General features: G+C 29.5%; 1 protein-coding gene across 1 annotated transcript; it reads left to right on the top strand.

Annotated features, from left to right (window-relative positions):
* The first annotated feature begins 2,196 nt into the window (after positions 1 to 2,196).
* LOC129961176 (uncharacterized) lies at positions 2,197 to 48,888 on the top strand. Its single transcript, XM_056074968.1, has 7 exons — positions 2,197 to 2,480; positions 9,061 to 9,225; positions 11,390 to 11,546; positions 32,545 to 32,859; positions 36,135 to 36,324; positions 46,554 to 46,660; positions 47,649 to 48,888. Exons 1-7 carry the CDS (start codon positions 2,389 to 2,391, stop codon positions 47,844 to 47,846), a joined length of 1,224 nt encoding a protein of 407 aa, XP_055930943.1. The 5' UTR covers positions 2,197 to 2,388; the 3' UTR covers positions 47,847 to 48,888.
* The last annotated feature ends 23,201 nt before the right edge of the window (positions 48,889 to 72,089 follow it).

Raw genomic sequence — 72,089 nt, forward strand, 5'->3', positions numbered from 1 at the left:
AGAGTTTAAGAATAAATTCTTTTAACAAGAATGTTCCTTTTTTTCACTCTTGTATTATGATTATTTGTTTATTTCTTTGTTTTCAACAAATCTCTGTCCGTAAAATGACACTGAATATTTTATTATAATGCGCAATATACCAAACTATTTCATTTTTAATGGTTTCTTGAAATTAATTTTGGAATAGATATAAAATAAAAAATAGGTTCATATCAGATAAGAATAATAAATTCATATGTTTTAGACATTTCAGAATTTTCAGTCCACCAACTTTCAATTTGAATTGTAAGAGCAGGTGGTTATCAAAATAAGGAAACTCATGAATAAAAGTCACATTTAATTATGGGCTTAGTAAGCGCTGAAATATAATTCTAGTTACCAGTTTTTCTACGAATTCCAGTTACCAATATAATAAGTATATTATGGTGATATGAGGTAATTTTAGTAACGTTATAACATCTTGGATTTTTGTCAAAAGCCTAAAATGCCAGACAGAAGAAATTACAGAAGCTTAACTATAATTTGATAAGCTGGAGCAACTACGATCGAAACATCCTAGCTTTTAGGCGTCGTTTCTAGAAATACCGTGTCAAACGTCATGGTATCTTACACACAGCGCGACAAGGCAAGCTCAGCAAAGCAAAATAGTGGATGGGAGGAGGAGCCAAGTGACAGAGACTGAAGCGGATTGTAATGTCTAAAAAGAAACTAACGATAGCCAAAGTGACCGCAGAGCACAATTAATATCTGGATTCTCCAGTGTCAATGATTGCAGTTAGGGGGGTACTTCATAAACAGAATACTTACGACAAAGCAGCAGTTCCCAAGCCTTTTTTCACAGATGTTAATGTCAAACGTCGTCTGTAATGGTACCTTAACCACAAAACATAGTCAATAGATAAGTGGAAGACGGTTATTGACTCTTCAATGTAGCTAACTCTTCAATGTAGTTAAACTCAGTTGTTTTGTTAGCCTCTTGCTATACTTAAAAAAAAAACAGTTATTTTTTAAAGAAAGAGAAATCAAAATAAGAACTACGTTAATTTATAATATTAAAAAAAATTATTGAATTCCCCAAAAATACTTAAAAAATAAAAATGAAAAAATTAAATTAAAAAATTAAATTAAATAAAAATAATAAAGATTACAATTACAATTGGATAAATCGTAAAAACACACACAACGTATAAATATAAAAGATTTCAAATAAGCTCTAAACAATGTATTTTCATAAAAAAGTGCCTGAGTTCACCTATAGCTTTCATACATTGCGAATTATCTGTACATGGTTAAACAAAATTGAATATTTAAAAAGCTGTTCATAGATTAACTTGACTTTCATAATTTTATAAGTTATTATTTTATCTCATTTTTCGATAGTTTATTTAAAGAAATTTAGTTTTTAGTAGCTTTTTTTAAAGTTCAATAAAGCGAAAAATAAATAAAACTTTTTATTTTAAGAGATTTTTTCAATTTTTAAATCATGTCGTAGATCACCTTTTTTTTGATATCTGAAATTTTATCCTTTACTTGTTGGATAAAAACAAAAAGATATTTCTCTGGACTTATATTTAATTTTCCAATAAGGCATCATGGCACAATATACATCGCAGGAAAAGGATACGAAATAATTATTTCTGAATGTTCCAAGGTATGTTTTATTTCTTTATATTTTTAATACTGGCTATTGAATTCTATGATTTATGCAATTACTTAATTCTTATTTAATAAATCATTCTATAATTATCTGATAAAATATTTTGAAGGCAGAGTTGAGATAAAAATAGAAAATAGAAAAATTAATTTAATATGCAAGCATCTTCTATATAACACGGTTAAATACATATTTAATTAAGCTTCCTTTATTAATTTTCATTTCAGGATGGTATATAGTTTTTTTTAAAAAATTCATAACGTTAATTGAAAAAGCGATTGGAGAAAAATATATATAAGAAAAAAAATCAAGGAAGATTTTAAATATTCGCCGATTAATTACACATTTTTCCACACTGCTAAGCAATTTCATTTGCAAAATCATTATTTCTCGGTTATTTAATTCCATCGAGGAAAAATGAAAGAAAAAAAAATCAGCGTTGGTAGAAAACATACAACTCTGATAAACCTTTTATAATAAAACGTGGGAACAAACCATATGTAGCCGATTGCAGATACGAAATTTTAATAAAGGAAATTGCTTGGCTGTTGTCTAACTCGGCTGGCGTAAGTCAGCAAAGAATGTAACAATTTTTTTTATCTGACTTGTCTTGAATATTGCTTGTAATGCAAACTGCTTAGGTATATACAGGCAACAATCCATTTAATAGTTATTTTACAACGTTTCTTTCAAAATATCAAAACTAAAAACTTAACTTGGAAGTTTTCCGCATCATGGTAGTGGGCACGAAAACTGTAGCAGCGGGTGTATCTGCGGTTGGCCTGGTGACTTTGATGTCAGGTTTAGCAGTGCATTATAGGACACCGTAAGTAGAGATTGTATGAATTTTATTTAAAATTGTTAATTAATATTGTGATTTGATGAGCAATTTTAATTTCTATTTTGAAATGAGTGAGACGTTTCGATATTGTTGATCCCTTCTGCTTGGTTTCAACGTACATTATGGAAACAAATTAATTTATATAATATAAATAATAAATGAATAGTAATATAATATATTATATCTTTAAACGGGCAATTCTATATATATATATATATATATATATATATATATATATATATATATATATATATATATATATATATATATATATATATATATATATATATATATATATATATATATATATATATATATCGATATATATGTATATATATATATACTTGTTTTTTTCGTGTATATCGGAAACGACTCCAACAATTTGGATCAAATTTTATATTTAGATCAGACTTTGCTTTCTAAGTATATATACATAGGTGACTTTCCTGAAAAAAAGCGACTTAAGGCAAAAACCGCATTTTTTTATAACTAACTATTAGAATAAGTATACTCGACTTCCGCCCCCGAAGGTTAGACAATGCAGTCTAGTGGTCAGAACAACGAGAATGACTTGCGTGTTGCGGGTCATCGGTTCGAGGCGCGCTTTTTATTTTATTTTTTATTAATGTTTTTATATTTAATATTTTTGCTTTTTAAATTTAACTACACAGGTGTCTTTCCTTAAAAGACAGGATTTTATAAGCACGCACGCACGCACACACACACAAAAACACCACCACATTTTTCATTACAATTAGAGCCTTTTTCTAGCTGCTCTCATGCTAATAATATCGTATAGCGCCATCTCGGACCCGATTTCAAAATGGTAAAAAGTGTAAGCTCAAAAATATAAACAATTGTAGATAAACTGTAAAATTAACATTGCAATCTAGCATATTGTTTCGAATAACGTGTTAAACTAAGTGCATTCACGATGTTTTTTTTATTTAAATGACCAGTCATATATATATATATATGGAAGATTGAAAAATATTTATGTGTAATAAGTAAGTGATTCGTATCTGAATATTTTAAAAATGTGGTTTTACAAACAAACAAAAAAACAAGACGAGAGAAATTCAGTCTTCCAGATAAATAATAAGTGCAATAATAATAAGTGATAAATAATAAGTGAGTAATGATCAATAATAAACGAATGGAAATAAAAACGTATTATGCTGATTTTTCTTTTCGACAGTGTTATTATTTTTTGTGATTAAAAAAAGGAACCAAAATAGGCGCTAAGAAATGGATGATAGAATCTAAACTGTTTGAGTTCTTTTTTATATTTATATAAATAAGTTCAAGTGAAAACAAAGGTATACATAAATTAAAATCAAAGTAACGTACTCGCTAAAACTGTAATATAAACCTACTTTATATATTAAGAAAATAAAAAAAAATTGACGTCAAAGAAAATGCAGAAGACTGAATAACATGAGTAGAATCTCAGTAACTGCTTGTGGTGAATAGCTTATAAGCCAGTTAACAGCTACGCTACCCGAGCAATTGCTTTTGTATCGTGTCAAATTACTGGGCTGTGAACCACAAGGTTCACAAGGTTAAAAAGGTTCTATTCTCCCACATCTCAATTCGCCACATTGGTGACCCGGACGTGATACCTTCAACCTTCGTACAGCTATTACCGTCACATGCTCTTACATTAACTTAAAATGTAAAAAATCAAAAACGAAAGGAAATGAAATCAAAGAAAAGTTCCGAATAACAACAAATGAAAGATATAAGTATCCGTAAGTGTTATGTTTCAACTGATATAAATTTCTATAATACGTTCGAGAATATAGAGGAATTGTTAATCCTGTATTATCAAACACTATATATTATATAAAATTAGTCTTTGGGCCAAAAACAATATAATACATATATTATATAATAAAATAAAAAATAAGATAGTGGAATTTTAATAATGCCAACGAAAGAATAAATTAAAACATTGTATGGAAATGTTAAAAAAATTTAAATTATTCTGGTTAATGTATCAGCAAGGGATTAATTCTGTTTGGAAAGAAATAATTTTTTAAAAAAAGATTTCGAATATTTTCAAATTTATTATTAGAGGAAAGAATAAAATGCTGCTTTAAAATTTAGAATTTCCGAACATCTCATTAATTTTTCTCGGCATAGTTCAAATGCAATAAATTATTTGATTTTTTCCCCTTACCATTTTAATTAAATAATCTTTTTTAAAAACGTTCTTTTTACACATTATACACAAGTTATTAGAATATAAAACGTCAGAGGAAATTTGAATGAAAATTAATGATTATTAAAATATTTCTTGTGGAACTGTTTATACTGTAAAGAAAGGAATACAAATATGAATTCATATTTTACTGTTTTAAAAGTCACACTAATTTATTCTACTTTTGAAATCCGCTGCATGAATAAACAACTGAATGAATTCTTTTTTCAAAAACTAATTAGTTATTTCTGTCTTTGTAGATTAAAAACTCTAAATTCGCTCGAAGCTTCCGAACACACTTGGAAAATTATTTCCTTAGGGCTGAATGAACTGAACTGAAAAGAAACTTTCTTTTTTTGAATTTTATTATTTCAATATATTATGAATTTCGAATTATTAAGCATGAAACCATTTTTCCAGAGTGTTCCTTTGAAGAAATTATTATTTTGAAAAGAAGATTTTATAACTAAAAATAAATAACATAAATATTAATAAATCTCTTTTTTTTGTACTTTTTAACCTAGAAACGACATAGAATAACCAACATAGAAAAATATTCTTTTGTCATGTTTCTACAAATGAATGTGGCTACTAGTTTTATTTCATTTTTATTACTGCTATTCTATTTAAGTAACATATAAATGCTAGGGAATTTCTTAAAATTCTTAAGTCTATTTTCCATGAATTTTTAATTTTTCGACGCATATTTACTACATCAAATAGTTATTTCTATATTTTAATTATAGAAATAAATTTGCGGATGTTTTCTAAGTTTTCTGACAGATGGCAGCACAGAGATTAAAGATGAGCGTTAAATAACCGAAGATCTGAATAGGAGGTTGCTGGTAATTGGTTACGTTTTGAGTACAGAACGTTAAGTAAATCTTTGCAAATGCTGACTACACGTTAAGAAATTGCAGCCTATGTTGTTACTGATTATGATTAAAAAATTATTAATGATAAATAAAAAAGATAAATGATGACAAATTTCAGAAATGAAAACGTAAATATAAAGCGTTTTCTTCGTAAAATCGAATACAAACAAAATTTATTAAAATAGTTATATTGAAATAAATCTATTTAAAAATTATTTTCTAAGCATGATAGCACGGAACATTATAAGATTTCTTTTTGATGCATTTTGTTAAATAGAGAGCTTAGTAAATCAATTAAAATTTAGCATTAGTAAGTACCCCACAATTTACAATTACAATGCGACTGTATTATTTCCCATTATAACCAAGAATTTCTAAATGCGCGAGAACTATAATTTTGGCTATGTTTTTTTTCTTACTGAAAATAATTCTAATCACATTTTCAGAAATTAAATATTTTAGAAACTACCTTCGAAAAATATGAGAATTATTCATCAAATATTATAAAATAAGCTTTAATTTTTTCATTTTATTTTCTGATATATCATCTTCTTACTTCTCTAATTTATTCTCACATTTTAATTTTTACGACGAAAGAAAATGTATAGAAATATTTGCATCTCTTTTTACTACATGCTTCTAACTCTAGATTTTAAATTTAAATTTGGGCTTAATTTGTTTTTCATTTACTATTAGATTTTGGTAATTAGCTGTTTCAATGAGAATATTGATTATTTTTCATTTTCAATTAAATCTCTTATGCAAATCTTTAATATTAATGATTCTTTCAAAAAATGTTTTTAATTATTAAATTGTACAGATATTAAAGACGTCGCTATTATAATAATCTTATAAGCTATTCTATTCTTTATACATACAAACTTTTCTAATAAAGTGAAATCCCGTGCTATCACAATTGCATTAAAAATGTAATTTTCCGGTTTATCTAACTTTCTGGATATTGTAATTTCACTTTCTTATTCGCCGTATGAACAATGCAAATAATAAGCAGAATCTTTCTTCATGATTTTAAACATTGGGAAAAAAATCACGAGATTTAATATTCGATGAAAGATGAATTTCATTGCAACAATGAAAAGTATTGTTGCAAATTAAGCAATTTTCTCAAGATTATCAAATTCATTTAAAAGTTGAGATACAGTTTCATTTCTTAAATAGACAATTTGTTAAATTTTAGATTAGTGTTAAAATTATTTGATTGCAATATTTTTAAAAATTAACATGGGGAACTATATGAATTTCTTTACTTTAAAAAAAAGCAAACATTCCAAAATGCCCATTCACAATTCCTGTAGTTTATTTCTATCAAAATTGCCCCACCAAAGTTTATTTCTGCCAAAATACAAGCACGCTTAAAAATGTAAAGGATCATTTGCAGTTGATTTAAATATTTTTATTGAAAATTGTATAATTTCTTTAGATAATTATCGCAAAACAGATCAATAGTAAATTTTTATCTCAATTCACTTTAGGTACAATTTATCTTACGAGCTATGATTTTTAACTAATCTAGATATCGATTAACCTCAAGGAAGATTATAAATACAATTGAAACTATGAGCTCTAATTATATAGATCAAGAGAGTTCGATCAATCAATTCGATTTATTATAATCGAAGTTTTCAGGAGGAAAATTTTGGCTGAATAGCTAAAATAGCCATATCATTCCTTAATACTATTTTATTTGCTTTATCGCAGAATTGCAAATTGTCTCTCGTGTTTTCAAAACCAAACATGTCTGCAAACACAAACTTTATTTACCATAACATAATGCCATCTTGTGCCCCGGTATCTATAACACTAAGTTATCGAACCAGTTGGATGAGCACAAGATAGAAAGAAGAAGAAAAAAAAAAAAATGTTAAAAGAAAGAAAGAGACGACAAACCATCCAGGGATCTCCAGTGAGAATCTCATCGGTGTCAAATTCTACACGACTGTATTCAATTATTGGCGAAGTAATAACTAAATGGAGGGACAATAAAACTTAAACAAATGGTGACTATGGGTTGAACTTACAGGGAAATGAGATTACTAACTGAAAAGGAAAAAAATGATAAATTACATTGCGAACATCTGTAAGACATGTATAAGCATATAAACAAACATTGTAGAGTCAGAAATCTGTACCATCCGCCTGCGTCCTGTGTTTTGATTTCCTTCATGAGAACTGCACTTTTGAAGGACTTTTGATTGAATAATTTAATTGACTTTGACAAGTGGCATTTTGGTCTCAGTTATTGTGTAGTTTTGAAGAGGTCTTGGTATTTATGAACATGATTTACTATGGACTGGATCTTGCCGCCCGAAAGGGTATTCGATGCAACGCTCCTGTACCACTTCATTTACTTTACTTTATACTGAACTTTATTTACCAACGATATTCAAAGAAAGATGAGAATAAGTATCAAATTCACAGACAATAAATACAAAATTCATGTTTCCTTGCAAGATGTTAAGTGTTTTGGAGGCTCCTTACTGTAATTGCATTGAAAAATAAGGAATGCTGGTAGTTATTTATCTTTTAGAAATCTACGCATCATTTCAGATATCAGAAATATAAAACCAGTTTATCTGACTAGATAGATAATCCCCCGAGGGCACCTCGAAATGAGGATGAGATGCTTCCGGTATGGTGGTTGGATCTCGCCACCCTGGAGGGTACACAAAAAGGTGGGGAATCTGGTTCTTCCCATCGATGACGGGACGTACTTCTTTGGGAAGGGTTGTACCGTGATCGGTGATGGCCCTTAGGTCTCAACCACAGTTCCCGCCAGTGTTGCTGTTGCGGTGGTCCGATAATTCAGTATTATTTATCCGTGTGCCTTCGGGCGGGTCGGAGAATCAGTGATAGGACTTATCTTTATAGATATAGGGAGAACAAAAGTCATGAGCAAAACTAAAACCTTTTTTATGCTCATGAATGTACAGGCCCAAAATATCCATTGTATCACAAACATGAGAATCAAACAGTTATAACTTTTCCTCGTAGCAGAGTCTATAATTGTTATATTTAAATTTTTTACAAATAGTAATGTAAGTGTGGAAATGTCGATGAAATACTTGGCGCAGACTTTTGGGATGATTCTTTCAAAGATATAATCACTCGAATATTCATTGAGGCTATTAATTGGTATTTTTGAAATTGTACACCACTCTAGAATTGAAGCTATCCTGAGGTATTATTTCAAAAACTAATGGGGAAAAGATAGTCTCAAAGTTCCTATTAATAAAATAAGTGAATATTTATTTTCATGAGTACCTTTTTTCATTTTCGCAAAAACATGAAATAAATAAAGTTAAATAATTAAAAAAAATGTTTATTATTGAAAAATCTAATGTTGACCATTAAGTTAGATTTGTCCAATGTATTATTTCAACAAACAATTGCGTAAATAAACGATTTTGTATTCACATTTTTTTTTTTTAAATTTGAATTTGGTAATGTAATTTATTTTTATTTTCAGGAGATCAGTGGATAATGAGTTGTTGAATGTCATGAATTCTGAGAGTGGAGCAGTGGCCGGTCGAATTGTAACAATTCCAGCTAAGACTTACATCAGGGCTTTTAAGGCTTCTTTGAAACTAGGACAATGCCCTCTGAAAATGGAAGAAAGCAATATAAAAAGATGGTAATAGAATTCCACCAAAATCTTATAAATTTCTTTTGGATAAATTCCAGATTTCATTTTAAATTAAAATAATACTGTTTTGTTTAAATAAGCAAATGTCTGATATTTTAGCTTTTTAAGAACACATTTTTTAAAAATAATTTTAGAACGTTAATATTAAATTCAGTTAATGTTAGCAACTGAATTTGTTATTATTGAATGTGCCTATTACTGAATAAGCAGTCTTTCAAAACTTATTAGTTTTCCAGTCTGTAATCACTATTTTCTGCTTGCAAAGGATAAAGTCTAAATCATAGGATCTCGAATATTTAACCCTTTCCACTCGACTGTCTTCTCTTCGTCACCATTCAAGACGAAGATTCATCATTTTGACGTTTTATTCATTTATTTTTGAATTTTACATGTAAAAATACCTACAGAATGTTAGAAAGATGTAGATTCATATTTCCTGGAAAATTCAACTTAAAACAGTTGCATGCATTTATTTTTTGGCCTAAAAATAGATCCATGTATTAAGTGAATAATTATGCATCGAATTATCATTCCGAGTGTAAAGGGTGAAACATAAAATTTGTGACCCACTAAAATGAGTGTTTCAGTAAATGTATTCATATGCTATGTCAAACCTATGATGTGAGCTACAATATTTTTTTAAAAGCGTGTTTAAAACTAGTCATGCATTATGACTTATCAGCCTGGAAGAATATCTAACAGCACGAAAAGGATGACTTTAAAACATTTTTAAGAAACCATTCATATAAAATATTAATTTTTCAGGGAGCAAACCATGTAAAATGACGATTTAAGTAAAGATATCAAAAAATTAAAGATTAGTATAATTTAAAACTAATTTCTATCAAAGATGTAAATTGAGATCCTATCCTTTATGCAATTTCATTTATTAGAACTAGGTGAACTGTAAATTTTTATAAGAACATTTTTTTTTTACTAACACATGATCAGATTAATTAAAAGATTAAACTGAACATTTACTTTAGAATGTATCAATAATTTTAGCAGAAATGGAAGGGTGATTCTTAAGTGAACATTTATTCGTTACTTATGTATGTGACTTATTTCAAAAATTTTTTTTCAGAAAATAATTAATATAACTCTGTTTGTATGGATTATCCTATAACTATTTTCAATTTGTAAAAGGAAAAACTGAAAAAACGCAATATTTAAATATTAACAGAAATAAACATGGCTTATTGTATTTAATTTTAATATATAGGTAATCGGTAAACTGCTTTTAAACCCCTAAATTCAAAACTAATCGGGGAAGTTGAAAAGGCTCATCTAAAATTGAAAAATGCATCTTGAGATTCCTAACCCCTTTCCCCGAGTATTTTTTTCATATTTTTAAAATTTTTTTTTTGTTAACAGTTTTTGTTGCTTCACTCGGAAAAACTGTATGCTAATAACCGGAGAATGCATTTTTCAATTTTAAGGCGAACCCTTTTTTAAGTCACAGAAAGTTTATAATTTTAAAGGCAAATATCTTCGTTAATTTTACAGATAATTCTACAAGACCTTTTACTGCGCTTTTATTAAAGTATAGTCCGAATGTCTTCTGAATTAGAAATATAAGAAGGAACGATTAAATTAAATTATTTACTTAGAAAATTTTTAATATATAAAAATATTAAAGTTAATTCTTAATATAGGAAAAGGTTTTGTCAGTTAGCCTATCTGAAATCTTTATGATTTCCGTTGCTGTTTTTTCTGCTCTTTTCTCTACAAAGGCAGAACATAAAAGTAAAACATTTGGAAATTGAAACCTGAAAAGAAAAATAAGTGGTATAATAATGATGAATCGAAAGATTTTAGCATTTCACTTTTTAAAACATTTTACTGGCTTTTATCTTCTATTTTATCTTCGATTTTTTTTCTCATAATTACAACTGATATTACCAATTATTGTTTATGTCACTTATGGTACACAACTTAAGATGAACTTCACCTCATAACAGTCAATAGAAGTATCCTTGTTAAAAAGAATAAAAAATTTTCCTTTTAAACGCTATTTTAATAAAGAAAATGCAAAAGAAGGAAGCGAGAAATTCAATTTTTACTAGCAAATGATGAATAGATATTTCTATACGAAAAACAGCAAAGGATGGTTTAAATGTTTGACTGAGATGCTACTTTTTTTCCTGGGTAGCAATGAAGAGTTTGTTGGCGATTCTGTGTTCCTGGCCAAGGGTTCAATGACCGTCGATGTTGCCAAGGTCCAGAGTAGCGAGGACATTTTACTGCATGTTATGGGGAGTATCGGCACCAGCGTCGGCGTTTTAGGTCTCGTCAGTGTCAGTCCCAAAGTAAGATAGTTTTAATTCCATTTTGAATTTTTTAAAAGCATAGTTTGGAAAATATTACCTTTTTTTTTATTAAAATCCATTATAGAAAAGATATTTCGATTCTTGGTTTTATTCCTATGAATAGACTTTGAACTAATTTTTTTGAGTAAATAGAAAATTTTAACGAAAATATACATTTTTTTACATTTTACTTTTATTTTTTCATATTTAATCGTTTTAACCAAGAAATAATTCTGATACTTGCAACAAACTAAACTGACAAGGAATTTATATATTTGAAATAATTTTTTTTCTTTATAACATCTAATTTTAGAATGCATTAGCTATCTATTTACCATTTAATATATCGAATTTTTGACTTACCAGAGAGATGAAACAAAGCATTAATCCCAGGCTCGGTTTAAAATAAACTTTGTGCAATTTATTCAGTCTGATAAATCAGATTAATCTTTTTTTCTTAAAAATTAATCTTATGAGGCACTATATAATTTTACTTTTCACCATTCGCAAGTCCTTTTCCTATTTCCAAATATTCAAAAGATTATAAGCGAATTTAGGTTTTTATTATTAATTTTACCTACAGCAAACGATTTTGTATAATGGAAAGAAATGCCTGTAAACTATTTCGTTATGAAAGAAATTAACAACTGAAAAATTTATTAATTTATTCAACTTAGTGCTTGATGGTAGTGTTGTTCATGTACTCAATTTACTAAAATCTAAAATTAATATATCATTGATAACAGTGTTCTGAAAGATATAAAATTTTTAACAAAGAAGCAAATGTGTTGGAAAGGGATATATTTTTTTTGTAATAATAGTGTAAATGGTGAATACTTAACAATTGAAATGTCAGTGAAAGCTTAATGAATGTATTTAATGGTACGACAACGAATGTATAGGTTAGGAAGAGGGAAGCACTTAATCCACCAATTAGATGTCTTTGCTAATTTTCAACGATTTATTATTTGTTAAGCAGCCTTCATAATTGAACAATTTGGGAGTTTTATAAGATTTATGGTTTTATTTTAGATATGAGCAGATACATCTATTTTTAATCATATTTTTGCCAGAGAATGCACTAAAACAAAGAATTCAGTTCAATTAATTAAATTAAGCAAAAACAAAGAATAAAAAACCGATATCGTTATCAAACAGATTTTACCGGAAAAAGCTTAGAAATTTCCATTTAATGGAAAGTTATAGTGGTAAACAAGTTGCTAGGTCAATTTTTTGAAAGGGTTCGTGATGCTGGATAAACCAAGCTACCGAATTGGAATGAAAGTCTAAATAAATAAAAAATAAGAGCTAGAATTTATATTATAAAGAGATGTTATTTAAATATTGAAAAATATACCTAAAAAAACTATGCACCACATGCATACATCTTGATTTTTTAAAGCATTATATGAATTTCTTTTCAAAGTAGACGCAGAATAGTTTAGATAAGTAGCCTGGTGATTTATTTAATAATAAATGTTACTATTTTTTACAATTTAATTTTAAAAAAACTTGGAAACTATTCCTTTCATTATAGAAGAATTGTGGATTTTAATTCATTTGTTCTCGAGTATTGCCCTCCAAGTTTTTGTACGTCGTATTTTTTCCCATATAGAAAATCTGTAAGGAAAAACTTAACGACTGAATTGAATTTAAGCGAATCTATGTTATTTAAAACTGAAGTAGAGTTTAAACTCTTTAATGGTTCAAGTCGTTTCGTATACGGATAATTTATGGAAATCCTTTCACTCGAGAAAAGGGATGAACTACATTTTTCTTTTTTTCCCCTGACCTTTAAAAAACAAATTCATTCCTGGGGATCAGCAAATTTTAAATTACTAAAGTTAAAGAAATACAGTTTTATTCTGTTTTATTATGCATCGTATATTCAAGATCATTTAAAGACAGACAGAGAAAGAAAAAGTGAAAACATAGTTGTATTTCGTAAAAAACTTTAGTCTTCTGTTTTAGCCTCTTCGGAAATTTATTTTTCTGAAGCTAAAAAAAAGTGGTTTGAATTTGTGGTTTTGATTATGGATATTTTTGTATTAGCAACAATTAAGTGAATTAGGAAAATTAATCTGTATTTCAGTATCAAATTTTGGTTTCCATATTTTGGAAAAACGGTATCCAAGACACATTCAGTATAAATGCCAGATTCTATATTTGTTACTATTGTTCACCAATGCCAATTAAAGCATTTGCGACATTAGCTACGGTCCACAATTTTAAGTGAAATGACGGGAAGAAGGATCTTAATTAGAAAGCATGTGAGAAAATTTCGAGGAGACATTCCCCGAAATTGGATGTTTTAAAAAAATAATATAATACAGTATTTAAGTAAGATTTGTTGCATATCGACCTATTCAGGAATTCGGTGATCCGTGCGAGTACAAATCTTATTAGCGTTGCTTCATTATTTTGCATCGCTTCATTCATTTTTTAAAATCTCTTGACAACGTAATCTATTTGCAGATTTCGCACTGCAAAAATATTTTTCAGTTTCTGTTTAGTATTATTTCCTTGAATTCATGCTCTTTTTCCATTGTCGTACTTTCCAGCACTGATTGCATCTTTTACCACATCTAGCTTTAGAAATGGGAGAAATCTTTTATTCGACTAATGTTATATTCAATAAATATAAATGGGATAAATAAACTAATGGTATTTGGCCTATACTAAATTTATAATTATCTTACTCTATTCATTTCTATTAGTATTTCATAATTTATAGTGCTTTCCAACCATTTCCCATTTAGATATCGAAAAGAATAGATATGTTACTAAAAAATTAATAATGTATATTTACGCAAGAGTGCATCTATTTGCAATTCTAGAAGGCAATCTCCAATGGAAATGCTTAATGATAAAATCATTATAATTTTTTCATAGCCCAATAATTGTTTTATAATGCCTTGCTTATTTAATTAATAATGAATCAATGTGCTTAGTTCGTTGTTTACACCCAAAAATCTGCAGTTAATGTAATGATACATTCATTTAGTTTCATAATGAAGTTAGTTGTAACTTTTCCCATCTGTATCCAAGATACAACAAACATAAAAGTAGGTTGTTCATAAAAGTATTTTATGCGAGACATTACTTCGATAAATAATTATTTCATTTTATCCCTATATATAATTAATTCATGATTTGAAATGTGAAACTAGTTTACGTAATTGAAAAGTTTCTCTATAGCTCGAAAAGAATCAAAAATATTATTTAATGTTTAAAGCATAGTTTGTAAAATTTTCAGTTGTTGCAACTAGATATATCTTAAGCATTCATGACATTCTTAAATCAAATTAAATGTTTAGAAAGTCAATCCGTCTTTAAATCTATTTTTGGGCATATCTGCTTCTTTAGGAGTGGTTAATTTTCTCATATTACAGAAATTTAGTGATGAATTTCTTTTCCTGCTCTTTGAAAATTTGATGATTCCAAGTCAATATTAGTTAACAAAATTAGCTGTGATACAAATCGTTATTAAAAATTAATTAAAAATAAATAACTACAAGATATATTAATCTGTTTTTATAAAACTGATATTGAATCCTATAACGTAATTATGCCTTAAACCAAAAAAAAAAAAAAAAAAAAATCCTAAATGTTAGGACCGATGCACATCTTAAACCCTCTATTTAGTCTACAAATGCACATTGAAAATGCATCGCCATCTGCCAATTGGCTGTTATAAAGGGTTGCTCTAAATAATTGGGCAAAAATCTTAAACCTTATTGGACTTGAACAAGGTTCTCTCGTTTAACAATGTATGTATATTGGTGCAAATTGATAGGTCTCTTACTATTAGCTTACATTGGTTATTTACCCAGATGCTTCACATTCAATAGTGCTAGCTAATTAATCAATTGCATCTGAATCTGTTCGCCAATGTCTCATGTCTACTAAAAACGCTACGCGTTATTTTTTTTCTTAGGATCCAATAACTTTACTTACCAAAATACTGTAAATCAACTAATTTTTTGGAAAAGTCATTATATTACATGTTTATAGATATCATTTGAAAAGTAATGGTACAAATAACCAGTGAAAGTTATCCATGCCCTGCCTAGGCATCCAGAGTTTAAATGAACGATTGTCATCGTAATAGTTACACGAGAACTAAAGCTGAAATCTTAAAAACTCTCGCCTTTCATCATACACTCTTTCCATTAGAAAGAATATGCCATCGCCGAAATGTAAGTAATTTGATCCCGAACCATATATTCTCAAGAGAAATTTATTCGATGACTTCTCATTCACCTATTCATAGCACCTTCAAGGGGGGGGGAAGTTTAAAGATACATGAATAAATTATTTCCGGCCTGTCGAGGCATCCGATGTAATATGAGCGACCATCTTTCTAGAACAAGAAGTCAGAAACCGAGACTAAATACTAAGGACTATTAATGTCGACGGTAATAAACCTCCCTGTAAGAGATATATCCCTTCATTGGAGTAGAGATAATTCGATCTCAAAACAGCACTATGCCACAAGGACAACGAGAACCCCACCATTAAACCAGAGAATTCTCATCTATATAATCGCTGTCAAACCTCCAAATGAAAGGAATTTAAGGGTGCAGAATGCTTTTATGAAATAGCGTGGAGCTCAGGGTGGGGGACGTGGGACAATAAATACCATAGGACATGGTATCGCGAGCCCAATTAATCGCTAAAAAATATAAATAAATTGAAGCATAATGAATGATAGAAAGTACGATAATAAATGTAAAAAGTGATATCGTAAGGGAATATGAACTACCATTAATACATACCATTTAATAGAACATCGAATCTCAGTGAGAACAATTGGTTTACCGTGCCATGATCAGTGTGTTGAAACTATCTTTAATCAACATTTGGATGGTGGCCTGTTGCAGAAGTTTAGAAAGTACGAGTCTGGCTGTAAATGACTAGGTGTCTCCAATATACTCGTGTTGCATTAAACAGAGAAATGAATTCAGCAAATCAATATGAATTTCTGTGAAAGCAATTACTTCGCTTTACGTTTCATACATAATATTCCATTTTTCTACCGTTTTTCAATAGTAAGAAAAATTTGGGAATTTATATATTTTTCAATTATTGTAAAAAAATGCGAAAAATTTGATGCGCCTGTTTTTATATCATGAATCAAGGACTCTTGATATTTTGGCGCCAAATTCTGTTATTTTCTGTATTTTCCGTTCATTTACCTGTCTGAATCATTTTCTATTAGTTAAATAGACGTTAATTAAACTAAACAATATCTCAAGGTAGAAACCTGGCATATCAAATATGTGAGTTTTAAAGGAAGGACTTCAAGGAATGCTATATAGCATGTCTGTTTATAGTAAAATAAGAAAAATTATTAGCTTTCAGACCTAATTTGAAGCCTAGTGAGGGAGTTGTTGCTAAAGTACAGTCAATTAATACTTCAATAACACCAATGAACTGCCTTCTCCCTCCCCAGTTCATCTTTCTTAACATGACTGCACGTAGCTTTATTATAATAAGGAACTATAAGCGCAGTTTCTGTTATGATTTTTCCATGGTGATTCAGATTACCCTATACGCTAAGGAAGGGCTGAGATAACTCCTTTGGGGTTTTCGTCCAATAATTCTCTACGCTACTATTCAGTGAAAAAAATGTTTTAGGGTATGCCATTCTTATCATTTAATAGGATTCTTAGAGGGAAACTTTATTTTTAGCAGGTTAAGCTGATATTGATTCTATCATTATCCTTTTAAATAAATCAGATTCTATTTGTTTATAGGTCATCTGAATTTTCATATGAACTCGGTTAAATTTTGAGTCCTTTTAAAAATAAATCCAGTATTTATATGTGATATTTCAATTTAAGTAAATTTATAATTCTATAAAATTTGGGGAAACGGCAACTAAAATAAAATCTTCACATTACAAAGAATTGTCATTTGATTCAACCGTGTTACTGCTTCCCATTCACTTTCCCTTCAGATTGCTTTACAGAAAAAATAAGAAACTTGAATGAGAAACCCGAAATTGGTATTCTTTGGGCATTGTGTACAAAGCACTTCTATTAGAATCGTTATTTTTCAAAATCTTTGTTGTGCTGTTACAAAATAGATACAATGGTACTGCAGAAAAAAAATGTTTTATTGCTTCTTGAGCACCAAAGAAACTAGCGTATTACATTTTCTACTATTCCAGAAGATTACTTCCTAAATCTCACTGAACAGCCATTTGGGAAATTTAGATTGTCACCTTGATATTATAGAGAGGCTCCCTTTGAAGAAAATCTCCTTTACACTTTGACACGCTCTATTGTTCGCTTTTTTCATTCCATTGATGTTAAAACTACCGAAGAAAATCACCGGCACATTTGAGTTGAGGCTTTAACAGCATTTGTAGCTTTATTTGACAGTTTATTACTTTTTCTTTCTTTTTACTTTCTCGTATACGTAATACAGAGAAAGTATTTCAATCGTCACAAAAGAAAAAAAAAATCGAACTTGGCATTTTGACGAATCTCCATGTTTTAGACACCACCGTGAATAAAAAAAAACAACAACTCAATTTTGGCAAATGTCTGTCTGTCTATGACAAAGATAACACAGTCTTCACAGCAAATTTGCAGATGTCTAGCGAATTTTGAATATGAACTGGTCAGAGGAAGTCTGTCCATCCGGTTGTCCGAATATTGTTAACAAGATAACTACGAAACAAAGAGAGTTAGATAGATAAAATTTGGTTTACAGATTTATCATCCATAGTATAGACATTTATCAAGTTTTGATCCAAATCCAAGAATGGACTGACCATCTGTTAGCCTGTATTTTCAGAAATATGCAAAAGAGATAACTTGAAAATGCAATGACTTAAATGCATCAAATTTAGTTTAAGAATTTAGGACAAGTGTCGTTTTGAGACGAAGTTTCGTTTCAATCAGGAAAAATGTGAATAAAACACAAATTTTATTTTCAAATACTATTAAACACATACCAGGGTTTAACCCTCAAGAAAATTCTCAAGATAGATTCAATGAAAATGCTAAATTCCCTTCAAAGCTAATATTTCTTAACTATTGCATGCCAATGCCATATAAGACGTTCTCTGGTATAACACCTTTATTACACAGTGCGAGATGGCTTTGGAGAGATCGCTGACTCTGGTTTATATTTCCGCGGGCATATTTAACAATACCATTTTAGTAGGAAATAACCTTAAAAATAATTTATTATTTTGTCACATATCAAATATGGAATGGGGAAAAGAACTTTCTATAACTAAAATATTCAACCTCTCTGTTTCTTTAAACATTTTTTGAGCTTTTGAGACAAAAAAAAAAAAAAAATCTTAAATATTTTCTAGACAAAAAAAAAAGTTTGTTTGCGAAATCAAAAATTTAAAAGTCCTAACATTTGGATATATGGTATTTTTTATATGATATTGACACTAAAACTGTGATATAATTACTAAAGTTTGAAAAAAAAGCAGCTTATTTATTAGTCAATGTTTATACGAACGTAGGAATTTTTAAAGGTAATGAGCTAAATGGAGGAAATTTGGTACAGGATTTTATTATTAGCAGCTAGGTAAACCTAAATTACAACTTGAATATAATCCTTCATTGCTTAATATTAGTAGGTCTACTTATTAATATGTATGTGAATGCAGCAAAGTATGAAGTGAGCAACAAAATGTGGCATGAAACTTCAGTTGTAGTTATAAGGTAAAGATGCTCAATTTCATGCAAAATTTGGTATGAAACTACAGGTTTAGTTATAAGGTAAAGATATTGAATGTCATGCAAAATTTGGCATGAAACTACAGTTGTAGTTATAAGGTAAAGATACTGAATTTCATGCAAAATTTTGTACTCTGTTGTTATTATTTAATTTGCTGCTTATGTGTGTGTTATTGATTTTTCGAAAGGCTTTCTCTGTGTATATTTCTGCTGTTTTTTTTGTGAAATATGTTGTCTCTATCTACCGTAATCGAGATTGTTGGTTTGTCATCTACAACCACAGACTGAATTTTTTTGTGTTAGTATTTATGAATCCAAGCTTTTGCTAATGCTTGTTGATAGTCGAAAAAAAGTTAGGGAGTTTTTTTCTAATCTCATATGTTGGAATGTGATCAGTTATATTTTTAATTTGATTTTCATCTTCTTCAATTGGTCGGCCGAAACGTGGACATGCAGTAGAGAAAAATTACTTGAACAAAATTCAAAAATATAATACTGATTAGTGCTTTCTGTTAATACAATGGCATCCTAAACTTCACGTAACACTTTCTAAGCATTAATAGCTGCCATGAAATTGCTGATTAGATCATTACTAAATCTAAAAATCATAAACTGATTTAACTTTATGCAGAAGCATGCACAACTTTCTTTGAAAAGTAGAGAGATTTTAAATTCTACAAGTTCATTCTTTTTCGCATCTTTTTATAAAATAAAAATCAACAAAAAAAATCTAAAAAAAATATCACATCATTATCACCAGTCTGGTTTAATAAAAATAATTAGCAATGAACCAAGAAAGAAATAAACCCAGGAAGATTCTTCTTGCTTTGGTGAAATAAAAAAAAAGTAAAATATGAAGAAATCTTTTTTTTTTTTACATTTTATGTTAAAGACTAACAATTGTAAATAAAATAACAATTAACTCGTGTCAAAAAGTAAGAATAAATTGTTATTATCTAATAATTATCTAAACTCAAGTGAAATAAATTTTATGATCGAAAGAAGCCATTTAGCATAGTAGCTAATGCCATCTTTTTGAGAATTCCTAAATTATGTTTGGAACAGATAAGTAAATTAACTAAGTAATTGTAAAGACTAAGTAAATAATTCTTAAATAGAATTTATGCGTCGATTAGCATTGTACTGTTTATAACTTTAGTTTTGTTACTAGCTTCAGGTGCAGTCGTCAACTAAGATAATGGAACAACTCTGTAACTTTGTTATTTATTATCGCATCTTCAGAAAATTGGTATCGATGGAAATTACTCCAGAAGGCAAGTTTATTTAGATGGAGGACCTGATTAACCGACTTAATTAACTTACTTAATTAATTAACATCTCGCAATTTTCTCATTACGGAAATCGAGATTTTTCAATGATTCGATTCGATATGCCTTTGGTGTAGCATATTTAGTTCCAAAATTCGCAGTAGTTCTTGAATTATAATTAATTTTGTTTGCTTAAAACTTCGCCTGAAAAGAGCCAAAACACTTTAGAACATAAGTTAAGCAAATCTCAGATTGCTAAAGGCAAAAAGTGCATTTCTTTCATTGAATTTCACTGAAATTCCAAAAAATTAATGAAACGTGACTCAGATTGTTATTCAGCATGAACATTTAATTTCAATTTCTAACTAATATCCGATATTTTTATTCGATATTTATCCGATTTCGGAACCGTCCCTTATGGTTGATCCAGTCCCTTAAATACCATTCAGAAATATGTACTGTGAATAAAATGCATTATTTTCTATATTTTTAAGTGAAATTTTATTTCATTAGTCAAACCTATTTCGCATAAGGGCATTTTAATTAAATGGATTTATCAGCCTTTATGAAAAAAAGAAAATTTTATTTTTGCAAGGAAGCGATTGTTAGTTACATAAGAAATCCATTAAACTAAGAAGTAATTTTTATATAATGAATATTTTAATATATATATATTATGTATAATATATATTTGTATATATTTCATGAATATTTTAATCAGATCAATAGATTAAAAATAAACAGAAGACTATATCTAGTTAAAATTACTGCCTACGAATAATATTTATGGCAACGAAGTAATTCATCATCCAAATTAATTTTTTTCTTTATTTCACTAGAATTGAATTATTATTTTTATTTTTTCATATATGAAGAATGCAAGATAAATAACTACGATCGTCTAATAATTTTCACTCGAGAATTTTCAGAAACTTTATGCTTTATACCTCTTTGAAGAACGAAAAAATTAACATTTCTTTGAATTTTTTTTATTTTTGTAAAAACATGTAACTGTAATCGTCTAATAGTTTTACCCCCTGAATTTTTAGAAACTTCACGTTTTATACCTTCTTGATAAAAGAAAGAAAAAAACCCTCATTTCTTTTAATCTTTTTTTTGTTTCTATAAAAATGGAGACTCAACAACAGAGCAAGTTAGAGTAATGCAATTTTGTAAGTGTTGTTTTCATCGAAAATGTAGAATTCCGTTACATTTTGACTAAATCAAAATAAGGGAAATTATTATGCTTGTTTAACCGGCCATATACTTGAAAACATGATAGATCAAAAAAAAAGTTTGACGGTTGAAATATGGTGTAACGTTTTATCATCAGATATAAAGACTTGTATCAAAATTTGGACCAACTTCATCAAATGATTCACTACCTATTAGTGTGTCGATACCATGTACTCAAAGATGTAACAGGCTAGATATATAAAATTTAATATGCAGTTTTTCCATTAAAAACTATAGTCGTATGTTGAATTTTTGAATTCAAACAATTAATGTCTAAAGAACATGTTTTTATTCTGTGAAGTAATTAAAACATCAGTTGCCATTTTGAATATCATCAGTGACATTTTTCATTCACAATTCATACACAATATATGTTCAGCTATACGGACAATCACAGTAAAAAAATAATAAATATAAGGATCAAATGACCATTAATTTTTATATAAATTTTGTGATATTGAAGCCTTTCATTCGAATCCTATTACAAAAAAAAAAAAAAAGAAGAGATAGAATTCAATTAGCAGGATTGTATGGAATATGAGCAACAATATGCTATTGGATTTTTTAAAATATGCTTTTGTGCTAAAGTTATATAACTTACGTCCTTTTTAAATTTTATTTTCATTATTTTCACTCATTAAAATTATGTGATGAAAGCAAAGATTTATCATCTAATTTGAATGAGAATGACACTAGTTATTGTTGATCAAAAATAATCAAATTAACATGGAATAAAAAAGGACAGTTATTTTGAAATTTGAAATGAGAAGTTTAATTGGAAGAGATGCCTGAATCCTTCTCAGGAAAAATATAAATGTGAATACATTTGAAAGAAAAGAAGTCCGAATTCGCATCACAAGAGAAGAAAATTATCATAAAACAGGTTATTCAACATTGGTTTTGATGAGCACCACTTCAAGTGCAGTACACTCCCGAGTATCCGGTTAGCGACTATCCGGCCTAGTTTTCTTTTATTGTAATTAAATGAGGAAGGCAAGGCGTAGCATTGGCAAAATTTCTAAGGCATTGCAAGTGGGTATCCTACGATCTTCCTCCGAATCGTGTGCAAAATACAAGTTGTGACAAGAAAAGAGCAGCGTTCTGCTCACTGTTCATCATTTTGTCAGTGTGCAACGGACTTCAGTTGTTGTCACAGCTCCTGATTATAACCCCGGAGTATGTGTATTCGTTCATTGTTCTTAGGATATGCTTAACGCCTTTTTTAAGTGTACCACAGTGAAGATTACAGAGTTTATGTTCAAATGTAAAGAGTTTATATATCCTTTAACTTACTTTTTCCTTAAAAAATTCTAACTCGACATGTTACCGGCAACTATTTTTATGATTTATTTGGTCGTGGCCGCGTTCACATTCTACGTGATTTGAGATAAATGGAGGGCTTAATAGTCAATAAGAAGTGAGAAAATAGTATCATAACAGTGAGTTTTGGTAAAAAAATATATATAAAAACTTAGTTTTCTGTTATTAGTGAGCAAAGAAATGAGTTACAGAACTCTGGCCTATCCGGCTTGTTTGTTATACGGCCTGCCCTTCTGCCACATTAGGTCGGATATTCGAGAGTGTACTGTACCTGTACACCAAATTTCTAAAATGAGACTATCTGCAAATGTGATTCAGTCCAAAGCTGCGATAGAAAAATTGAAGATAATTTTTTTTTACTTCTGTCTTTTTGATAATTGGATGATCACTATTTCACCTGTATCCAGTAATTAAATTTCATTTAATCTTCGTCTTCTAGACTCGAACTAACTATTTCCGAACTAAGTATTTCCATATTGCAGAAAAAAAAAATGTAAAATCATGTTTAAATCACAAATAAGATAGTAATTTCAACGAAAAGCATTTCTTAAATTAAGATAGCATTCTTTTAAATTCCTCTATAAAAATGCTTTTTATAACCAGAAATTGATTGTCATTAATAAATAGGGTAGTTTTTATCATTCTTATTTCAAATATTTATGGCCAAAGAAATCTGAAGTTTTTAAACTATAAGATTGATACTTAAATTTTATTTAAAAATCAATACATATGTATTATTCACACATCTAGGCATTCATCATTGAATATTAATAAGAAAAACAATAAAATAGAAATGATTCATTCAAAATCGCATTCCAGCAATATAAGCATTCTTTCTTCAAATAAGAAATTCTACTTAATATTCTACATTTTTTACATTAACTGATTAAACATATTTATTTTTGATAAGAAAGGAAATCCCATTTTGTATAACAATTTTCAAACCAGCAAATTATCCATTTATAACACTAGTGAAAATTTACGTATCACGACGAATAGATTGATAGAAATACTTAGAAATAATATACAGTTTTTCAAGTCGGCGTGTCAAGGCGTTTCCATGCGATAGTGGGATGTAAGCAGATTTCGAAGTATTTCAAAAACTATTACAGATATGAAAATAATTTTATAATTTTTAAAATTCAGGTACTTTAGTATATCAACTTTATTGTTATGTAAAAATTTTGCTATGTTGCAATTCACTTTTTCGTCACAGCGATGTTTAAAAATTCTTAAAATAATAATAATTTTTTTAAAATTTTAAAATTTATTTTTCTTATTCGTGTATCAAAATTATATTCCTTAAATAAATAAAAAAAATGAGAAATATGATATAGTTTACGAGATATTGTCAAAAGCTTTTAAGATTTATTTAATATTTGGTGTGACATTTTTCAGATTTTATAACTGTTGAAATTTTCATCAGAAGTTTACGAAATTTTTTTTAATGGATATTTTTATGATGAGTAATCGATTAAGCAAAAAACGTTAGTGAGGGTAATGGAAAAATTTTGAGATACTAATTAATTAACTACATTAATTAGCTCAGTTAATTTATGCATCTATCAAAACAAACCTGTCTTTTTGAGCCATTTTCATCGACATCAGTTTTGTTAAGTTACAATAAAAAATGGTAAAGTTATACAGAGGTGTCCCATTGTTTTTATTGTCGATTGTACAATTCCGATACCCACACCTGACACATGTTTGAGTCAGAATTCTAATGGAATATTTCGGGTAAGACATATTTTCCTAATATTATGCTTTTAGCTTGCTTACTTCTATATAAACATTGTATGGATTAATTAAAGTTAAATGTGTATTTAAATTCTTCTGTGTCTGTTATTTCCTTGGGAAAAGAATAATTTGTTTATTTAAGACTTTATATATCTTGAAATTTCATTTTCAATTATTGTCTTTATTATTTTTATTTCTAAAACTGCTACATTTTGAAAGAGTTGCAATATTTTATCCAGGAATTTTCGGAATGAAATAGGAATAATTCTCTTAGAGAAATTTCGAAATTCTTTCTTTACATTTACGAGAGATTAAAAGTAATAACAGCTTAAGTATATCTTTAATTTAATATAATGCACATTTGAAGAATGAAATAAATGTGCAGAAGTAAAAAGGATTTAATAAAAAATATATTAAGTAGAAATTCGAAGAAATGTTTATTCGGCTTCCAGGAATTGTAATAACAAATGAAAAATTATGAAAAAAAGTTATGACACTTGAAATATACATTAAAGACAGTTTTGAAAATTTGAGATGAAAATAAACTTTTTTCAGATTAATATGAAGAAATTGAGTAGTATTATACAGAAATATTATTACTTATAGAATTAGTTATAGTGATAGAATTATTATAGAAATTTGAATATAAAATCAGACTTTTTAAAAGGTTGATAGAATATATAAATTTTAATTTCAAATAAATATCTTTTCAAAAGTCTTCGGCATTTGAAAGCAACATAAATTAATTTAACTTAAAAAAGTCTTTTATTTCTTTAAAAATAATTTTTAGCGTTTAATTAATGAACTCGTTTTAAAGTCGACAACAAGTAATTTTTTAAAAAATACGCTTTTAAAAATGAACGAAGAAATAATTTTTCGTTTTATACTATTTTCGGTCTTTTGGTCTGCATTTAAAGATTCATTATTAAAAATAATTTTGTAAATTTAAAGTAATTTTTCTCAAATTCTCTGTTGTTCCTGTTTTTTCAAATTCTTTGTTGCTGTTGCAATGCCTTGGCTTCCTCAATTAATTACGATAAAAAAAAACAAGGCCGGATAATACGGAAGCCGGATAGTCATGAACAGGATACTCGGGAGGGTACTGCAGTTTAATAACTGAATTGTGAGTAATGTTTTTGCATAATTATATCTTTAGCTTAATTGTAACATGAAAAGTGCTGTAACTTTGTGAGTATAGAGTTAGTTAATAAATTATTACTAATTAATAATGGAACACTAGAATATGCCCTCCTAAATCGATGATGTGTGGGTGTGAGGGAGGAATTTCAATTTCTTTCACAAAATATCAATATTAGGGAAGGCTTGGTTTTATCTAGTTCATAAGTAAAAGCAAAGGATATGGTGATAACTAATACTTGCTAATTTGGAAGCAATTAAACAAAGAAGAACAGCAATGCATATTTAAAGATATAACAATTTATACACCATATATATCGTAGGAGAAATTCTAATATTGTATTTTACTAAAATCAATAATTGAAATATAACCAAAATTCTTATTAAGAATTGGAATTGATATAATTTTTCAAGAACCAATTACAATTATCTATACAGAGTTTTGAATAATGTTATCTAAATCCATACAATTGTGTTTGGTACCCGATTATATAACTGCATCCATTTGATATCTGGAAATGCATGACGTTTAATTTTCGCTTCCACTAACATCAGAAATCGGATTGTTGTCTATTAAACGCATAATGCAATAGATATAGCATTCTCATGCCTCAATGCATATTGATGGACTTAAACATAGATCTCCCATTTATCTCAAGATCTCACGGAAGGCGCTTCCAGTCATCAGAAAGGGAATTAACAGTTAATAGAAACCAGTGAGATCCGGCTCAGTCTATCTCAGTAATTTCGATAAATAATTCTGATATCGTATCATTGGTGAGAATAATTTCAGATAGTTCATGTCTGGATATTTGACCTGTTTAAAAACTATTTTGATCAAGAAATGGTATTTATTTCCCGTACTTGTAATTAATTATTTGAATGAGAGAATAAATATTTATTGTTCCATTTTTTTCCTGTTTAATTTTCCGAGTTTTGAAAGATTTTGTTGATAAATTCGGATAAAATAAATTCAAGTACGTTTTTTTTTCTCAGAAAAGTATATTTATTTCTGAAGGTTTTAAATTATAAACTCATGGTGTCCTTGAGCTTGAGTGTCGGTTTTACGATCGGAGATCTCGCTGCTTGAAATTCAGTCGGGGTCAAGCGTCCTCTCCCTGAATTTGATCAAACACGTTCTTTTTCTCAGAAGAATATATTTATTTCTGAAGGTTTTAAGTTATAAACGCATGGTGTCCTTGAGCTTGAGTGTCGGCTTTACGATCAGAGATCTCGCTACTTGAAATTCAGTCAGGACCAACGTCCTCCCACTGAATTTGATCAAACACGTTCTTTTTCTCAGAAGAGTATATATATTTCTGAAGGTTTTAAGTTATAAACTCATGGTGTCCTTGAGATTGAGTGTCTGTTTTACGATCAGAGATCCCGCTACTTGAAATTCAGTCGGGGCCAAGCGTCCTCCCCCTGATGTGCCGTGGAAGCTTGGAGAGGGAATGCCGGTTCAGGTGTCGTCTTCGGCATCTGACCGTGGTTCAAAATTACGAAATCCGTCCCAAAATATCCCAAGTGTTGCTTTAAAAGGGAACATTAATACAACTAAACTAAGCAAAAACGTAGCATACTCTTCAATAAAGATCTTATCCACATTTTGGGTAAGGTCACAGTTTACATGATGTTGACAAATAATAGTCAAGAAATACAGATTTTCAACTTGCATCTAGTATTTTTATGACATCCAGAGAAATAAAATATGTATTTGGGATGTCTTCTTTATCCTCATTGAAACCAGAATTTTCCACGGAATTCCAGTTTTAGTCACAAATTCACAACCCGAATTTTATTAATTTAACTCCTTCTGTTTACGAGTTGATGCATTTACATGTATCAGAAAGTATGGACAGACAGTTAATCTTTGAACAGATTTGATTCATAAATTTTATTAGTACTTATATAATAGACGCTAAACTTGGATACCAAATTTTATCCGTGTGGTTGCGCTTACGTTATTACGTTTTAATAATTAGCGAACTTACTTGAATTCGAAAAACCATGTGGACAGACTTCCTAAAAATTTGAAAGAAATCTACAGATTTAGTTTTAAACTCGTTCAAATTCACCGAATTTCACCCGTGTAGTTCAAAAGTTCCAGTCTTCTCTTTCGTTTGTGAGAAAATCAAGGAAACCTTTAGCTGCCAATTCAATCATAATGAATAATTTATTATTAAAACGCACATTAGTCTATTAGTTTTTGAATAATGCTGGTTGAGATCACTGAGAACGATATCATAACCTTATTTCTGTTATAAATATTCCTGAACAATGTTGTGCCTTCATACATTAAATTACTGATTGAGTGGTAGGGACACGGTAGCCTGTTGGTAAGGTCTGGTCTTGGGAACTGGAGATTTTAGTTTCGAGTCCCGATTCCACCGAAGAACAGTCGTATAAGCGAATCTGGTGCACGTTAAATCCGTTGTGGTCAAACGTCCTCCCGCTGGTGTGGTGTGGAAGTTTGGAGATTGGAGTGTCAGCACAGGTGCCATATTCATCGTCTAACTGCGGTTCCAATACGTCTTAGTGTTACTCTAAAACGGGACGTTAATCTAACAGAACTGAGCTGATTGAATGATATAGAATTGCTCATTTCAAGTGCGTTAAGAAAGTGATATCATTGGATGAAACTTCCTGAGAATGTGCATAAAAAGCATTTTAATATCAACTACCAGTGCTGTTAAAAATAAAAAAAAGATAGAATTTCCTCCTGTATTATGAGAATAATTCTATGAACGGAAGCATAAATAAATAATTTTGTTTTTGGTTCTCTTTCGTATGGTTATAACTTGAATGGCATAGAAATTTAAGAAGGAAGTTATATGAATCTAAGAGAAGAATGTATTTAAGAAGGAATCTGTTATTTGACTCCGGTTTAAAATCATAACGACAAATCTAAAGTTATTAATTTGAGAATGTTAATTTAGTGCAATTAGCTTGATCTCAATATTTTTTAAAGTTTAAATATTACGATAATTACTTAAGCAAATATTATAGCTGATATTTTAATCAATATTTTCAATTTAATTAAAAAGTTTTTCCGGAAATAGCAATGCAAAATCTTATTCTTTTGGAAGGAAATATAACCAAACAAACAGCGCAGTTCAAAAGCATATGTCACAATACATAAAAGGAAGAAGTAATTCGAGAAATGACGCAATGCGAATTCTTAATTTTAAAATTACTAAGACCCTCTTTCTTCTGGGTTTTATGATTTCAATAATGTTATAATTAATAATTATGAAAATGTTTCAGGGAACACGTCGGGTATTTTTCATTATTTTTCTGAAATTAAAAATGGAAGCAGCAAAAAGTAATTATTCACTCGTGTTTATTAACAATACAGGAAGAAATTTTTTTTTCTCGCTCCCGTAATTGATTTTATGCTGAATATGGACCTTTACAAAAGATTAAAATATGACCAAACAGAAAGTAAAGAAGAAAAATTGATGAAAACTTTAATCAGTAAACAAACGTTACATAAAAACACCGCCTGGCTCTTTTTTTATTGTTTTTAATGTAAGATTTTTTTTTAATACTTATGAGCTGCATCTAAATTAAGAATATCTATTGGGTAAATTAGAAGACGAGTTTAAATCATGACGATGTTTATTTTTGTTTTTGAACAAATATTTATCTTTCTTAAATGTTTTTATAAGAGAAGCAAGTAAAATAATTGTAAAGATGCATTCATTATAAGGTTTCAGGGCGGATGAGCTCAATATGGAAAAAGGCTTAATATACTTGTTGACTTAAAAAATTCCAAAATTTATTAATTTCATGGTTTTTGTATGAAAAAAATTCAAAGAAAAAAAGAACCATGTCATTAGAAAGCAAAATTTTTAAAAATATATGATTATTAATACTTTTTCTTACTTCTTTTAACAACTGCGATGGAATTATAATTCATCCATTCATTCTTTATTTGTATGTCACAGTTTATGCCATTAATCGATTATTGTTAATAATAAGCAATAAAAGTTATTAATCGATATATTAAATTGATCGTAACAAATACATTAAAAACATATTTCGTATTCGTTACGTTCTTATTATAATTCAAAAGCACGTATATTTTAAAGTGTTTAAAATTTTGTAGTAGGTTTTGAAATTAGCTTTAAGAGCTATAATTTTTTATTATATACTAGCCGCCTTTGGCGACCAGCCGGTTCGCCAATCTTAATGTTCGTTAAAATTTTAATAATTAAATATTTTATGCAATTCCAACTTTAATAGATTCTTCAGAAAAATATTTTAAAACTTCAAATTTTGATAGTCATATAATTCACTCATAATATTATAAAGGCCTTCAGTCATAACGTGATATGTATCTCTCTAATTTTCTGTTACCCCTCGAAGAATTTATGTTTTAAATTAAAGTGTAAATGATTAATCTGCAATTAATATAATAATATTTTTTACTGAAACAAAGCATTTTTTTAATAATATGATTACTGATAATAGAATCACTGAGCGTTTAAACATTATGGGCACTAAAGAATATCTTTCTTAATTTATGTAATATCTCAAGAATTTGTCAACAAAAATTTCTCAGATTCATCATGAACAGATCGATTCATTAACAATGTTTCATTTTAAATGCATCAAACACTAAGAAAATAAAATGAATCGTTTAAAATAATCGGAAAACAGGTTTAAAAAAATTACTTAAAAAACGATGTACTTAAAACTATAAGCATATACAAAAAATATATATAACTAACATAAATACAATTTAATTACAAAAGCATGCAACTAACCTAAAAATAATTTAAATCATTGAAAACAGGTTAAAAAAAAGTACTTAAAAAACGATGTACTTAAAACTATAAGCATAAACAAAAAATATATAAAATAAATACAACTTACTTACAAAAGCATGCAACTAACCTAAAAATAATTTAAATCATCCGTTGATAGTGGTTGTCATGACAACAATCAGAATAATGCGCATGCGTGAATTTTCTTCGCCAGTTAGGTAACGCAAATGCGTGAATTTTTCTACGCCAGTTGGGGTAACGCTATGCAGATTATACATTTTTAATTTCCTTTATTCTGTGTTATTTTAATTCAAAAGTACTTCAGAATGAATCTGAAACATGGATTAATTAACAATGTTTAATTTTAAATGCATAAAACATTAAGAAAATCAACAGAATCGTTTGAAATAATCCGCCGAAAAACGTTAACCCTAGCCTCATTACTGTTGGGAGAAAAACAAAAACAAAAACAAACAAACAAACAAAAAAAAAAAAAACTGAAGCCCTACTCATTTGGCGGTGGGGAAAATGGAAGAATTTTTTGGCGGAAAAGTTGGCGGTGGGGAAAATAGAAGATTTTTTGGAAGGAAAGTTAATTTTTAATTAATAATTAAAATTCTAATTAAAATTTCAAAAAAGGGACCCCAGGTGCACATTCCCGACCTCTAAGGTATACATGTACCAAATTTGATAGCTGTATGTCAAATGACCTGGCCTGTAGAGCGCCAATACACACACACACATTGAGCTTTATTATAAGTATAGATTAATTATGGCATGGAAAGTTTGAAAATTTACATAATTTATAATTCAGCAAGAAAAATGTAAAAAATAAAAACAAAAAAGATACATATAAAATAATGCAAAGAAAAATGCACTTTTTTTCTTATTATTAGATAATGATCACTCGAATCTCAAACCAATTTAGAGATGGCTATATTTTTACTTTTAACTTAACTCCCCAGAATTCAAATTCGAAAATCTTTTTTACTTAATAAGCCATTTATTTTAAAAGCCTTTAAAATAGTATTCTATTTAAATTCTCAGAGGATATGCATGATGAAAAATATAAAATCTTATTCAAAAAGATAATTTAGAAAACATTCGTTTTCCTTTTAGTCATAAAGTAGGTCAGGACTTTTTCATTCGCAAAAGTAAACCAATTCCTCTAACAGTTGTTAAAATTTAAATGATTCGGATTTTTACTGTCCATTTAAAGCAAGCTATCAATATTCACTAGTATTTTTAATGAGAAGAGTTCTGTTTTTCAATAAGAAAATTGTAATTAGACTCTTTCCATTTAGTTAATCAGGTGTTAATTCTGATGGTAGAGAATTCTATTATTAATATTTTGATTAAATCTGAAGATCTCTTAAACAAGGGCAGACACTATTTGCTAAATATGATTATTAATATAAATGATTCTGTTATGTAAAATCTTTACTACCGGCCCTAGATAGAAATGATTTGAGCTTTGAATGTAATAAGACTAGCTTTGGAGCATGGAACTTTTACAAAAAATTATGCTCTGTCATTGGCTACAGAACCATTAACTAGCCACAACAGCATTATTGTGGTGGTCAAAGAATTTACGAATGTACCTACTAATATGACAGTGTTTCATCTTTCTAATTGATGATCGCCAAACTAGGAAATCGGTTTTATTTGAAAAACAGAATATTTTGTTTTTAGTTTAAACATATTCTATAATCGGAACTCAGAAATACAAGAGCTGATTGATCGGCTTTAAAACAGAAGTTTTATCTAACAAACTACAGCAATCAAGTATTAAAGACGATATTAATTTTATTTGCAGGTTTCTGTAGCTGTGACGACGGAAACGAAAAAGGAGAACTTAAATCTTCTTAGTAGCTACGAGATGCACAAAGGAATTATGTCCCTTCAGAGCCCGAAGCCGAAACAGGGCATTCAAATTCCTGAGGACGGAGCTCTGTTCCTGAGTGAGATCGAATTGGGCGGCAATGAACTGTTGCTAGTAACACTCGAATTCGAAAGTGAGAAGCAGAAGGTGGAGGTGGAAATATCAGTCACCTTCAAGATCCTGTTCTGGTCCATCACTGCCAAAGTGAAGTTTGTGCACAACACCTTTAAATCAAAAGCCAAAGTTAGAGTAAGTTGGAATTATAACAAATATTTTATATATTTAGTAGGGAGTTAGTTGTTTGAGTTTTATAATAAAGTAGACAGTATTTTTTAAAAATCATTTATAGTTGAATTTTAAAAGTCTTTTTTTAAATACTTATTGAAAATGACTGTCTCGACTGTTGCATCCTACTATAATGAAGAAATGGTTGCAGAAATTTTGCCAATCCAGTCATTTCTACAAAACAATCTCCAAAGTGGCATTGGGGTTGTTATAAAATTGATAGAAATATAGGCGCCAGTATTGATAAATCCATATAAATTGGGGGTTACAATTGCAGACTTACTAAGATTCTCTTTTACGTAACTACTTAGCAGTTCCTTTGCTTTCCAATATATAAAGTGTGTTCCCTTCAAATGAAAGGGTACGAAAAGACAGTGCGTGTCTAGTCGACATTTTTTTCAGAAACCTGGAATTTTCTGGATCACCAGAAACTTGGCCACAAATATCCATGTCTTGTATTAGACGAAGTATTTCCTGTTCCCAGAAATACTATGGCTGTGATAGTAACATAACCAGTCATTAACTGTGTCCTACAGTTCGTCTTTCGAATTGAAGCTCTTCTCTTTGAGATGTTTATTACTGGACCAAAGAGATGGAAATCGGAAGGCGATATATGCAGGCTGTAGAATGAATGCTCAAGCTGCTCTCAATTGAACTTATTCAGCACATTTTGCGTGACTTTGGAGACATATGGAAAGCGTTATTGTGGAGCAGAATCCCTCCCTCTGAGATAGCTGGTCGGTTTTCTCTTAATAGGCTTGCATAGACTACGGAATGTCTTACTGTACGCGTCATTACTAATGGATTTTATGCATTCGAGCATCAGTTAGTACTTGATATCAATTAGTTTTGAGCTCGAGTATTGGATCTCGGCATCAGTTAGATGGTGCACATAACTGGCTGCTTCTCTCCTGCATCTTGTGAGTTTACTCATGCATGCGCACAGCCACACCGGCCTTTATATTCGCTTCCCTAGATATCGCACTACGTTATCCTAAAGCGTATATTCAAATTTCAATCGGTTTGGTTTTTATGACGTTTCGTACCTTAAAATTTGTACACTCCTCTTTTATACTTTTAATGGCGTTAATAGACAACTGTTACCAATTCACACATGTAGAATTTAATAATAAATTGAAGACGAGATTAATTATGACCAAACCAGTGCACTGTGCCAATACTTATTCCTTATATAACATGAAAATTTATCAATTAAGGTTAAGTGAACCTTCACATTGGGTGCTCTGCAAATACAAGGCAATGAGCACTTAGATATCACAGAAATAAAAGGTTTCTTATGCATCGAAGAAATAAGATGTAATAGAGAGTCTAGAATGAAACCTTCATATTATCAATTATAAATATTACCTCAACCGTTTCTCATTAATTTAAAGCACAGATTTCATTAAAGTAAATTTACATACAGTTCATTTAATTACATTTTAAAACAGACTAAAAAGATAGAGAAAAGGAATAGAACACGCAGTTCATTTAATTACATTTAAAAACGGACTAATAGATTAGGAATCTTACCAATTAAAAGATATTTGTTAAATATGGCTAATCAAATATCTTTTAATTGGGAAAAATTTAAATAAATGTTAAACACTTGTTAAGGTATGTCGGTATAATTCATAATAATCATTTATCATACCATGCAGTACCATTTAAATATGATCTTTTAAGCTGTTTTGATTTTCCTATTTATATGAAATAACATGGAAACGATGATAGCAAGTATTCCATATTTATAAAAATACGGCTTAAAATTCAAAAACCTTTTTAAATAAAACAACGGGGAAGACACTTATTTTTAAAATTCAATAATTCCTAAATATCATAATAATGTAACATATTTCACATGAGATGATTATTTTTAAAAATTATCCGCACCGAAGTACTTTAAATTTCTTTTTCAAAATTATTATCCATATCTGATTCACTTAAATAAATTTTAATTTCCGATTGATAGATCAATAAATTAAGATGACACAATAAAAATATTCCACCGTCTAATAGTCTGGAATAAAATGAATATCTTTCCATTAATTGGAGATTTTCTCCATTTTGTTTCCATTCTTTTTAGACACAACTGAGCAAAAGGAATGTATTCAGTGTTTGAATGCGTTGCATGAGTATTTTAATTAATAGGACGTTGAAAAATAATCTATCTTGATCCCGCATTTTTGATGGCAGATATTGCAAATTTCAGTTTCCAATTCATTTGCTTAAGAATAATTATAGATCATTTGCTCACTTTTTTTTTTATAAAACTCGCTTTATTTATCGCGTGTCTAAATATTTTATTCTTATAATTGAAATCTGGTTAAATAAAACCTATTTAGTAATTTTTAAGATGTGATTTATTGTGATACAGATATTTTATTGTTAATTATTAATTCTATTCAACTTCAAAATTGTAAAATTCTATTCCTTAGTAGCTTTTTAAATTGGAACTAAAATATAATTGAAGAAAAATTAATTGTTCCTGTGGCCTGTGAATGTGGCCTGTGAAATTTATATTTTGTTCATGAGAGTATTTTTAAATTATATTAAACTATGAATGAAATATTCTGTGATAAATAATTTTGAAGCTAATTAATCTCATATTCATATTCTTATAAAGAAATAATTTTGAGAACTAGTTGCAGAAGTGACAATGAAAGTTGGTTTTTAAAAGCGATTTGACTGTAATTGAGTTAATTTGATCTCATGGCAAACATTACTGTGCATGCCATCATGGTTTCTTTTGCTGCAATCTGATATCCCGTCTTTTCCTCTTTTGCAATCTGAGTTTCGGAATGCATATAATGTGATTATGAATAACCTTCATGAAGGTTATTAATAAAGAGATATATGGTTAATTTATAAAATTTTATTTGATTAATGCATTTTAAAATTATATTATGTGAATTAAGGTGATTTTAATCTTGATGCATATGGAGTGATTATGAATATCCTTCATAGAAGTTATCAGTCAAAGAGATATATTGTTAATTTATAAAATTTTATTCCTTTAATGCATTTTAAAAGTATATTATGTGAGTTAAGGTGATTTCAGTCTTGATGAGTATAACGTGACTATGAATAATCTTCATAGATGTTATCAGTCAAAGATCAATCATTTGCATATCATCTATAGTTTTTTATATTACTAGAGATAATATTTGTTTCATTTTACAACTTCGTTACTAAGGCTTCACTATGTATTTATATTATTCGTTCCATTATTCTTGCAGATCCAATTCAAATCTTCTTTCCGTCAAGAATTAGATGAAAGTTTTTCTGAATTAAGTGCAGCAATTCCTAGAATAGAAGCCATTGAGAAAATGTATATGCAAGGTCCTAAAGAATTGAAAGGACTGAGCGACGAAGATGAGAGAACCCACAACTTTTACTACTTCTCATCATGGAAGCAAAATCCGTACGGTAAGGAAATTTCAAACTCACATCAGTATTAAGCCACTAAGGCCGTGATAGCTTAGTTGGTAGGACGTTGAATGCGCATCCCTTCGGTTGTGAGTTCGAACCCCACCGTCTGAAAGCTCTCCGTGTTCATGGCGGCTGGCGGTGTAAATCTGTCGTAGTCACAAAGTTCTCCAAGTTGAGACGATACTACTTGGGGTATTGGATCAAAGGTGATAGTTGTCTGTCTCGAGTCTAAATTACGATTTGTGGAAGAGTGAATGAAATGTATGAATGAAGTCCGCCACGTATGAAGGGCTCAGTCACACGTGTAGCTAAAATGTACTCTAGTCTCAAGATGACGCTGAAACGAGGTTTAAAATCGCTGATATCATCAGAGGGCTTGTCTATCACAAGTGCCATAAGCAACAATAGCAAAATCACTGGAAAGGGATGCATGTTAATTAAGAATGTGCTATATTGATATAAAGGCCTTCTTAAACTTTTCCATTATGAATATATTTAAATATGTTAGGGTAATCCGCTGATTATTTTTAATCACCTGCAATTATATATAATTCTCTATATGCATTTTTATACATCTTTTATAAAAAGACTCTGATCCAATATATTCAGATCAATGCTATATCAAATGTGTGCATTAGAAACGTAGTATTTGCTGCTGTCGAATTGATTTCTGGAGATTTTACTATAGCGGACATAAAATGTCAACCAGTTTCCCCTAACAATCTTACAAGCCAGGCATCTTATCCTATTAAATCCTACTTTTGTCATAGGTGGCTGTTTATTACATATTTATATAATGTTATTATTAAATTCTTGGTCAAAAGAAGATGTCTCTTTCCCCCTTCATCATGAGTCCTTGATTATTGAGCATATTTCGTCTCATGCAACTTACCTAGATACTGTAGAGCCCCCGAGTGGCCAAATGTAAGAAATGATCAAATTCAGACAAAGTCTCTGGTACATAGCAACATCCACGCGTGATCCTATCTTTCCCTTAAGCGGACGGATAATAAACAATATATGTATTAGTACCGCTAATGAGCTTTGGAAGAGGATAATAGATAGAAGTTCGATTTATTATTAAAAGACCCTTCTTGATATAATATTCGTCAGAACTTCTCTGGATATGTTAGCTCGAGTGAGATTAGAATTATCGTTAGCTTAAAATAAATTGAAATAGCGGGAGTGGTCTCTTTTAAATTTCTAGCATACCCTCTAATAAATTTGTAATACCAAAGAACCCCTTACATGGCACTCACAATGTTGATGAAATATTAACCTTTGATGTAAATTTAGGATTTTTATTGGATCCTTCGTGTCATACTTCGCGAGCTATTTGGCAATTAATCCCTGGCATGCGGTGAATATTAATTCGAATTTATACTTTCGACATGTTTTTCTCAACCAATTGAAAGAAAAAATTTGACACAAAATTGCAATTGTAGTCACAAAATCCCATATCAAATTTAATCTATTTAAATCATTGCGTTTACATGTTTCTGAAAGGAAAGACTGACAGACGGTCATCAATTTGTTCGATTTGTTTCAAATTTTGATAGGTCTACACTATAGATGATAAATCTGTGTACAAAATATTATTTTTTTTTAGTTCCCCTCGTATCGTGTTAACTTATAATCTAACAGCCGGACTTCTTCTGAATTGATTTTACTCAAATTTGATAGAAATATGCAAATTTGATGTAAAGACTGTATACCAAATTTCAACTGCCTAGCTCAAGGCATTTTTCAGTTATCTTTGTCACAGACAGACAGACAGACATTTTTTAAATTTTTTTTTTCAAACACAGGAAAGTATAAAATGTAGAGATTCTTCAAAATCATGGCTATTCTTCAAAATCTAGTTCAAAAAAATTTGAACTAGAGATTCTTCAAAATCTCTAGTTCAAATTTTTTTGACAATTACTATTTTTCTCTATTTTATGTATACTAGAAAATACGCTTCTTTAAGCAAGAAGGAAATAAGAAGTATTTTAATTAAATGTTTTCATAGGTGCCACCATTTTATTAAAATCAATCGATGTTTAATTTTGTAAATAAATCACAATTGAATAATTTTACTTTCATGCTGATCGTTTTGAGTTGATCATACTCAATTTGTTAATTTTTCATTCTTTTATTAAAAATATTTGTTTTAGCATGATTCATATTATTTTTTTCTCAATATTTATATTTTATCTAAAATTATAGAAACTTGAATAATTTGAAAAGATTATTCAGAAACTCGTTTTTAATTTATTTTTTACATGCATTACATTCATTGCTTGGAAACGATGAAATAAAGATTTTTGTTTAGTAAAAATATTTCACATAAATAATAAAAAATACAAAATGACAAATACAAAATGAATGAAAATACTATTTTTTCTTTCCTTTTTTGCTGATCTGAAAATAAAAAAAAATTATCGAATTTAATTTAGAAATGTTTATACTTAGTAACATACATTATACTATACTTTATATAATTACTTAGTAACATACATTGAATTCAAATTAAAAAGGAAATTAAATTAAAGGCTGATAATATATGTATAACGTAAAACACTGAAAAATATGCATGCGACTATTTTCTTAGTTTACAATTTTAGATATTATTTTGTTAAGAAGAATTGCATTAACATTGAATGTAGCTCATGAATTTACAATGCAGTTGCAGATAATTAAATAATGTATTGTCAAGGAAAATGAAATTCGAAAATCATATCTCATATTTTTTCAGAAATGTTAAAACATTATATGATGAATCCATTGTTCATCCATACTTAATTTTTTTAATATGGAAGATTTCTAAAATTGAATATGATATAAAAGAAAAATATATCGTACAAGAATTCCATCATATTTTCTTAAATTCACTCATAAATAAATCAATAAATTGATCAAAATATTTTGGGAAATTAAAATTGAACAGATTTTAATGGCCCTATACTTCATTTAAAAGATGTCTTTACTGTAACATTTATTAAAGTAAAATGGATTGCATTAGTATTGAAGCAACTTCTTTTGTGAGAGATTTTTATCATTTAAATATTTGATTTCAAGAATCTCTTCCTTAACTTTTCTGAAGTAACTTTATTATTTCAGAAATTATTATGCATTTATCTTAAACCAATTGAAATGGCGAGAAAATAAAACGAAGTATAATCTGATTATTTCTGTGTTAATTTCAGTTTTTTCAAAAATTATCTTAAGGTAATTCAATAAAATGGAAAAAATTGCCGTATTTAATTTTCCCAAGGCTATAATTAAGAATTCATTAAGACTCAGAGATTTTAATTTTTTATACTTTAAAAGTAAAAGATTAAACACACATTTTTCTACAGCTTTCCCAAATTATTTGAATTATCGTTTCACGACTTTATATTTTAGACAGTGTAATGAGAAATGCGACTTTTAATGATTTATTAAAATATTGCTTGAAATAAAATCTTTATTTGAGAAATGAATTTGCCATGTTGAATGAAGATAAAAATGAATAAAACTGGAAAAATGACATTTAGATAAACTTTTGGATCGATTCTCGTAAAGCAAAATATAAAATTCTATGACAATTTCTGGAAATATTTTAAATGTTATCAAATAATTTCATAAACTTTTACCATGTTTGGTAATCCTTCAAATATTTCAATTATTTATTGATTGAGAACTTTTTCTTTTATAATTATATGAATCTTCTTTGGTTAGTTAAATCTGTTAATTAAATTATCATTTTGAACGTACATATAAATTTTATCATTCCGAGACGATGCCACTCAGTACAAAAATTGTATGGAATTCCATCTTGAATTAAAACAACACTTCAGGAAAATGTAGGAAATTAAATTTCAAAGATGAAGCTCCAAAACTTCGATTAGAAAAATGTACTTTGTGTATATATATATATATATATATACTTTTCTGTGAAATATTCGTGAAATATATTTATTCTTGTTAATGGTGGCTGAGTCCATATTGTGGTTACAGCTACGAAGTTGTATTATTAGGTTGAGATAATTAATCATAAATATACCCATAAAATTATTAAATGTTACGCAGATATTTGAAAATAATTTAGTTTTAGTTCTATATAACGCATTCACTATAGTAACATTCAGTATTTTGAAAACAAAATGTGTTTAATTTTATTGGTTTTTTCCCCCTGTTTCCTTAAATTCTAATACTTAATTTCTTTTAATTTGAGTTTATTCTCCATGGTTGCTTTTTACGTTACGTGCTTTAACCTGCAGTAGTTAACATTCTTTTTGCATACAAATCTTGGAGTAATCAAAATTCCCCCTGCATTAAAAAAACAACAAATAATTTTATTCTTCAGAATCTTTGCCTTCTCTATTGCGTTGTAGTACATTTAAATAGTTGTGTTAGTGTTGATTGATATATTTGTTCATCTTTCTGTTCAAATGTGCATTCATACGACAGCGCAACATAAGACAATGTGCAGTAAATGTTAGATGATATGACAATTGTATTTATAGAGTTATTGTGACGTCCCCTGAATTGGTCAATAACTGAAATAACTGATTATATCATACAATCATTTGATGCATTTTGAGGAATAGCAACAAGTGAAACATTCAAACTATGAAAGACAGCGAGGAATTCAAATGTAAATATTTAATTGAACACTACAAGGAATTCGCTATTTTTCTTCATTAGGCTTTCATATTTCAAGTAAAACAACTGTCCATTATTAAAAGCGATTTAAAGTTAGGGTGAAGTTTTCTAATATATATAGTTATAAGAGAAATTATAGATACTGACCGTTTTTATATGAATAAGAAATTTTTTATGAGTAAAACCAAAAGGAAGGACATAGGATCAAAAGGCACTTTACTTGTATTAACAAGCAGTCAAATTATACGTCAGCAACAACAACAAAAAAGTTAAATCAAACAAAAATAATAAGCAAAATAAATAAATGTACTAAAAGACTCAGGCGATTAAAATCGATAATTTTATTTTTACATCGTGCATTGTAATTCCTAGGCCTCGTATTTCACTGGGTCTTTTTTGTGAAGCTTTTCTACCACTTAAAAAAAAACCCCTTAAATTCACCAAAAGTACGAAATAAAGCTTGTCAACTTTCAAGAATGAACTGTCAGTGCCAGAAATAGGGTTCTACATCTTTTCTGCTGGGCTCCTAAGCCATTCATTTTTTTTTCTTAATACTTGGTGTCAACCAGTCGACATATTTATTGTTTTCTATGTTTATGCGGTTTGTCATGGAATTCGTTTCATTGTCAAACCATTTTTAATATTGCCTTCAGCTTATTGTATGGCAAACAGCGAAGAAAATTCATTTTAAAACTGCCGGCGGCATATTGTTTTGAAATTGTGAGGAGCAGGACCAACGCATTGTTTGTTATCTTTCAATCTGCTGAATGAAAAATTGATTTGGAATGGAAAATGAAAATGTCTCTCCTTTTCTGGAGTTAGTTTTTAATAAAATTATCTTCAGTGGGGAAATCGTTTAATTTCATAGCTTTATTTTTAGTTCATCACTTTTTTCTCTGTAGAGATAATTGTATTTTGTATCAAACTTAACTTAGCCGAGGGAAGTGCTTTTAAATGGGAAAGGTGGTTAATTTTGGGAATTTTTGGGACAAAAGGTTGTGAGATTAATTAATGTTTCATGATGTTATTTATGGATTTTTTGGTATGAAATAAATCGAAATCAGAGAAAATTAAAGAATTTTAAGAGTTGTTTTCGCAACCATTTGGAAATTAAAAAAAAGTTGAAATGATTTTATGATGTTAAAAATTTAAAAATATTTTATAAAAATGAGCATTTTAAATAAACTGAAAATTGGAATTTTTTTCTTTGTATAGTGAATCATCAGAATAAAAGGTTATTTTAAAGTTATACTGTTTATTGGCTGGACACAAGTAGACCGAATGATACTAAATGCAAAAAATTATTCAAAACATTCAACATATCAGACAATTAGAGCTAGTGCAATTGAATTTGGCACAAATCTACTTCATGGATACTATGTTCTCCCTAAGAAAGGCTTTTTGATGATTTAAATTAGATTTTTATTAAAAATTTATCAATATTAAAAAATTTTTCTTCAGTAATTTTGGAGCATATTTTCACATGAGTACATTTTTCACGCAGTTTTTAAATTTAAAACGTAAGTTTTTCAGTTATATCAATCTTATTTTCATAAAGGTTTTTGTTTTAATTTTAAGGTATTTTTAAACATAGTTTGGATTATATTTTGAAAAATAATTTTCATTAATTTAGCTGTTATATTTAAATTGTTATATTAAGTTTAGTTGCTATATTATTATTAATAAGCGCGTTGCAGCAATATTAAATATTGTTACGGAAATTATGCAAAATTCCGAAATCAGATAATCCGGACTGTGTGTGTATAGTGAAACAGGCTCAATAATAAGTAAAGATTTTTTTTCTTTTCCAATACGGAAACACAAACACGTAAACCACACAATGCAGCCAAAGGTTACACAAGAACAGCACTTATAATAAACAGCAACGTACAAGCTGCAAATCCGTAGTAAGCAACCTAACAGCACAAAGCGCTCAGAAAGAACTTAGGAAAAGAGAGACTTCACACGACTATTCAAATTTCTTGAACGTCTACTACTCTTCACTGATTACTCGCTTTATTTTAAATTTTCACTTAAACAAAAATAATTACTTTTAACCTTGAAGCTAGCTCAAGTTAGAAGCTTTTTAAGTTGTAAGCGGAATAACTTAATATAACTAATAGTAAATTAGTAACTTAATATAACTAATAATAAGTGGAATAACTAGTGATTAGATATAGGTGAACACTTTCTGAACATCAATGGAATTTCAATTTCTCGCTTTCATTGATATTTAGAGAAGCAAAACACGAAATGGACTCCTCCAACATAAGCGAAGTTTTAATTTCCTGTTATATAAATCTGTCAAATCGCTATGTTGTCTAGAGTAGTGGTTTGGATTTTTTAACTAACATAAAGTTTTCCTTTTTTTAGATACCATTGGGCTTTCTATAAATCCAAGGCCAGTCACTATAAATAGTGAAATAAAAGCCACTCATTCGAGTAAATTATCCTTGATAGTACTTTGGAGTTTTATCTTCATTTGAAGCTAACCAAATATTCTAAACTACCTCACCTATTCTTTCAGTGCAAATGATTTATACAAGCCCAATAGCTGAACTATCATTATTAGGTTTGATTAAGATACAGTTCTTTGCAAACAACATAATTGGATTGATTCGATTTTGAGGTTATGATAGGATTACAAGGAGATTCGTGATATTTAGTATCGATACGACACTTTAATACTGATTTTTGCTTATTAATGAAGAATGCATTTTTATATTACTCGAAGCAGAAATATATCACATAAAACTGTTCCACACTAATTAGATTTCATACCCTACATTTAGTTGAAAATTTCATGAGTGCTTTTATTGTATCTTCATTAACTGGCTTTACTTTCTACGTACTCAGGAATAAAATCATCTTTTGCTTCGGCAGCCAACGATTTTTTCCCCCAAAGCAACCATTCAGAAAAATTTGGAGCATAAAAACGCTTCTAAAAATCACGCCACTGGCTTTTTAATAATCCTCTTCGTGAGTTTTTATTTCAGCGAAACTCGCAGAAGCATGAAATATGAGCGTCATCTTTTATAAGCCGTTAATTCTTTAACAAGTTCTCTTCTTTACACTGACCTTCCAGCGTTTAACGATGATTCTCCATGGGGGAATTTTGAAGTCATTAAAAATGAAAGTTTCTCACTGTTAGAGTTAATGTTGCGAAACAATGTTGAAACGGAAAGAAGGTTTCACTTTAAAGCATACTGAGATTTTTTTTCTCCTGCAGAGCTGTTGAGACTATTATTTTGTACCGTGAATCTTTCGGCCGTAGTTGCTATTTCGATACCACTTATCTTAATTTGTGTTGGTGGAAATAAGAAGACTCGGTAGTTTTTTTTCTGTCTTTTATCGCAAAATACTTGTCATTTATATATTTTTAATTTTTCAGTATTGGCTAATGAGATTCTTTTAATTGATCTTGATTTTTGTTCACCATCCTTTACTGATGTAGAGGTTTATAGACAATTATCCAGTTTCGAATTAAAAAGAAATAGCAAATATTTGTATATCCAGGAGTTTGAAATCATGAATTTTAGTGATTTTACGAATTATTTGCTAGTTCTCAAGGTTCGTGATATTTATATTACTGAAGTGACCATACTGTTACGGAACTTCCTCCACTAAGTCAATACAGTTAACGTGTTCGCTTGTTGTGGGAGTATGATATAAAACAATTAACAAGCCTCAGTCACAAACAACGATGTTTATAAACACGAAGACACAGCCAACAAATAAACAGCCGAGACGCACACAAACAATACACATCAGCACACTTAGAGCAAACAGCAGTGAACAACGACCACAGCACACAATGCGGCCAGACAGAATTTAGTAGGAGGAGGGAATTTCATAGTTAACTCTCTACGGTCTCTCCAGACACCTGCAATTCTTCACTGTCTCCTCGTTTTAGCTGTATCCAACTGCCGACTCACAAATAAACGACTGGCTACTTCACTCACATGCTGCTTTTATAATAAACTCCAAGATTCGGCACACACCTTAATTCATCAATTGCTTGAGCTCCACTCAACGCCTCCGCTTTGCTGGACTGATCCAACTAATTTGCTGTTGATTCGCTATGCGACTATAAACCTTTTGGCAACTGACTTTGGTTTGGTTTGCCAGCCTTTTATAGTTTCCGGGGCAAGGCAGAAAAGGTTGTCGAACAATTAAGCTTCTATTGGCTCTATCGTCAAAATTCTTGAAGATTCTAGTATCATTCATTGTCGCTAAAATCGCCAAATTCTTCACGAAGCCGCCAAATGGTCGCCAAGCCCCAGGTGACTGATCCATCATCCAATAAAGTTGATCATAAAACGGTGTTTTGTATGATGGAACTAACTGGGAAGCAACATTACAGATTCGTAACAATATGTTCTAAATTCGTCGGAATAGTTCTGATTTTTTATATTTGCCCCAAAGTGAGCTGACGTCTTGCTAGCCCAATCAAAGTTTTAGATTACTTTTCTAGAAAGTTCCTATTGTCTTGAACCCTAATGTAATGAGATAGCCGAGATTTAAAATTATTTATCTAGGACAGAAAAATCCTGAAATTAGCTTGTTTTGGAATAAAATACTCCGAATTTTCTATTTTTATTGATAATCAAATAATATAATTTTTATAAGTCTTATTTATTTATAAAATCCTTTTCTGAAGAATGTTTCTTTTTAATTTTTCCTCTACATATAATTTCTGTTTTCTACGTCAATTCTGTTCTTCTATTTTAAGAAATAATTTTTGTTCTTTTAATCTTTAAAAAATAATGTCCATCTGTTTTATTAATATTAACTTTGCTTTATTAATATTTATCTTCGTTTTATTAATATTTACCTACGTTTTATTAACATTAACCTGACTCACTTATAGTTTGGGAGTTTTAACATACTGCTCCAGATTAAGTTTCCTTTCCTTCTCTATTAAAATTTAGAGTGCTCATAAAAATTTTTGCTATTTTAATTTTATATGCATCCACTACCAACTGTGTGAATTTTGTTAGAAGTGTCAGCTTATTATTTAACTTAATGCAAGCAACTACGTTGAATAGTCGATTTTTTTTTTGTTTTTGTGATAGTGTCAAAATTTTTTATTCAATATTCTAAGCAATCTTTTTCTTAAAAACATTTGAATTTGGTTTCTAATTTCTTTTATTGGATATTTACATTCATTTTTAAATTTGCATAATATAAAAAATATACTGACAACTTATTCTTAAAGTATTCTTTTGAACTTCACCATAATCATATTTATATAAGATACATTCTTATACGTGACATTTACATGTTTTTAAAATCATTTAAGAAAAAATATAGTTATGAGTAAAACTTTTCGAACTTTTTAAAAAGATGTCTTTTTTCTATACAAAGTTGTAAAAAGTTAAAATTTTTTCATGATATAATGAAAGAAACAGATATTGAGATTCTTAATATCAATATGTATAATCTATTCTTATAAATCATTCTATGTTTTTATCAAATAATGTATATTAATATATATTAAGATGTTTGATTTTTGAATATATATATTTGTATGTGATAGTTGATATTTGTATGCTGCTGTTTATATAGTCGTTATTAATTAATCATTTTGCCTTTAGGAAGTAATCTGAATTTAGCCCTTGTCAATCACGATCTGGATTTCTTGACAGAGCAGAATACAGAAATGAGATCCGTGATCAACGAGATCAACCACCTTAAAGATCAGGTATGAGTTGTGTTAAGTATTCTTTGAATATTAATTTTTCTCATTATTTTATTTAACCTTGTTATTTTTCGTGTTTCTAAAGATTGAAGTTTGTAAATAATTTTTCAGCTTTAGAATTCTCAAATTTTCAAAGTTTTTTTCCTTATGGCATTAAATTACTTCAGTATTTTCATACTAGAACGACTAGAGAAGGTAGGTAGGAAGGTAGCAAGTTGTAGGAAGTAAAAAAAAATTGATTCTGAGGCTCCATGATAATTTCGATAAATTTTATGAAGTGTCAAAGATTAAAAAGATAAAAAGAAAAATGTTTTGGGGCCCATGCTTCTATTATTGTATAAAAAATATGAAATACTTTTAACCAGAAACGTATTGAACAAAACAAAATTTGTAAAAACTTAAAGCCATAATGTTGAATAATCTATTTTTGTTGAAAAATTCGCATTTGAACGTATTATATCCGCAATATATTCCACTTTTTATTAAATGTTTAACATTTTTACTTTTCATGATATTAAATATATCTTATTGAATTGTTTCCAGTACTTCATCATCTTATGATTTTTGCTTTAACTTCTAGAGTTTTAATGAAGAAAATGTTTTAATAATATTTAAAATAATAAATATTATTTTATTTATTTATTTGCTACTTGATTCAAATGCATTTTGATATTTAATATAAATTTTAATGAGTTTTGACTTACACATTTTAATAACTATTTTATATTTTTAGTACGCTATAAGAACATATATTTTTTATTTTTTATTTTCATACTTTTAAGATTGAAAGTTAGAAATGATTTTAACATTCAGCGAATAATATTTATGCAATTTAGCCTTTCGTTGATACATATATATATCCATTTGGTGGGAGAAAAAAAAAAAAAAAACGAAATGAAATTTATATTTCTCTTTTTTTTCAAATTTCATATTCGTTCTTTTTCTTCAAACTTAAATATTGAGAATATAATTCACGAGATTTTGCTTTTAGTCGTGGAGTGCTGACCAGCGAAAACGGATGGTTCAACTCAACGAAACACTGACCACTAAATCTTCCTCCCTGACCAAAGGACTAGATAATTATCATAAATTAACTCCAGATGGAAGGCAAAAGTTACGTGACATATATGGCGTCAACAAAGCACCTTTATATTACTCAAGGCAGCTGAATTCCATTATTCAACAATAAAAAGTTGAAGAAGGAGAATTTCAGAAATATTTTGGTTTTGAAGTTTTCCTCTTAAATGTCTGACCTTTTGTTAACAATTGTTTAGTTGTTTTACACCTGCAAAAATGTTATTGTATGCTGTTTCATATATTTATTTTGCCTGTATGGTTGGTGTTAATTTTTTTATGTTTGAATAAAATGATACTAAATGTTATTTTAATTATGAAAAAAGGCATTTTATTGAGAGATAGATTTCAACACAGAAATTTCTTGTCTTAGCACATAATACTTATAGATTTCAGGTATGCGACTATATTTTAGAGACATTTTTAAAGAATGTTATAAAATATTTGTATTTTAGAATTTTTTTATATAATAGTGTAAAAAACAACAACCACAAAGAAACCAAAATATATAATTCAAAATTCAAATTTGTTTTGAAAATTGGAAGAAATAAAAAATTTGTTTTGATTGTAAAGCAATAAAAGTTTTAGTTTAAAATTTTATCAAATGATTTGTTCAAAATTTTGCAGAATCTTCAGAAATATATTGTTAAGATCCTGATCCATGAAATAGCTGTTATTTTATCCAGTCTTTAAACAATTTTTACATTATAAAGCCTTAAAATAACTGTAAATGCTTTTAAACGAATATATTGCTTATTCTTTAGTTAAATGGCAACAAAACATATTAACATTTGTTACACCAAATTTGAACAAAAATAAATTGGAGTTGAATTTTAATTGACGAGATTTTCCTTAGAATATACTTCCAAAATTTATTATTTGAGAAATTAACGTTTTAAAATATAAATAGCATTAAAACATAAATAATGCAAATACAAAAATCAATGCAATTTCGTAAAAAATGAGAGCAAAAACAGAATTTAAACATTAAAATAACTGTTTAGATTCTAAGGATATTGAATGAAAAAACATATTCAAGTATTTTCAGAAGTCAAATTTTAAGAAAAAAGGATTTAGAGTCGTTATCAATAAAAGACTGAAAACGTTTCAAACGAACAATTTTATCTTATGAACTTGTACTAATAATTAAATTTTGTCCCAGTCTTTTTGAATTGCATATAATTGAAAATTATTCATTGTTTTTTTACTTTACTATATGAATTTCTGTTTGATTTTAATTTATCACTTATAAAGATTAATTTTACTTAAAGATTTATTTAATATGTAACTGATGAATTAATAAAGTTTTTTGATTGAAAAATAAAAGTATTTGCTTTCCATTCTTGTGAAAGTGAAAGAAAGTAAATGTCACTTAAAAAAAGTTTAATTGTAATTCTAGAAAAACTTTAGAAGAGAGAATCATTAAAAGACAATCTTCGCGTAAAGTGATAGTTGCTTCCAAGTGTCCCTTTTCAAAATATTGAAAGCAAATGAAAGTCAAAATTTATGAAATTTTTACAATTCTTATGTTTCTACCGCCTTGAGGGGAACAGTATTCCTTTTTCTTCTTTCACAAATAATTCATAAAAACTCCCAAGTTCATATTATCACATAGAAAGGAGCAGGATAACGATTGCTTATAAATCATTAATGTTTTATAAAATTAAGTTAAAATAATACTAGCACAGGCAAGAAAATATAAAGAAAAAGTATAAAGTTAAAAATAATAATAAAAAAAAATTTCCGAATTATTGAAAAATTATCGTATCATAGACGAATCCTCTGGCCGGCGTCCTGGCCTAGGGGCAGCGCGTCTCCTCCGTGATCTGGTCGTCCCGGATTCGAATCCTGGTTCGGGCATGGTTGTTCTTTATCCTCCCTTCTATCTGTGAGGTGTGTGAAAGAGACCCCTGTAAAAAAAGGTAGTGAAAACGAGTGTGTGAGTGTCATTTTCATATGAGCTAGAAGTCCGATTTCTGCTCTCGGGTGCTCAAGGGCCTGCACCCTCAGAAGCTACAGCACTAAGTCGACTTAAAATCCCTGACTGCTTTAGCCGGCTTGTCTATGGCAATTGCCGTAAGTAACAACAGAATCCTCTGTCATCCAATCAATTTATAAACACCAAGGAATTCTGGAATGGTTGTAGAATCGTTTGCCATCTAATCAGTTTTTTTCTTTTTAACTGGCATTTGCTATTCGCTTATTTATTTCGTGCTCGCGACAATAGTTATAGAAGATAAAAATGAAATAATAATTTCCAGATGTGAATTTACGATTATTATTCATTTCGTTATGTAAAAATATTTAGATTTATCGTGATTCTTAAACGCATTAGCAGTTTTCTGGGGAAAAGCACCTCTTATAAAGGAATGAGAAGTTGAAAAAAAAAGTACATTTTTCCTTTCCTATGGTGTAAAGTAAAGGTGCTGGAAGTAATCGTCAGCGGCTGGACATCTTTCCTATTACAAGAAGACTTGATGGATATATGGGCTAGTTCCAATATGCTTTATATTTCCCATCTGATTGTTAAAGGGCGCCAGATAGCTAAGACTATGTCTGCATGTCTGGGTGACCTTTATGTGCATATTCCTTCCGGTTAGGGAATGGGAAGTTGTCTGAATAAAAAGCAAATTTTCGCTTTTCTAGGAGTAATGTGAAGGTGGTGGAAGTAATCGCTAAAGGTGGGACCTCTTAGGACCCAAAGAAACCTTTCCTCTTGCAGGAAAGCCTGATGAATATATTGATCGAAAAGGACCATTTCGTAATTGATCATAATACCTGCTATGTTCTTCCAACCTCCTTGTTAAGGTGCGGCATATAGCTAAGGGTATGTTTAGATGACTATTATGTGCTTATATGCTTCCGGTAAGGGATTGGGAAGCTGTCTAAAGAATAAGTAAATTTTCGCTTCCCTACAGGGTAAAGTAAAAGTGGTGGAAGTAATCGATAATAGCCGGACGCCTTTCCTCCTACAGGAAGGTCCGATTTATGGGCAGCTATGAGTATCTGTTTTGTAATTCCTACTTGCTTGTTAAGGGGCACTAGGCAGCTAAGACTATGTATGGATGACCATTATGTGTTTTACAAGAGTTGATACAGATTGCTTAACCAGAGTCAAGGAAAGGCCCTGATAGCGTGACAGAGCAGTCTTTGTTATGAGATTATATTATTGCTTGTTTAAAATTGATTCAACTAAAGACCATCAATGTTTGTTTGCTTTCTTAGTTTTTAATCTGTCCTGGATAATATGGACGAATGAAGAATGACGTAATGACTCAAATGCTTTTTTCTTTATATAACCGATACAAAAATTAAGATGTCCATCCCTAATAGTTCTTGTATGGACAGTGGACTTTTATTCCTGTGTAGTTGAATATGTTAGAGGCTAGTACAAAAAAAATCGCGAAATCAAACTGTCCAGAAATTGAGAAGATTCAGTATAAAAAGTCTATAGAAGAAATCAATAAATTTGTTAGAACCATTCGAAAATTTGACCCACCGACATTCGTATTAATTCTAAACTCATATGAAATTCAATGCTTATATAAATTGTTTTCAAAATGTAGCATCATTTTGGAAATTCAAATTTCATTTCTTAGTTGCATCTTGTTTGTCTATTGTCTGTCAAATTGTCTATTCTTAATTTAAATTGTCTAATTCTTAGTGAAACAACTGAAATGTTTCATTAGGCTTTCCTTTGTACAAATTCTTTTTTTTATGAAATAATATTCACAAAATATCTGATAAGTTATATCATTATGAATGTATTACTAGTGATAAATAAAAAAAATAATAAGAGAACGTAAGAAAAGGAGAATAAAAAACTTTTAAAATTGGACTGATTGAATGGCATTGATAGCTGGGAAATCAGATAATTTTTCTGACATAATTCCAAATTTTCTTCGATCGAGAGCAGATTATGAGTGCCATCAATCTTTGGGACTACCGCAAAAGCAGTCGTAGATAGATAATAATCCTAACTGTAACTGTAAAAATATTCGTGGAGGAGTCTGAACTTTCTGTGGAACTTTCAGCATTTCACCATTTTTTGACAGCTAACCAGAAAAATATCGTCATACATCGAATAAGGTATGATTTTTAAGGCAAGATGAATTTTTTTTGCACTTCTTATATTAACTTTCTGTCAGTGCCAATATAAAATTTCATTCTATCAAGCATTTCCTAGATTAAAATCTTTGATTATTTTTCGCCAAATTAGATATCTAATAACTATAAAATCATTATATTTTCAGTTCAATTATACTAACTTCCCGATTTAAAGCAACGTAGGGCTTTTTGGGAAGAACCTTGTAATTTTGAAGCACGGTCAGATGACAAGAATGATGCCTGAGCTGGCATTCCCCGCCCCGAAATTCCGCACCACACCAGTGGGGGGGGATGTTTGGCCCCGACGGATTTAACAGATACCCGACTCGCTAACATGATGATTCTTTGGTGTAGTTGGGTCTCGAACCTAAATCCGTTCGAAGCCGGGACCTTACTACCAGAGTACCACAACCCTCCATTATACTTTTAGAATTATCCACTTATTAAGAATATAGAGAATTTATATAATGTTTGAAAACAAACAAAATTCTTTCTTAAATTTAAAAGGGAAAATTCAAATTAAAAATATATTACAAAATATACGCCTTGCAAATTTTGATATGTAATTTCGTCATCATGATAATCAAGTGTATTAAACTACAAATTCAAAATGATTATATAAAAAAATGAAGAATACTTGAAGCTAAAAAATCAACCACGAAAAATATGAAAAAAAGGAAATATTTTTTGGCTTAAAATATAAAATTACATTTCTTTACAGAAGAGAAGAATTTGTTTCACTATAATACGTTATTAAAAAAAAAATGTGATTACAGCAAACGATATGCAATTTTAGACTTTCTTCATTCATATTTAAATAGTGTTGTAATTTATTTTTGGCGGTCTGAGTTGAAAGAAGATTAATCTTTCTCCTTTTTATCCGAGAATAGGTTGATGTTTTTAATTTTCAATTGGGTTTGTTATGGGTGTACTTAGAAATCACAATTCTTCCTTTTTTCGCTTAACAGAAAGTTAAAAAAAATATTAGGATTAATGCGCATAAGGACAGATATTTTATTTGGCGCAACACTCTCAGAGAAAAATTTTATTAACTGATACATAATTAATGTGAAAGGGGAAAGAAAAAAATTCACACGGCTTCTCGCATGAAGTTACGTCTTGGCATTTGTAGTTCACTGAATTTTTTGTCAGAACTTTGAGGTCACTTAAGAGGCTTGAAATTTTTTTAAATGCTATAGACCACAAGTGATTTGCGATATCAAAGAATCTATAATAAACGAGAGTAATATGCAAAAATACTCCAATATATTATTATTATCTCATATGTTAAAAGGGAAACTTTTTAATCTTTTAATCTATGAATTTACTTAAGCCACTTAATTAGATAGCAGATTCTATTTGGAAAAATTATTGTTATTTTAATCACTGTAATAATATAAACGAAACTTGAGGTATTGAATTATTACCAAGCGATTTTTGAGTTTTAAATGACTAAATATTTTCTCTTAATTGCAGATTTAAGCACAAAAAATTAAATAATTCAATGCAATGTCAGTCCAGGTTATTGTAAGTGAGAGAATTAAGGTTCTCGGTGGCCTGGTGGTAAGGTCTCGGTCACGGAACCAGAGAGCTTCAGATTCGAGACTTGATACCACTGAACAACCGTTGGTAAACGTGTCTGGTTTCATGTTAAATTCGTTGGGGCGAAACATCCTCCCTTTGGTGTGGTGCGGAAACATAGAGAAGGGGATGCTAGCTCAGGTGTCGTCTTTGTCATCTGACCACTACTCAAAATTACGAGGTCCGTCCTATATTAGCACTAGTTTCGCTTTAAAAACGGGACGTTCATATAACTAAATTGAAGAAAAAGTGTGGGAATTAAAGCTGATTTTTTGTTGTTAAGAGATCTAAATCCTTGTTGATGACAATGGTATTTTCATCTCAATTTTCAGAATTTTCCATGTTAACTGAATCTGTCGTAAGGATATGCATTTTGAATGCCTTTTTTACCAGCTTATTCTTTAATCCAAGGTCCACAATATAATGCGGTGGCAGCGGCATAAGACATTTTTTAGTGAGTAGTGAGAAAGTTTCGGGAAGACAACTCCTGCAATTGAAAGTATGCATTTGTCAAATGGTCTCGATGAAAGAGACTAAACGACCAAATATTTCAATATGTTGTACAATCAGTGGGTGTGGTATTCCAGAAATTTTCTTGCATACTTTCCAATAAATGTCTTATCTTCATCACTGCGTATAAAACTGTACATTTTAGATAAACCCATGAATGTCTTGAATGGCATTAGATAACAATAACTACGGAATATAAATATTTGGTGATCATTTTTACGTAATTTCTCAAGCGAATATGTATTCTGGACTTTTTTTCCCAATCGATTAAAGACAAAATTTGACACGAAATTACAATTTAAGCAACAAGATTACATAACGAAATTCTTTGACTTAAGTCATTGTGTTTACATGAATGAAAAATTATAGACCAATAGATAATAACAATAATCAACCCTCTGACAGATCTGGAGAAAAATGATAAGAATATACATTTTATGCGCTAAAACTGCACGCCAAGTTTATCTATTTTTAATATTCAGATTTTGTAGTTGTGGAATTCACATATACTCGAGCAGCCAATTTGGCAGACTTTCTCAGAGTGGAGTTTGCTCTAAATTTGGCGGAAGACTGTAAATATTTGGTATTTTGAACTCAAGGAAATCTAAAAGTGGAGTTTCGTCAAAATCACGAATTTCCTTTTCCTTTTTTTTACGATTATAATACTTCCTCTATACTTCGCACAAGAGAAATTTTAAACTGAACTCAAACGCAAATAGTTATTATGGAATCATGAGCTTCCAAATATCTATACATAGTATAAAATGAAGTCTTCTGAAAGTGTCTGTATAGTTGAAAGAGAAAAACTTGAGAAATACTTAACTGATATTGGAGATATTTGTTCCATTTTGTAGGACATTTATTGGGGAAGGTTTTAGTATATTGAAGTCATATCAAAATAAAAAAAGGAGTTTCATAATTACGATTTTAATTATTTTTCTGCTATAATTCGCACATGCGTAAAACTGCAGTATCTGTGCTTTGCACTTATCCTCGCGTGAACGAAAACCTCAAACTGCACATACGTAAATAGAAAGAACTGTGGTATGCATATTCGAAACATTTCTTTGTTTACGTCTGATTTTAAACAGGGATTCACAACTCATTATGCCCCCCCCCAAAATGAAAGGAAATCCACTCTTGGTCGGAGCACATTAAATGCTAAAATGCTTCGTTTGTTGTGCAATAACGAAAATGTAGAGGAAAGAAACGTTCGGTTAGTGAATATCAGAGACAAAACGGTTCACACTTAGGGAAGGAGAGTCTTCTGTTGAGCGAAGAAACCATCTCTCTTTAAATCTCACTGCAATTCAATTACAGAGACAGAATGAATCTCATGAGGAACGAAGTGATAGCTCAGTCAATATAATTTGCAAATAAATGTTATAAATCAAGCTGAATTTTATTTTCGTATCAAAGTATACAAAATTGATAAACAAGTATGGAACAATGGGTACAATGACTTATTTGTTTATTTTTAAATTTTAAAACAATTTTTCTATTATATATTTTTAGTAAATTGTTTTTGTCTATGAATATGTCATGTTTTTACCTTTTTAACAATCTAAATATTTCTGAATGTGCGCTATAAAAATTATTTTGTAGTTATTTTGATGATTTCTAAACATATTTTTATGTTATGTTGCGTGACATGTCCATGTCATATCGGGTGGAGACTAGACTTAAGTTTAAAGTTAATTTTTCCTCTTTGAATGTTATGCCAAGGGCAACGCTTTGCGGGTACTGCTAGTTTAAAATAAAAAGGAAAAAGCAATGAATCAAACGCCCAATCTCAACTAAAGGTCCGATTTGGACGGTTTCAGTTTCAAATGAGATATCATGATCTCTAGATAGGTCATCAAGTGTCACTTGCCCTCCTTTATAATTTGCAGAATTACTGCAAAAATTATAATATGAATTATGACTAAAATTATGAGCTCTTTTCCAGAATTCTTCGTGATTCTTTGATCCTGATTTCCCCTCCACAAAATGCTTTGTACTTCAGTCCCCCCTCCTATGTGTATATGATTATCGTTCCAATCTATTTTTTTTGAAATTGCGTATTAATTGTTAATATGGCTAGTTCAAGTGGCAAAGAAAGCATTCAGGAGTGTCACAAAGAATATTTTATATAATATTTTAAAATGTGATCAAAATTACCTGCCGTAGTTAATCTAAAAATCTTATACAAATCCAATAACAAATAAAAAAGTTTTTAATATAAAAAATTATTGTTTTGCTAAAAAACGAATTATCAAATTGTAAGAAGACAAATTTTCCATCTATTAATCATAAATTAATGTTTAGGTCCCTTACTGTGAAAATATTGCTCTAAATATTTTGTTGTGATTTAGTGTTTTGTGTGTGTGATTTTTTCCGACAATATTAAGAGTTACCCGCAGTTTTTACACGTTCTAAATCAGCGAATAAATCGAGTTCACATAATTGTTAAATGTCAACATCATTTCCTTTCATAGTTCGTCTCACCCCTATCTTGATTAAAAAAACGCGTACTGAAGCATGCGCAAAAGAGTGGATGGTTTTCGAATCTGAAAATGAATAGTAATTAGATAGGAATTTCTTAATAATGTTTCACGCATCGACCTAGAAATTTAAAAAGCCCCCATCAAATTAGAACCTACGATGAACACTGATAATGAATTTTTAATTCGTCTGCACAATTTTTTATATATTAAACAACATCAAAAATAATCAAGAAAGATATTTTGTTTTAACTTTATATTTACTGTATGCGAAACTTTTTCTTGAAATAATTCTGTATATTTGGTTAAAGAAAATTTTTAAATTGAATTTTAAGTGAAAATATAAGACGTTACCTTACAATGGAATTTTGCGTGGCATATCAGGATGAGGATGTTCTCTTTCCACTACATTAATCATTCCTTGAATACGTATTTTATGAGGACTTTAGATTCGAACTTACAGCCTTCTTTCATGAATTTCCAATCTAAAGCAAGAGTAGGATCAATTATGAGCGAAATCAATATTTGGCTAAAGTTTCAAAATTAATTTTTTGAATTTGATTGGTATATCTTGTTTCTAAGATTAGGTGTTTGGCGATTGACGGAACTGCAATAACTTAATTTCCGTGTATTTTAAGGAATAGGTATTGATTCCATAACTGGGAAAAAGTTTTTATGAGGATTTGGGACTCGATTTTGTTCATGAAATTTGTATGGTGACTTCCAAAATCTACAGTCTTCCGCTAATGAATTTCAAATTGCAATTCCCATTCCGCTGGTATTGACAATCTTCATATGAATCCAGTCTGGAGTAATAGTACTTCACTAATTTTGATTCCACATCATTATATGGAACCATCCAAACTTCCATTTCACACCAAACATTTAACAAATCGGCATATACTGCAAATCTTCAGTGGAAGTAAGCGAAGAACTTAATATCCTCTTGCCCTAATGCCGAAACTGCTTCCAATCCACCGTGGCCTTGAAAGATGTAGTAGAAAAGATTTGTTTGTAATTTATTATTTTAACGATATGCATTATTCATTCTACTTTATCAAACTAATAGAAAGTAAGTTTTATTTGTAGAACTTAAAAGACAATGGTTGGGATTATTCTGAAAGACAAAAACAATGCTTGATAAACACGATAAATCCATTATATTCATTTTAAGAAAATGACTCCCTAAGAAACAGCCTTTTATTTTCCGAACGTTCCCTAATGTTGATGATCCAAAGCGATGTTTCTATCAGAGTGACGAAGAGGGGGTTCGCGAACTTTCGGTTAAATGGCGAGGAACATTGTTCACCACGCTCCATAACCTCCTACCCCCCATTGACTACAGTAACTGTCTCGATATTTCTTCAGATTATATCCCATCCTTTCTCGCCGCTTCGTCGGTGGGGGGGGGGACGGTGGAATCACAAAAGAAATGGGGAGCATGGGAAGAAAGAAGCCAACAACTATCGACAATCGTATATTATGGTTAGTGAATCTTTATTCTTCCGCTTTCGTCAATTACACATGAAGAGTTGTTTGAGTTCTTTATTATATGTTCGAATTTCAAAGTTGGCTTTTTGAATTTGATTGGTGTAACTATCTTGTCCGGTTTCGGCCGATTGACGGAATCTGAAAAATAAAGCTGTTTCCTTCCTTTCCGAGTATTTTAGGGAATAGATATTGATCTCTTAAATGGGAAATCCTGGATCATCCATCAAGTGAATTGATGAAAAGTGCTGTAAATCGGTGTTGAAAATTTAGCAGTTTTCGTTAGTTTTGAAGGAGTTGTCCTCCCTAAACAACTTTGAAAGTGGATTTGAACGTTCATTAATCATCTGTAGGTGTTATAAATATTGCAAAAATGTCACTAAAATGCTTTTAGAATCAAAGTTTGAAGCTGAATGAATAGCATTTCCATTTTATCATAAAAGATTCTCGAAGTATCTTCTTTCTTCAAAGATAGTTAATTAAAAGATATATTAATAACGTATATTAAGAGACGTATTTTCTTAAACGTATGATTTAATCCATTCGGTGTAATTGATGGTTATACAATCTCTTAACACTTAATAGACACACGTCAAAACAAACATCGCTAGGGGCAAACGTCACCAAAATTAATTGAAAAAAAGCCTTTATATAAATTTACGTCTAAAATAATTTAACATATGCAAAAATACATATAAAATAAAAACAACAACAATAAAACTACATTTATTGTTACAAATTCCATATTGTTCTTTTGCTTAATAATTTTAAAAACAGGCAATAAAACAATAATTACCTAAAATACTTTGCGTGATAATTTTAAAAACGGGCAATAAAATAATAATTACCTAAAGTCCTCTGCATGATAATTTTGAAAACGGGCAATAAAACAGTAATTACCTAAAATCAAAAATGTAATATGTATGTGTGATGATTGTTTACGTTCATCAATCATCACACAAAGAGTACGTAAGGGGCCAATAGCCTTCGGCGGTAGCATCACACATATATTGTGTGAGAGGACATTGACAGGTATGCCGGCTATCACACACATGTTGTGTGAACAACCCTTAAAATGTTAATGCTTATGTGGCAATTACAAACTTGGTGCTTTAATTTAATTCTGTAATGAATTGTGACTCTGACAAGTGGAAAGAGGACATGATGTCCTATAGTAGAATAAGACAATGTGTAATTAGATGCTAGTTACATTTATGAAATAACTCGGAATTCATGCTTATTTATATCATTAAGAACTTCATATTTAGAGAAGTATAGTCTTATGCAGTTATTCAGTTTGAACGCATTTGTCTTACAGCCACTCTTTTCATAGCTGATAATTATACGTAAAGTGGGAAAAAACATAATTATATCCATCATTAAAAATTTCAGTTAATAAATACAAGTTGCCTTTGGCCACTAGTTACTTTGTTAGGAATGTCAGTTGCTCTAATTTTCAATTAAATTTTTATGCATGATTGATTTCTCAATAAAGTATTTCTTAGAATCACTTTATATTAGCTATTAACGTCATTAAAAATAAATATTAAGTTTAATCACTTAACTGTTTTCTTTTCTTTACGATCTAATAAGATAATACCTTCTATTTTGGGAAATTTTCTTATTTTGATTCAAATGAAAATCCATTGAATACTTGATTTATCAATGTTTGCTGAAACTACTGAAGTGTATTAAAAAATGGTAAGTGAGCTCATATGTCAGGCCTTCATGTGCCAGCGTTTCGGTCATTCCAAAGATTTCTGCCCAAGGACTGTCACTTGCGCCCATTGTGTGGAAGCTGATGACGAAAGCTCTGAATGAAGGGGGAAAATGCACAAACTGTAAAGGTTCCCATTCTTCCTTTTCACAATCATGCCCATCTCGGTAATTTGAAAAGGAAGTATTGAAGGAAAAAGCGATCAAAAGGACATCGTATACTGAAACAAAGCAATCAGTCAAAGCTCGTCCACCAGTTAGTGGATTGACACATGCAGCAGCAACTAAAAGCACTTTTAAAACCAAAAGTACCCAATTCATTTCTATAATCTTAGCTTCTGATTTTTTGGCCATTTCAAAAATCTGACACACCATCTGAAATCTTTCTCAGATCAGCTTAATCATTTATAAATGTTCTTCATTCAATACAAGTAGAAAATCTTTATGTTTCAAAATGTAAAACTGCTTCTGCCTCACTAGTCCTACCGACTTCCAACATGTTCAGAATAGGAAAAAATTTTCAAAGGTCTACAAATTTAAAAATAAAAAAATAATCCAGTTTTATAAAATTTCATGATTTACGAAAAGATTCGATTTTTGTACAAAGCGGGGTAACAAAACTTCTACAAAAACAGCAAGAAAAAAAAAAAACAACCTTAAATACAGAAAGTAATCTACCTCTTTGGTTTCTGCAAATTCTGGTTTTACTACATTAGGAAACGCATCAATATTACAATCTGAGATTGGAGTAAATAGTACTTCAAGCGCGTCGGAGGACGTACTGAAGTACAATATAAGTGGGGTTCTTGAACACACGTTTCAAAATGGCCGTACTCATCCTCCACTTTCTAAGGATTGACAGAGACTAAAAATGAAGTACTTTATTCCGAAAAAGTATGAAAATAAATAGTATTAACTTTTCTTTTTTTATTGATTTTCCAATCATCTTGTTTCCCCCCTCTTGTTTCTTAATTTTTAAGGCATTCTTAAGATATTCATTAGGCATTATTAATAATAAATTGTTTTCCTACGTGTTACTTTTCCCAAATCTTGCTCTGCGTTTTATTTTTCCTATACTGTAGTTTTATCAAGAAATTTAGCATCGTTTTATTTTTTGTGGAACAAGTGGCATTGAAAGCTTAGATTAAATTTGAAATTTTATCATACAATTTTTATCATCGCCACTCATTTTAACTGTATATTTGGCGCAGCAGCCTAACTAAACTCTGGCGCCAGTAAGCCCGATCAACCAACCAACCAACTTATGCCAAACTGTCTGAGCTGCTACAAACATGCATTTTTCTTTATTATTAGCAGGGAAAAAAACACATATTAAATTAATAATCATACGAGCATATAATAAAGGAAATTGAAACATATTTGGTATTTTGGAGCCGATCAACCAACTTATGCCAAATTGTCTGAGCTGCTACAAACATGCATTTTTCTTTATTATTAGCAGGGAAAAAACATATTAAATTAATAATCATACGAGCATATAATAAAGGAAATTGAAACATATTTGGTATTTTGGAGCTTTTTATACTCTGGTTAAATTTGAAATTTTATCATGCAGTTTTTATCATCGCCACTCATTTTAACCGTATATTTGGCGCAGCAGCCTAGCTAAACTCTGGCCCCAGTAAGCCTGATCAACCAACCAACCAACCAACTTATGTCAAAATGTCTGAGCTGCTACAAGTATGTATTTTTCTTTATTATTAGCAGAGAAAAAAAACATATATTAAATTAATAATCATACGAGCATATAATGAAGGGAATAAAAACATATTTGGTATTTTGGAGCTTTTTATACTCTGGTTATGCATTGTAATAAGCTTGTCAGGTAAGCACTGTAGTTAAACAAGCCTGTAAATACGTACTTATACAAAGGCTTTGAGAGAATGACAGAAAGAGTACATGGTTCAAGTTTATCTTAAAATATATGAAATCTCAAATAGAGTCACAAATGACTAATTTGGAAACATTAAATTCTACAAAAATCTTGAATCAAATAAATTATGTAATAAAATTTTAAAGATATCAATATTTGAGTTAGAAATAGTACTAAATTTCAAAGGAAATTAGTTTTAAAGAACAATTTCAGGAATTAGGAAAAAAAGCAGTTTTCAAACAATTCATTTCGTTTGTGGACAGACCGGTAAAATAATAATAACTTCTATTAAAAAATGTTTGGAGTTCAAAAGAGTATTTTCAACATAGTTATAAAGAATTAAATTTTTTTTCACAAAAGTGTGTTTTCAATGTTCGAGAACATTTTAAAATTGACAGAAAGCTAGTTATAGATTAAAAAGAAAATTTTTAAAATAGTGGTATGCTATTTTTTTGAAATTCTATAATTTAAAAAATACTTATCCCAAGAACCAATATTTTCTACTATTATCAAAGAAATAAAGTTTAAAAGAATATATTAGGGTGTCCCATAAGTTTCTTTCCTATTTCTGATACGAAATGAATACACAATATTTACTGTTTAAGATATTATTTATTTTGCTCTATTACCTTCTTCCATCTCTCAGGAAGACTCATGATACTTTCTTCCCAATATTGTTGTTTTTTGAACAAGAAATAATCTTCGAGGTGCGCTTTTATTTCGCTGATAGATTTAAAGCGCTTATCTAGAAGATAATTTTTTAAGGACAGAAAGAAGTAATAATCAGATGGAGAGAGATCTGGAGAGTAGGGAAGATGCGGTAAAACTTTCCAATCAAACTGTAAGAGCTTCTCTCTTACGACTAATGCAATATGTAGTCTCGCGTTGTCATGATGAAAAATAACGCTTCGTCGATTCATTAATTCTTGCCATTTTTTTGCTATGGCAGCTTTTAATTGATCCAGTTGATGACAATATTTCATAGAATTTATTATTTCACCTTGTGGAAGAAGCTTGAAGGAAATTCCGCCTTTCCAGTCCTACCAAATTGACAAAAGAACTTTTTAGGGGTATAGTCCCGGCTTGGGGTCTAGAAGAGCTCTGGTGCGACTGAAACAGATGACATGGAAGGCTAATAGAGAAGCCTGCATTTTTGCTCGAACAGAACCAGATAAAGTGATTCATAGCGAGATGAGAAAGAAACTTTTGGGACACCCTAATACTTAAGTAAATCAGCAGACATAACAATTTCATTAAAATATTGTACTAATAAATTAATACTAATTAATACATTAATATTTAAAACATTAATAATTAATATATTAATAATTAATACATACTAATTAATTAATACATTAATAATTAGCATATTAATACTAAATAAATAAATTTTTAGAATTTAAGAGGCTATGTGGAAAGAAAATCCATGATATTGAGCCGAATTATCATTTTTCATTTTAAAAGATGAATAATTTCAACAGCCTCCATAAAAGAGTTTAAATGTATAGTATCTCTCACAAATGTTTTTTCAAATAGCTACAGAAAATAAACAACATATAAAAAGAAGTCATAGCCACACAAGTATTTATGTCATTTTAATTTTCCAAAAAAATGGAAGGTGGCAATGCTTTTAAAATTGAACATGGTATTATTCCTTGTTTCAATATTCTTTCTTTGTCTGTAATTTTTAACGAAGAATTTATTCAAGAATTCCTAGCAGAGTGTCATGTGCATAGTTGGTAATGTTTATAAAAATTTAACATGAGTGATTTCTTGCTTCCTTATTCAATTTGTAGCCACTAATGGAAAAAAAACTTTTTCCAAAATTCCTAGCTGGATATCATGTGCGTAATGGATTCATGCGTTCTACGAATTTCCTTTATAAACATCTATTCTTTTTTGCATGCACCCCCCCCCCCACACACACACAAATAAGCGCACACGCGCCTTTATTATTTATTAAAATTTTTATTTACTTCTCAGATTTATTTTACTAAAGATATTAAGTATAAAAACAAACACATTGTTAACTGTAAATCTACTCACTTCTAAAAACATTTCTCTTTCTTATGAAAAGCTCATATAATTTTAATTTTCATAACTATATTGAATTTCGAATGAGCTATAATTGTCTTATATTTAATTTCATTTTTCTAAACTTTCTGTTCGCTGCATTTATATGAAAAAAGGGACATTAATTTGTATGATTACTTTTTTATAATAAAGAAATTGAATACACTTTTGAAGTTAGGAAAAAAATCAAACATATAATATTATATTAAAATAAAAATACAATAGAAATGCTATTATTTACTAAACTGAAATATGCATTGTGTCATAATCAAGTTAATTAAAGTTTTAATTTTTTTAATAGATTCCTTTTTGTTTTTCTAAGAAACTGGTTCTTTATAAAGTTTGAGTTCTTTTGTTAAGCAAATTTCGTTTATCGTTTCTTTAGAAAAGTGGCACAAAAAATAGTATACATAAGGATAATTAATTTTGGCAACATTTTTTGGATGCAAATTCGAAACATATTTTTTTTGTGTGTAAAGTAATCAGAAGAATTTTCTTAAAACAAACGTTTGCTATAGAAAAGGAAAGTATTTTCAATCGCGGTTCGCTGATTTTACGTGGGAGATTTTCTTAAAGTATCTTCTTCTAAGTAAATTAAACATTTTTACACTTGTACGCGATATATTGTGAACATCAAGACAGAAAATTACTTTGTGTAGAATTGCTTTTAGACTGTTATAGAGAATTACTTTTCTGTGAGATTGCTACATTATTTTCTTCGACGAGGGAGATAAAAACACCTTTAACAAAAAGTGCAAAGAAAACTTTCCTTGGCTTTCAGTTAATTACTTTTATCTTTTTTTGCCACCCGTATGGGATTCAGAAACAAATATTGTACTTTCAACTTTCCGTTTTTCAAATTATCCTTTTGTTTCTAAAAGGCACCCTGATCTTCTCCAGCGTCACTATTTTTGTTTAAATGAATCACTTTAACTTGTACGTTTTAAGTACAAGTGACTTTTAACGATCAGCTGGTTCACTGGGATTACTGATTATATTGAATTTCTTTTAAATTGTACATATATAACTTTATAACCATGATTACGCCAAATTATTAAACATCAAAGCCATTTTATTTTAATCATAAAATAAATTTTTTATCATGTGAGAAATAAAAATTTTTTTTTTATCATGATGTTGTTTTTGTTTGAGGGTTTTTGAAGCCAAAAAATGCAAGGACAGAAAATTGTCGATTTATCGCTTTTGAGGCAACAATTTTTCGCTTTTAGAGTTATTGAAAAATGATATTTTCCCATTTGACTTGGAGAGAATGTCTGCAATGTACTCTATTCTCCTGTCGTAAGAGGTTATAGTCGCCCAAAGGAGCACAAAGAAGAAAACGGGAATCAACAAGAAACAGCGAGGTGAGGTATCGAAAAGTATATATATAATATAATATAATATAATATAATGATAGTAATAAAGTAATTTTTTAAGCTTTCATGTACAATTTTTCTAGCTAGCAAAAAAAAAAAAAAAGTTTTGGAGCTCCAAAAATTGTAAAAAAAAAAAAAAAAAAAAAAAAAATGCTTTTTTAAAAATTAACAATTGAGTAGTACAATAGTCATGCGATTATTTCAATCAAGTTTAAATCGGATTTTCTTAAAAACGTTTTTTTAGCCTCTAGAAAATGTTTTGATGTTCGACCGATTTTGATACAGAAAAAAAAAAAAAAAAAAAAAACACGTTGTTTTTCTAAACATCGACTCATGCGTAATCTGACAGTCCCGTTAATATTTCAAACCGGTTTAAACTGATTAACGACATAAATTAATTAAGACAACAATGACTTAAGAATAATAATGTTCTCTCATGATAACTTGAAATTTGCGATAGCAGATTTCAATTTTCTCATTTTTTTGCATGCAAAAGCTTTTCCAGTTTAAATAAATCCCATAACATCGGAGCACTATTAAAAACGTAAGTACGTGATGCTTCTTTCTTCTAAACTTCGCGGGTATTGCAATTTCACTTTCTTATTCATTGGGTAAACTACACTAATATTAAACATAATCCTTTTTCCTTAGCTTTTAATAGTGGAATAGGCTTGGTGACAAAGCCCAGCTTTCTTGGCCGGAGGGCTCTTAGCTCCACCGAAAAATCACCGTGTAGATTGATTGGCGCACTCCAAATTCTTTAAGGCCAAATCTCTCTGCACTAGCGTGGAATGGTAGCTTGAGAAGGGGCACTCAACAGAATGGCCCTTTCCGTTGCAACAGAAAGTAGAGAGGGATTGGATTTGGAATCGCAAGAGCCTACACTGAAACAGTCATATTCACTTCCATGGCCGCTTTTCGGTCGGTGTGTACGCCCTGTCATTCGAACATGCAACTCAACTCAGCAACATTGTTATGTCAATCTGCAAAGGGGATCATTTACATACTAGTAGTACACTTCGTTGGACTGTTACGTATTATACTGAGTGATTCTAATATGAAGAGAAATTTTAGGGATAGGTCAATCATATAAGAACATGCCATTTTTATTATAAAACATTCACTTGCAACTGCAAAAGAATTGATTCGTCCTCGTCTTCTCATAGTGGTTGAAAGTTATGAAACCTGTCCCAAAGAATTCTCGTGTTCCTGTAAAACGTTACATTAATGTAACTAAACTGAGCTAATTAAAAAAACCCGGATAAGCCAAATCTAATTTGTATTACATGATTAATGGAATACAAATTTACAATGACGCGGCACATGCACAAATGCGAATGTGTGAATCGTGTTTATGCCAGCTGGAAAACAGGGCTAAATTTTGGCTAAAAAGAGGTATAAAACAACAACAAGAATAACAACAACAAAAAACTTTTGGCTTAGAGGTTTGTTCATATGACTTGCTTAAAATTTGTAGATAGCTTAAGGAATACATTATCTAGCTCCTGAATTAAAAAAAAATAAGCCTTATTTCTTAAATACAGGCGTTTGACTGCCGGTGTCCTAGCTTAGGGGTAGCGTGTCTTCCCCATGATCTGGGTGTTCGATTACTGGCTCAGACATGGCTGTTCTTCACTTGTGATCTATCTGTGAGGTGTTTGAAAGAACTCCTCTGTAAAAAGAGATTGTGTAAGCGAGTGTATGAGGGTCATCATATGAGCTAGAAGTCAGACTTCTGCCCTCGGGTGCTCATGGGTCTTTACCCTCAGAGGCTACTGCATCCCTCCTCCGATGAAAAGTGGACACGACATTATCATCAAATGTTTGAGGGATAAATAACATGAATTTTTCAATTTTTTTTTTCATATTGTGAAGCAATAAAGCAATTATAAAATATTGCTAAATGAATAGAATACTTATTCTCTAGTTCAGGAACTGAAGAATCTATTGAGAAATTATTATACAAAATTCGAACAAAAAATATTCATTAGATTTTAATTTATGAAGTTTTTCACAAGAAAATTCTATCATTTTCTATATTTGAGAAAATAGCATCTAAAAATGTAAAATAGGATTAAAACATATGTAGACGCAAATTAAAAATTCAGTGTAACTTATAATAAAACAGACTTAAGAACAAAATTCTCAAGGTTTTATAAAAAACCAGTTGAAACATTGGGAGTATTAAATAAAAAAATTTCGTCATGTTGCAAAAATTCGATTTTTTAACGTAGTCACCTACTTACTTTTAATTGAATTAATTACTATAGGAATTTATGAAAAAAAACCTATGTTCATCATAGAAAAATAGAATCCAGGTGATCTAGAACAAACGATGATTTTAAAGACATTTGCAACTCTTCTTTGTTTTTTAACTTATTGAGATGTCAAGATATTTGAAAAAGTGGTAGTCAATTGAATAAGGATCTGTTGTGAAATCTGGATGAAGTAGGTCTTAATGGCTCAGATCTTTCAACTTCCTTGTGATGATTTGTGTAGTCGGATTTTGTCACAAAGGAGAATTTATCTTTTCTTATTGATTAGTGCTATATATAAACGATGTAATTTTTGAGGCATTTTATTGGGGTAGTTTCGGCAATATTTTTCAGCAGTAATGATTTCACTGATCTTTAGAAAGCTGTTGTAGACGATTCCTTCTGCTGATCGATCTTTTAATAACTATGGGTCTTAGAAATATTTTATTATTTCATCCATTTTTCAGAAGTATTGTGCGAAAAATATATTTTTGAGTCTTCAATAAAGATAGATTTTTTGATGATATTGATCGAAATATTGTTTGTGAAGAATGTTAGTGAAGTTAGAATAGAGTTTCTGAAGTTTGTGAAAAATGTTTGGGGAAGCGTTCACCTCTGTTGGGAGATTTCAAATTCTGATGACTTTTAAAATTATATTTAACTGTTGAGCAATATTATCAACCAAAGCTTATAACCATATTGGGTGATAAATACTTGAATTGTAAATCCAAGCATTTATTCTTTAAAAATTCTGTTAGCACACAGAAGCCTCCCTATTTATACGGGTTAGCTCTGTGGTAACTGGATGGGCCTGGTGGTTGATGGGACAACATTTGTCATTATCCCGTAGCAGTCACATGATTTTCCTGAAGTAGGCGTGACCTTCTATTGCGCGCAATAGTTGGCTTCGTGTGAACCCACCTTTATAGTGCTATCGATTGTGATATGCAACAACATCGAATGAAAATCGATAATGATATAATCTTTCATAAATAAAAAAGACAATTATTAAATCCCACAGTATTTGTCTTATTTGAGGAGTATCTTCATATTTTTTTTTTAGCATTTTTACAAATTATTTGTATGTATTCCTTTATTAAATTGTTTGTAGAATCTAAGAACGTTTTTAGCTCTAGATTGACGGTTTGAGAAGATCCAGACGATCTGATCCTTAACATTCAATGACAAGGAAACGTGATTTTTTCCTAAAGAATTAAAGCACTGATATGCAACTATATAAAGATCCTTATAACTTGATGTTTCTTCAAACCATCGTTTTAGGCTAACGAAATAAGTGTTATTGCATAAAACACAAAATTATAATTTCTGTTAGAGTTTGATGTTGTGAGCTTTGAGGAACATCTTAAAACATGAGGACGGTCCCTGTTTTTTTCTCGAAAGCTGAATCTCTAAGTGCTGCGAAGCTAAGCACAAGAGTTTTCAGCCTCAGTGCTCACGTTCCTAACACTGAGTGCTCTTTAATGATTGACAAACGCATCACCAATCCATTTAGCCCTCTTCTTCCCCTGCTCATATCTTTAGTTTCTTTTTTCTTAATTTCACCTTTAGCGGGACATTTTAAAGGTACTGATAATGGCAACACTTTCATGTAAACGTTTTGCTACGTTCTGAAACTTTTCACAAATGCAAACAAAGCGTGTAGGTTACTTTTAAGGTACAAGAAATCCCGAGTTTTTAAGTGTTCTGCAAATTTTCATTTTTATTGGAGTTTCTAAAAGAATGGACTTTTTTTTTTCGAAGACGTGCTGCACACTAGTGGAAAAAGTATAATTAGAAGAACCTACGACACCCTGGATTTTTAAAGGTAATCAGCACTTTTATCTCAAAGAAAATTGATCTTATCTCTAATAAGTAAGAAGTAAAAATTTTATACAAACTTCCTCTCTTATTTATCTTTAAGAAAAGTTTTAACCGCAGTATTGAAATCTTAAAAAAAAAAAAATATTACTTAACCATACTATGATATAAAATTTTGCTGTTTATTTTTGCGTATTATTTTGTCATAATTTTTGTTCATTACTTAAGTGTTTTAAACTTTGTTTATGTTCTTTCTGAAAATCAGCAGAAAAATAAGTACATATATTTTTACAAGAATTCCTTAATTAGTTTGATTATGAAAATAAAAGTTTAGATTTAAAAAGTAAAACTATAATTAGTAAGGATACATATAAAAAATAATTAAGTACAATTTATTTTTGATATGGCATTTGCCAGTACATTTCGTTGCAGATTGAACTAAACAGAAAATGTTTAGTCAACCCTTTGCAACTCGGAAAGGTAATTCGATGCATAATTGTTCATTTAATACAAAAACTTTCTTATTACTCCAAAAAATAAATATATATAATTGTTTTAAGTTGAATTCTCTCATTTAATTAATTTGAATCTTCTTAGTACTCTGCAGATATTTTTAACCATCAAAATTAAATAAATAAAAACATCAAAATGATGCAAACTTCTTGAATGGTGAATGAGAGTCATCATCCGAGTGCAAACGGTTAAAAAAGCTCGAAAGTGATTTTTTTTCTTCATTTCTCACATATATTTATATGTAGAAATATTTGCCACGTGTAGCAAACAAAAAAAAAAATCAGTTTGGTTTAGTAAGGTTAATAATCTATTCTGAAGTGATACTAAATCTATGAAAGATTGATTTGCTTATAAATTCTTTTAAATTGCATCTTAAAGGACTTCTATAGAAGAAATACAAAATTAACATATTAAAGGCATTTACAGCCATGATTAACTCTTAAATTATAATCATTCATCTAATTAGATGATGACTTCTTTGTTATCTATTAACTATAGAAGGAAAGAAGTTATCTAACTTGACAGTACCTGTGAACTAATTTGATAATAGGTGTTAACCACAAGTGATTCATTCGGTAGTAAATGGCTTAGGTCAATTTGTTCTTTTTTGCATTTCGAGATGTAATGGTTTCCTTTGATCACTTTAGGTGATATTACCTAAGGAAACAATTTTCATTATGCTTTAAGATTTAAAAAGTTCCCTCTCGGCAAGCTGTAAGGCAAATTTAGGCACCTTATTATGTAAGTTATTGTCCCAAATTCCTTTCAATCCTTAAACAAAAGCAAAGAAATATTATATATCAGTCGTCTTTGGCGACAATTGATTCATCGAGATTAATGGTTGTTATAATTTTTAATTAAATATTTTATGCAACTTGATCTTAATGACTTCTTCAGCAATATATTTTAAAGCTCCAAATTTTGGTGAATATATAATTGATACTTTGAAGCCTTACGGCATTCCCCTATTTTGTTTTTTGACAGCTCCTCTAAAATTAATAAAAAATATGGATACACATTAAAAATAAAACGTTATTACAACCTTTTTTTATGTACAGAAAAACCAAAAGTGGACAGTTAAAAGTTGAGATGATTGATACGCGCTGTATGTAGTATCAAACGACCTATAAAATACACAAGCACGCGCGCCATCAAAAAGCATAATCAAATTTTTACAAGATGAATTTTCAACGAACTGATATAAATTGCTGGCGATCAAAAAGATATCTTTTGATTTTTTTTACGAAGCTAAAAAGCAGTTTTATAAGCTAAATGTCACTGGCAATGGAAATTTGAAAAGTTCTTTGAGGCATGTTGCTACCTTAAAATCCCAGTTTTGCTTTAAATTTTCGAAATTTGTTTTACTTATTCTCTTTGTAAGTTACATTTTCAGGCATTCAAAAAGTTTTATTTACGTTTTTACGAATCCTAGAAGCAAAATTATTGTAGAAATAATAATTCTTAAATGGGAAATAATTCTTAAATTATGAAGTCATAAAATTGCAAACCAATAAGTTGAACAACGATTTTATTATTCTCAAGAAATATATTGTTTAAAAATATAGATTTGTTACCTTTACTTATTTATTATTTTGTTTTTTGTTTCTGAGAACTGTTATTTTGTAATGATTTATGTTTAAATTTAGAATAGAGTAGCTACGTACTACTTTGCAATAGGAAAAGTAATTCGATGCAAAATTATTCAGCTAACACAAGGACTTGCTTATTGCTTTAAAAAATATTTATTACAGTTTTAAGTTGAATTTTACAGAAAAATTAACCTACATCTTATTATTCTTTAGATATTTAAAAAAATAAATAAAACGATAAAATGATGGCGCCATCTTGAATGGCGAGAGAGAGTCACCGTACACAAAGTATTAAAAATCTATGTTTAAAAAGCAATGGTGGAATGCTACAAAATAAATGAAATACATATTATAAACAAAACTTTTGTCTTCAAAGTACAAAGAGAAAATCCGAACAAACATGGAAGCATTTGAAATTTTTGAAAGATTACAAGTGAAGGGAGAATGCAATGAAGAACATACTATATTGTGGGATTATGATTCTAAAGTCTTATGATAATTAAAAGTATTTGCAAGAAAATCATAATTCTAAACTGAGAATGTATAATGAGACATATGAAAAAAGAAGCGACTAGACACATTTCTTAGAAATTAAATGAAGTTGATTAAATGATAGATTATTTAAATTAAAATCAACAATAAACGAATTTTTATAGGTTAAAAATTTATAATGCGTTTGTTTTCCGCAACATTATGCTCGATGTCTAAAAAACATACAATTTACTGCAATAGTAACTTTTTTCTTATTGTAGGCTATATATATATAATATATAAAGCATTGCTGATTCAGATATAAAACCAACCTACTCAGCTCTTTGTAACAGAAACTTGAGCAAAAAATGCTTACATGGTCAAACAGAATAATAAGTTTTAACAACCTCTAATGGTTTATTTTACCCAAAGAACATTTGATTCAGCAGAAGTTGAAATTAAGTAAGCAGAAATTAGTAAATAC

This window comes from Argiope bruennichi, chromosome 2, assembly GCF_947563725.1.
Source record: "Argiope bruennichi chromosome 2, qqArgBrue1.1, whole genome shotgun sequence".
Classification (NCBI taxonomy): Eukaryota; Metazoa; Arthropoda; class Arachnida; order Araneae; family Araneidae; genus Argiope; species Argiope bruennichi.

What these genes read in the sequence shown, in the direction of transcription:
- LOC129961176 (XM_056074968.1), top strand. Translation starts at nt 2,389, where the DNA reads ATGGTAGTGGGCACGAAAACTGTAGCAGCGGGTGTATCTGCGGTTGGC. An exon ending in GCAGTGCATTATAGGACACC is followed by an intron (nt 2,481 to 9,060) that starts GTAAGTAGAGAT and finishes TTTTATTTTCAG; the next exon opens with GAGATCAGTGGATAATGAGT. An exon ending in AATCAAAAGCCAAAGTTAGA is followed by an intron (nt 32,860 to 36,134) that starts GTAAGTTGGAAT and finishes TTATTCTTGCAG; the next exon opens with ATCCAATTCAAATCTTCTTT.